We start from the raw sequence: 72,089 nt of genomic DNA, 5'->3' as shown, positions 1-72,089 counted from the left end.
ACGAGTGTAAATATTTCATCATGATACTGACACTAAGAAATAATAGATTCAACTCTCATAATGATGTGATAATTGAAATTCGCATTAAAGAATAATTAATGTTAGAACTCAACACTTAAAATGATTCAATATTTTCAAAGCAGTTTGTACTGGATATTCATTAAGATCAGTAAACTGAGAATTAAAATATTGGGTTAATTTCAAAACAAAAATCACACCTTCAGAGATTATTCATCAGAAGAGTTTTGTCATTGAAAGAAACCTCATTTATTCAAGAATTATGCATTTTCCTCATTTTCTGTCTTTTTCCCACAGGGATCTGCACTGGAACCCTTCTGATGCGGGACAAATATATGTAAGTGACATGGATTAAAATCTAATTTGGTGAATTAATAAATTGGCAGACGATACAAAGTTCAGTGCAGTTGTGGATAATGTAGAGGGTTGTCAAAGACTGCAGCAAGAAAAAAGATACATTGCAGATATGGGCAGATAAATTAAAGGCAAGGTTTAATCCATACAACTGTGAGGTATTTCACTTTGGGAGCTCAAATATTAAGGAGAAGTAGGTAATGGCAGGATCCTGAACAGCTTTGTTGTTCGAAGGGATCTTGGCGTTCAAGACCATGGCTCCCTGAAAGTGACCATGCAAGTAGATACGGTGGTAAGGAAGGCAAATGGCATACTTGCCTTTATTGGTCAGGGAACTGGTTACAAGAGTCAGGATGGCATGTTGCAACTTTATAAGACTTTGATTAAGGCATACTTAAAGTATTGTATTCACTTCTGTTCGCCACATTATAGGACGGGTAAGGAGGCTTTGGAGAGGGTACGGAGGGCGTTTACCAGGATGCTGCCTGGATTTGGAGACGTGCAAAAACTCAGGTTGCTTTTTTGTGGAGTGGCGGAAGATGAGGAAGAATTGATGTAAGTCTATACAATCAGGAGTTACGTAAATAGGGTTGACAGTCAGAATGTTTTTCCTAGAGTTGAAACGTCAAAAGTATGTGACATGCGTTTAAGGTTAGGGGAGACAGTTCAAGGGGCATGTGAGGGGCAATTTGTTTTTTACAAAGGGAGTGGTAGGTGTCTGGAATGAACTTCCAGGGTTGGTGGTAGAGGCAGATACATTAGGACTTTTTAAATGTTAATTTAGATAATTTGGAAGGATATGGACCAAGGGTAGACAGAAGGGGTGAGTTTATTTTGCATCATGTTCAGCTCAACGTTATGGGCCAAAGGGCCCATTCCTGTGTTGCACAGATCTTTGAGAGAAAACTCATGGCTAACACATATGACATTTAATCTAATCAATGTTTAGTCACTGGTGTCAAAAATAGGAATAAAATAACTGGAGAATGAACTTGACTCTAATCTAAAGATATAATTTGACATTTAGACAGGTAATGTTTTGGTATTTTTTTCTGAATTATCAGATTTGATGGAGATGTGTTAAAAATGTTTGCAGTTACTGATCTGCTGAACCAAAATTACCCCTTTTAAACTGATGATTGGACTAGAAACCTTTTAGAAAACTTGAAAATATTTGGTAAAGTGCGATGCACATCATAATTTAATCCTATATTTCTTATTGCCAATACTCCAATAAAAAATTTTTTCACGACTATACCAAAAAGATTGATTTTCCATCCAATGTTCATTGGAAATATCTGAATGCCACTCATTTCAACAATCAAAGTAACCATAGCCTCATCGAGTAAGAGATATCTAATGACATTTCACCAATAATTACTGTTTATTTCGGCACATTGTATGTTCAAACAGTTATTGCTAATATCTAATAACTGATCAATCCAGTAAGGATATAAAAGTGGAATTATGGCTCAGTACATCAACTGATGGAAAGATATTGCAGTGTTCAATCTCCCAATTATTGTGAATATCGATGTATATTTTGATTTGATTTGATTATATTTTTCTTCCACGTGAAGGTTTATTGTATTTCTGATCTCAGCAAGGGTTAAATATTTTAAAGCTAAAAAAAATCAAATTTGTGACTTTTTTTGTTAACACGAGAAAAAACTTACATGTGTTTGTTCTTCCCTTTATCAATCAGAGTACATTTTGAATTATTGGAAGTTGTACATTTGTGTAAGGAAGGGGAGCTGCCTGCAGCTGAATAGTCACAGTGAATAACTTTTTTTTTTGGTGATTACATCTGCTGATAAGCATTGTAATTATCTTTTCATTATCAGAAAAAATGCTTTAAACATATTCAGCAGTTGTATTTTTCATGAATTTAAAATAAGCGCATGATATGTCTGTTTATTTTTCCATCAATTTTCACGATATTCATTTTTACATAAGAGCCTATATACTTAGTACCATCATTATTGTGAATTACCATTTCATTCTCAGTCAATTGCATAGAAACAGACGAGTTAATTCCCAGCCCAATTATCAGAGTGAACACTGGTTAGTTTTCATTTGAGTAATCACAATTAATTATAATCCCACCCTTCCTTGGTGGGATGAAAAAAACCTTTGGAGCTCCAGTAGAGTGTCTCCCACGAGACCAGGAAGTGTGGGTTGAGTTCCCATCTTCAACAGAGATGTGCCAAAGCAGCTTAGAATGGTGATTAGAAAATATCTAAGCAGAGTTTGAATTGCTTTTCAATCCAATTTTGGATTTGCTCTGTCTGTTGTTCATTCCAATAATCACAGAATCTGCAATTTATTATCTTCAGGTCATTAATAAATGTATGTATCACATTACATTGTCTCTAAATTTTAGATTTGAGGACACTGTAGTTTTTCAAATTTAAAATATCTAAATAATGACATTCATTTTATTTAATCAAAATACCTTGCTACTTCCACTTATCTCACTTTGTGTATAATGGCTTCAATGCATTTTGCTAAGCAATTCTACTAAACATAAAGATTTTGTTGACTTTGAATAGTATCTTTAGCACTCGCTTATCAATCTATTCCTAAACCAAAGAATCATGGAGTCATAGAATCCCTACAGTATTGAAACAGGCTACTTGGCTCAACAAGTCCACACCGACCCTCCGAAGAGTAACCCACTCAGACACATTCCCTTGCTCTATTACTCGACATTTCCCCTGACTAATGCACCTAACCTAAACATTCATTAACACTATGGGAAATTTAGCATAGCCAACTCCCCTAACCTGCAGACTTGTATATTATCACAATGGTATTGAAATCAATGCTCACACAAAACACTATTCATAAAGCCAGGCAATGGTCTCATGATCATTTAATTACTGTTCAGTGGAATAATCTGAGTAACTGTCTTATTGTCCCTAAGATCAATCACCACAGTAAGCATCTGATTATCATTCCCTCCAGTAAATACAATGAGTGTCTTCTGAAATTTCTGTTCAGTAATTATCCAAGATACGTATTGCTCACAGCAGTGTTTATTCTTCCATTACGAGTGGCCAAGGATTCTAACAGCCATTGATCTTGATCTTATTGTTACTGAGTGCAGTAACCACAGTAAACATTTGGTTATAATTCTTGCCAATAAATACAAGAGCTATTCTCTTACTTTTCAGCCCAGCAATTACACATGATACTTGTTACTCAAAGTAGTATTTATTTTTATTACGATTGGCCAAGAGCACTAACAGCAAGACTTGTCGATAGTCCTGATTTGTTCATGTTTTCAAACAAGTTTTCGGTCTAATTATTTCAAAAAAAGAGTCATTTGACTTAGTTCAAATGTAGATGTAAACATTTTCGGATCATTTCCATTCAAAGTATTTATTTGCTTATCCGGATCAAACTTGAATTTGCTTCTGTAAATTAAATTTACTGTGTTTTCCATTCATGGAAGTACTCGTTAATTGGTCCTCATTTTTATCTTAAATCTGATGCAAATTTGAAATACTGATTACAGTGAAAATTATATGAATTGTGGGCGGCATGGTGGCACTGCTGTCCCACAGCGCCAGGGACCCTGGTCCAATTTCCACCTCAGGCAATTGTCTGTGTGAAATTTGCACATTCTCCCCGTGTCTGTGTGGGTTTCTTCCGGGTACTCCGGTTTCCTCCCGCAATCTGAAAAATGTACAGGTTAGGTGAATTGACCATATTAAATTGCCCGTAGTTTTAGGTGAAGGGGTAAATGTAAGGAAATGAGTCTGGGTGGGTTGCTCTTCGTAGGGTCAGTGTGGACTTGTTGGGCCAAAGGGCCTGTTACCACACTGTAAGTAATCTAATCTAATCTAATCTAATCTAATCTAATCTAATCTAATCTAATCTATAAATGTGTGGTCTCTAAAAGAAAACTATGGAAGGCTAGATAGAATTCTTGAACAGCCTGTATATTTGAATGAAAAAACAATTCCTTCCTTAAAACAAACTTTAAAAATCACACAAAACCAGGTTATAGACCAACAGGTTTATTTGGAAGCGCTAGCTTTCGGAGTGCTGCTCCTTCAACGAACTGATGTAGGAGCAGAGCTCTGAAAGCTAGTTCTTCAAAATAAACCTGTTGGTTCATAACCTGGTGGTGCTTGATTTTTTTTTAAACTTTGTAGAGCCCAATCCAACACTGGCACCACCAAATCATTCCAAAAACACTCCACGTATGTACCTTTTAACAATTCAACAATCCTGCAACAGGATTACAATTCTCAGTGTATCTATTTTAATAAATATCTAATCAATATCTAACAACTACTGGAAAACATAAATCATTTTATCTGTTAAAACACAAAATTTAATTATCAATTCATTGGTATCACGGTATGTGAACTATATTTTCACTCTCCAGTGATGTGAAGTGACCCTTGGACATAAATTGTATGTTCTAAATTCACCGACAGCCAGATAAATCGGGACAAACACAAAATTAATCAAACTAAGTCAAACAGCAGCGAGAATGAATCAGTTCCAGGATGACCCAAATTTTCTTATACCTTGACTTCCAGCCAATGCCTGAGCATTATATACCTCTCTTGGAAATGTCAACAATGACGGGTTTTTGCACCAACACATTGAATGCTTTGAATCCAGCTATTGACCACATGTAGACATTTGTCACAAAGCTATCATTCATTGCGCGGCACGGTGGCACAGTGGTTAGCACTGCTGCCTCACAGCGCCAGAGACCCAGGTTCAGTGCCTGCCTCAAGTGAGTCACTGTGTGACGCTTGCACATTCGTCCCGTGTCTGCGTGGGTTTCCTCCGGGTGCTCCGTTTTCTTCGCACAATTGTTTCCTGATTCACTTCCTCCACGTATGGCTTTCCTGCACCAAAGTTTTTTTTTTTCATTTCTTGGTGGGCGGACTCGAATCTCGACTTTACTGCTGCTTGCAAAATTGTTCCTTCTCAATGATTCCCTGCCCCTATTCTTCCAATTAGAGGTGTTCTGCTCAAATTCTTTAATGAACAGGCAATTTGTACTAATTTTCCACTGGCATGCCACTGTGCAACAATTCTCCCATTTACTGATCCCCAACAATTCTCCCACTGCCTGACACCCTGACACCCTGTCATGGAAATTTAATCGACTCTAATCAACTGCTCGCAAGAGCAAAGGAAAGGCTTTATTTTTCAACCTCTGCATGCAGGGCCGCCAAAGTACTTGGCAAAAGTGCCTTATGTAAGAGCTGTGAACAAAATTCACATATTCTTTTTATACTATTCTTATCACATGCTCAATGACAAGTGTTGTGAAACATTCGAGCTCATATTTTCTCATTCCCATGCCTTGAACATAATTGTCTTTATGATTTCCAAAGCTTTTTTTATGAACTCGGCTGCTCGCAAGGCCAGGTGAAATGTTTGCAAAGTTCCTCAAAGACAAGCTGATTCCCCGACGCAGAATTCAGCAAAGTATTTGCATATTTCAGCGAAGTATTAAATTTTGCAAATCATTCTCTGACAGATTCCACAGTAAATGTTAATTTTGTTAATTTTCCATTACATTTTCCAATTTTTTGTCATTTTTCAAAAAGGACAGCAACCAGAAAAAAAGCCAGATCGTCATACATCAAAAATAATTCATGAACACCAGGCATTTCCTCAGACACTCTAACAAATCTTTGTGGTGTTTTTCCCACTTCCCTGGTTTGCCCGATACACCAGCCCATCTTCACACGTCACATTCATCAACGTCGCTGTAGGGTGTGGACAAGCAATCGGATCTTCCTTCTTTAGGGCCACGATAGTTTAACATTTCGTATCCTACTGCATTCATAAGCAAGTGGTGTCGGCAGGTACACAACTAGGTTCTTATTCAAAGCAGTATGAGTAAGACCAGTCCTCCAACGAGTAGAACGATATGCGTCCAATACCCCCATCCTCCATAAGGGACGTGAGCCATCGGGAGCAGGAGTCATCTGCTCGTGGAGGCGGTCATATAGCTGCCTTCATATCATTTATTAAACCAGTAATATTTTGGGACTCATCAGAAACATTAATACAGCATGAGGTACCTAACGTTTTGCAGACGCCCCCTCTCTCGGCCGGCAGGATGTCTCGTACTAATCGATTTTGTGTCACTGCTTCCTAACCACCATGAACTCAGTGTTAATGAGTGCGAGGCCTTCGTCCGTCTCATTTGCGAATACACCATATGGAAGGATGTTCTGCGAGTGTGTACCCATTCCAATGCAGAGGGATGCCCCTTCGAGTTCGGCAATTGCTGCCTTTTAGGGAGAACACTGTTGTGTTGGTGGACTGTATCGAGTTGTAACAACACCCCTTTCTCCCCGGGAGAGTGGTGGTACACTTTCTCGCCACCTGGCCAGTTTATACCTGCCATCCTGATTAGATTAGATTACTTACAGTGTGGAAACAGGCTTTTCGGCCCAACAAGTCCACACACACCAGCCGAAGCGCAACCCACCCATACATTTACCTAACACCTAACACTACGGGCAATTTACCATGGCCCATTCACCCGACCTGCACATCTTGGTGACTGTGGGAGGAAACTCACGCAGACACAGGGAGAATGTGCAAACTGCACACTGTCAGTCGCCTGAGGCGGGACTTAAACCGGGGTCTCTGGCGCTGTGAGGCAGCAATGCTAACCACTGTGCCACCGTGCCGCTCATGGTCTGACCATTGATAAAGGGAAAAGCAATGTTTATGGTCGTATCATTTGCATATGTTGCTGTACAAGAGTCATTGTTCAAATACAGCATCAAGGTACACTGGGAGATACCCAAAATGAGTCTCCCCCGATTGGTGCAAATATACGTTTCTCCCCTGCAATCCACTGTCTGGAATGCTGTGGTCGGTAGCGTGTCAGGCGTGGGGCTGTAGTTATCCTGGAGTTCGGGTGGTGAGACGAGATTTGCCCAAATTGCCCCCCACTATCAGGGTCAGGCAAGTCACCTCCCGTGGAAGCAGACAGCTGGCATTTCTCGACAGGCTCTCAGTAATTTGCTGGGCAGTCTATCTTTGAGCTGTGTGCAAACATCCAATAAGTGTAGCCAACGTCTAATCTCTCGTTTTGTCTTATGACCAAAGCACAGGCTCTGATCCCTTCACATCTAGCAATGACTCTTCGCAGCTCCCAACCTACTGGCGTCGCATTTACGCCATTTATCTCCTGCAGGCAAATTCCCCTCCTGCGTCAAATTCGCTCTCTCGCTACGGCCGTCTCCCTTCGGGTTCGGGTGTGTCATTAATGACCTTTTCCCGGCTTGGGGTTAGGTCCATGATCTTGTACGATTGGTTGCCATGCCCCATTGCTCCTATGATCTGTAATACATTCTGCACTGCATCTCGGAGGGCGGGGGTGGGGCGACTGCTCCACTATATTCACCTGTCTACTGATGTCGGAGAAGGATCTATCTATTCCACACCACGAGACTCCCTCATTGCTCTTCTGAGTCTTACTATGATCATAGAATATGTATTTCCCATGACAGGTGCCCCTTTTGCCGTGGTGGCTACTACTAAGTGCCAGTCACCGGCGCGCCATGGATCCCTGCATAAATCTTAATTATCGAATTTATAGTCGTCCTTGTTACTGAACGGCTATGGGTCGCATGCAAAGATCCACTTCGTCCTATCAGTTAAGATTACCGTCAGCTGCGGCATCCCAGACGCCCCTGCCCTTATGAATAGTCCTACCAGGGCGCTTGCCAACAGTTTGAACTGAGGCAGTCCCACATTTGCTTAAGTCTTCTAATAAATACCTGCTCTAAATTGGTTTTGGTGTTGTGCGATGTCTTCTCAGTCCCAGCTGCAAGTTTGTAATGGCTGGCGTGTATCCATGTGGCTGTTCCGGCGATCTTAACAGCTGTCTGTGCTGAAAGGCGTACTTGCAACGTTCCTAGCCACCTCTTCGCCTTCCTGTTTTCCCTCCTGAAGTCTTTCGCCACTATTCAGGCTCCAGGTTATAGATAGTACATCTTCCCTTCTGCTGATTGGGGTAGTGCTGTCTTCACTTGATTCTGTATTTGGGACAGAAGAGTTTCATGCAGTAACACAACATCTCATCCTCACAGTGGCCTGTTATTTGGCTTCCCTTACATCTCGGGACAATTCCTGTTTTTGGGGCCTACCAAACAAAATCTCAAACGGGCTAAGATGAGCTCTCCCTCTCCTCCTAGATCTCATACACATTAGCACAACTGGAAGTGCCTTTGTCCATGCCATCCCTAGTTCCTCACAGCATTTTGTCAATTTATTTTTTAAAGTAGAATTTTCTCTTTCCTCTGCCCTACCGCTCGTTTGGTGGTAGGCACAGTGTTATCTCATGTTTATTCCCAAATACTCACTAATCTGCTGTCGGGCATTATGGAAAAATGGTGTCCCACTGTCACTACTAAGCCTAGAGTGTAGGTTTGCTCGCTGAGCTGTAGGTTTGATATCCAGACGTTTCATTACCTGGCATATGGAGGTTAGTGGGCTAGTGTAGTTTAGGTGGGCTTGGATCAGCGCAACATCGAGGGCCAAAGGGCCTGTACTGCGCTGTATTTTTCTATCTTCTTTGTTCTAGGTAACATCATCAGTAACGAACTCCAAGTGAAGAGAAGCTGTTATCTCCTGCTTTCTAGTTATATGTTTGTCCAGGATGGGGTTCCTGGGTTTTGTGCTGATGCCATTTCCTATTCGTTTTCTGAGGGGTTGATCGATACTATCTAGATATATGTCTTTTTTATGGCGTTGTGGTTGGAGTGCTAGGTCTCAAAGAATTCTCTGGCATGTCTTTGCTTAGCCTGTCCCAGGATAGATGTGTTGTCCCAGACGAAATGGTGTTTTTCTTTCATCCGTGTAAAGGGCTACGAGGGATAGAGGGTCGTGTCTTTTTGTGGCTAGCTGGTGTTCTGTATCCTGGTGGCTAACTTTCTTCCTGTTTGTCCTATGTAGTGTTTGTAGCAGTCCTTGCATGGAATTTTGTATATGACGTTGATTTTGTCCATGGGTTGTACTGGGTCTTTTAAATTTGTTAGTTTTGTTTGAGACTGTTTGTGGATTCCGAGAGGTCTTAGTAGTCTGGCTGCCACTTCCGAGACTTCATTGATGTATGGAAAGGTCGATAGGGTTTCTGGCTGTGTTAGGTCTACTTGTCGTGGTTTGTTCCTGAGGAATCTGTGGACTGTATTTTTGAAGTATCCATTCTTCTTGAATACGTTGTATAGGTGGTTCTCCTCTGTTTTCCGAAATTTGTCTGTATTGAAATGTGTGGCGGTTCGTTGGAATAGTGTTCTGATACAGCTTCCTTTTTGCGTGTTGGTTTGGTTGCTGGTGTAGTTAAGTATTTGGTCAGTGTTTGTCGGTTTACTGTATATGCAGACACACCAGAGAATTCCGAGAGGCCTCACACTCCAAACACAACGCCATAAACAAACACATAAATCGGTTTACCATCTGTCAACCCCTCAGAAACGAATAGGAAATGACATCACCACGAACCCCAGGAACCCCATCCAGGACAAACATATAAATAGAAAGCAGGAGACAACATCTTCACTTCTCTTGGAGGTCGCCACTGATGATGTTACCTAGCCAGGTAATGAAACGTGTGGATAACAAACGTACAGCTCAGCGAGCAAACCTACACCCTGAACCTCAACCGGAGCTATAAAGCTTCGCAAACCTTGGGACTACTAAGCCTCTCAAGGATGCTCCAAATCGGAAGTATTTCAGTTAGGAAAGCTTTGGTTACGGATCTGGCATTCTGTTTTGCCGTGGGGAACGCTTGCACCCATTTGGAAAATTTATCAACTATTACCAGACAATACCTTTTTTCCTTCGCAGGGTGTTAGTTCGGTAACATCCAGTTGTAAATGTTAAAATTTGTTTTTGGGTTTCGGAAGTGCTACATGACTCATCTGTATTCCCCTCCCCACATTATTGTGGCACAGATAATACATCGTTCACAATATTTTTGGAAGTAATGAGTAAATCACTCAGTGTGCCACTGTGCTGAAATGCTGCCATATCTCCCCACTTTTGACACATGTTCCTTACCGTGTGTCAGTTTGGCATAGAATGGAAATAATGATCGTGGTAGAAAAGGTTTAACATTGGAGCCACACCGTACCCCTTACCTCAAACTGCACTCTGCTTTTTCCCCCTCAAACGTGTCTTCAAGCCTGGACTTTGACTGTGACTCCCGTACGTCTGCTGTTGGGGTAAGGATTTTTGTCATTCCCATGTCAAACTGATCATTTACCGGCTGCTGGGCTGCCGTCCTTGCCGCTGAGTCTGCCCTTGCGTTTCCTTGAGAAACTGAATCGTTATTTTTCATGTGGGCATCATATTTACACACAGCAATTGATTTAGGGAATAGGACCGCTTCCAAGAGGTCAGAAATCTGATCACGGTGTGTGATGGGCTTTCCGGTGAAGGTCAAGAAGTCCCTGTATTTCCACAGGGTTCCAAAATCATGTGCAACTCCGAATGCATATCTGCTCTCGGTTAAATATTCGCTATGTTTCCCTTAGCCGATTTACATGCCTCAGTCAAGGCAATCAGCTCCGCCGCTTGCGCTGACAGTTGAGAAACGAATGATCCCGCTTTGAATACCTCATGGTTAGTTACTACAGCATGCCGGATAAAATTCTGGCCTATCTCCTTGCTCCTGAATGCTGACCCATCCACAAAGAAAACTCCATATTTAGATTCTGAAGTGGTGAATTCTGCAAGTCTTGTCTCGGCAGCACATTTCATTAATTTCAGCGATACAATCATGTGGGTCTCCATCTCCTTCTCTAGTGAGAGGATTAGCAGCATTAACGACGTTACATCGTTTTATTGCAATGTTAAGCTTCTCCAATAACACAGTATTGTATCTGAGTCAACGAGCTGCCAACGTATGTGCTGTCGTTTGCTCGGAAAGCAGCAAGGATACTGCATGTGCGATGAGTTTGGTTAAGTCGCCATAGGAGAAAGTGAGGTCTGCAGATGCTGGAGATCAGAGCTGAAAATGTTTTGCTGGAACAGCACAGCAGGTCAGGCAGCATCCTGACGAAGGGCTTATGCCCGAAACGTCGATTCTCCTGTTCCCTGGATGTTGCTTGACCTGCTGCGCTGTTCCAGCAACACATTTTCAGCTTAAGTCGCCATAGCTGATTATATCCCTGGACACTGCAACAGCCTTTTCAGCTGCAACCACAGCTCGCAGGCATTTACACAATCCCCCAGCTACGAGGTCTAGCTTAGCTGAAAAATAAGCTGCCAGTCTGAATTTTCCCCCATGATCCTGCAACAACACAGATGTCAGGCAGCCATGTTTCTCATCTGCCGTTTGACAGAAGGCTTGTTTGGATTCGGAATCCCCAGTGTAGGTGGACTTTGAAACGTCTTTTTCAATTCAACTTGGCCGCTGAAATCCATTGCAACGGACCTTGGTTCTGCTACCCTTTTCCATGGGCCATGTCACTTCAGGGCGCCTCAAGATTTGTGTAATGTGGGATAAACGTTCTTCAGTAGGAGCGTATGCCCAAAAAGGATAGCAATTGTTTCTTCATGTGAGGCCTTGGAAATAGCTGAATTACTTGCACTCTGTCTTGACCAATGGCCTTCCCTTGTTCAGATATTAAGTGACTGAAGAACTACACCTGTTGTTGCATAAATCAAAGCTTTGTGAGACTGGCTTTGTGCCCTTCCCTCGTGCAATGCAAGGGAATCCTTATCACGTTGTTCGTCTGTCGGTGCTACTATTAAGCAATTGTCGACAGATTGCAGAAGCGCAGACCCAGGGGTTAAAAGAAAAGTCTCCAGACTCCTGCGTAGAGCCTCATTATATATAGTGGGTGACTCACAGTAACATTGACAAAGTCGTGTGAACTCATAAGATTTCCCTTTGAATGAAAAAGCGAACCATAATTGGCTATCTGGATGCACCGTTCCACTAAAGAATATATTTGCTAAATCCACAGCAGGGAACCATATACTGTCCAGTCGAAATTGAACTAATACAGTATAGGGTTTTGGAACATTTGATGCGCGCGGGACAACACTGTTATTGACTGTTTGCAGGTCTTGAACAAACCTGCATTCTCCCGGTTCACTTGGAATTTTTGCCTTTTTGATCAGAAAAATGGGAGTTCTCATCGGTGAGTTTACACAGGGGATTATCTCTCTCACCTTTGGGAAGGATTGAAAGACTGGAGTAACTACGTCCATGGCCTTGGGTTTTAACGGGTATTGTGCCCTGCAAGGACGATACTCCGACTTTATGGTTTCTCGTATTGGTTCACAACCTCGTATAAGCCCCACATCATGTTTGCCTTTTAACCATAATTCAGTAGGGACCGTTATTAATCTTGGGTCTGAGAAGTTTGTCTTAGGGAAACGCCATGCAGGCCTTCGAGGCTCTTCAGGGCTCGCGGGGGTTACCTCGACTGTTCTATTGCCTGAGTTAAACAAATTAATTTCTTCCTATATGTCCGCACATCTGCATTGAACCACATACCCACATCGTCCCAGAACACCCAACATTTCGTTCTTTAAGCCTTTAGCACCCATGGCCCCAAATCCTGCCATCAGTCACTGGATACCTTCGCCAGTGGCACGTGAGGAGCATCGCCTTCCACATCAAACATACAGAGTTTACTTGCCGTGACAGGTACTTTACATAAGTTCACACTGACTGTACATCTGCCATCCCATCAATAAAATTCGCACAATAACAACTGACCTGGTTTAACCAATCTCCTGAACCAATACTTCTCTTATGGTTCCTCAGGGCCATCGTGGCGTATGTGTGCTGTGCAGTGCAGCATATTCCCACAAAAAGAAAATCGGTGTTAATAGGATTAACATGCTTACCTGATTCCAGGGCGAGTAAATTGCTCACTGAACTCATTGCTCTCTGGCTTATTCGCCACTCATAGATATACACCAGGGGTCGTGAGTAGAATTTTACAGTTTACACTTGTGAATTTTCCCTTTGAATTGCCTGCAAGCCCGTCGGAGTACTGAGCAAATACAACCCCAGTCTCACTATGAGATCCCGAGCCATCAAATGTAAAGGACAGAATTCCGCTAACAAAATTGAGAATTAGAATGTATGCACATTACTGATTTCACACAATAGGGGTGCGGTACAACTCTCTCATATCACGACGCCTGATGCCTCCATTGAGTTCAGGAACATTCCACTTGTCTTTATTGCCGTCAACTCTCTGAACTGTCTTGATTTGAGGAGTGAATGTGCTGGCCATGTATCTACCAAAAAGGTAACTGGTGTACCTGCCACATATAACATAGAGTTAGGCATCGACATATACGCACCATTGTTATATTGAACATATTGTCCACACTTCGCAATCTCAATGTTCAATATAGTGTTGGGACACATCTCAGTGCCCGTTAGGTTAGTAGAAGTGATTAGCGTAAGGGATTCTTCGTTGCCAACTATAAAGGAAAGAGGTTTACCTATACCTTGTGGCGTGCCCACCTCAACCTCAGTCGTCCCCTGTCAGTCACCATGCTGTCCAGCCTCCAGGACCGATTGAGGCTGTCTGTGCGGGCACTGTCTCGACCAGTGGTCCATTGCTCCGCAAACAAAGCACCAGCCAGATCTATCTCTGCAAGCGCACTTCCGCGATCCCTTCCTCTTTTGCGAACTCCACCTGTGCCTCTCTCTTTTCCCGCAGTTCCTCCCTCCAACGGCTGAACGACCATTTGCATCATAATAAGCTGAGGTTTATGTAATTGCTGTTCCATCTTTAATTTCCGGTTATGGTTCTCTTGAGCCAGCAATTTTTCAGCATGTATTATGTCTTGTTCTATCTAATTCAGCTTTCCCGTGTCCCAGGTAATACACGTGTATTGTTACCTATTTTGTTGTTTCGTACTTCATTCCGTTGGTGTGCCTCAAACGGTGTGATCTCTGCCGTCGTTATGTCCTTGGGTAGTATCAGTCCACAATAGACGTAATCGACTTTCGTGAGGTGCTTAAGGTACTGGGACATTGTCTCGACTTCTTTAGGGATTCTTTTCAATTGATTGTGGGTACGATATGCTATTGGTGATTCAGCAGAACCTGAGGCGGCGACCGTTGACTTGGAATCTTCACGAAGTGGATCTCGCAGGGGGCTGTAGCTCTTCGAGGGCACCCATTAAGGTCCGGATCTGATCCAGTCTTAAGACACTGTACAGCTTCATTAGGTTGTTTTCCGTGTGTGTGTGTGCATGTGCGCTGGTGTTTGTACCTGTACTTGATCTATCTTTTATTCGAGATTTTCTTTCCCTTAAATCAGGCTCAGCCTTCAACATGTTATAAGCACTCCAATTCACAGGTTCTATTTTACCCTTCCGTTTCTCCTTCTCTCTCTCTCCTCCAACGGTGACCTCAACATTTGCAACTGCATGTTACTAAAACTTCCTTCCTCCAGAAAAACACATTCCTTGATTTACATTTTTAACTGCTTTACAGAAACTGGGCCATAATTATTTAGCATATATTCTATTTTTTCTTGACCATTCTGAGTTGTCTGTCGACCCTCTTTTTGTTCGCTCTTGCTGGAGCCGATTTTCATGGATATTGGAAAAGTGTTCATCTCTCTCTCTCTGTCTCTCTGTCTGTATATCTGTCTATCTCTCTCTCTCTCTCACACACACACACACGATACCATAATCTTCTCTTTGCCAATATAACTTGCTTTTACCTCAGGAGGTCCCCTCTCATTGGGCGCGACGTCTCATTGCCTTGGTTTTCACAAACCAAGAACCCACGTAACCGGTACAGCTTTGGCGACTCCAACGCTGCCCATGGTGGCTCCAAGTCTCAAACCACCGTTAATCTTGCTACCTCTTAAACCCTCGAGAGACGGCAATCCTTTCCCTTGAGTTTTACTCGAATACCGCGCGAGAGTTCACTGGTCCCTCTTCCTGCTTCATTTATTCTCTTCGAACGAGTCTCTATGTCGGATTACTTTAGCCACAACTTTTACCTTGACCCTATTCGATTCGGAACGCGACTCTGGGGCGATCCACTTACCCCACTCCTCTCACGCAAAGGGGCCAATTCAGCGCTGGAGATGAAGTGAAAGACATTCAAGGCAGTGGCGCGTATACCTCCTGGGAATCTTCAAAATCTTACCAGTCGCAGGGTCCCAGGCGAGCCCCCTAATTTACTGCCGTGGAATTTCAATCGACTCGACGCAAATGCGACCAAGAGCAAATAAAAAGTTTATTTTTGAAATTTGCAGAGTGGACCCGACACATTTGCAAGACGCCTCATGAAATGGACGCCTGACGGTTTTCATATATTCCCTTTATACTATGTATTGCCTTGCCTTATCACACCTCAAGCCAGGAACCTGGATCAGTCGAGTTCCTTTCCACACATGGAGTTGCTTTTTCGAATTCATTGACTGCTGATATAATAGATTATTGGCCTTGAGAGTCAGCTGTAAATTAGTTTGAACTTTACATTTTTTCTGTCTTTTTGCAAAGTTAGGTCCATACTTCTTTGTTTCAACCATGGTTTCACAGATTTCACAATAAATGATAATTTTCCATTACAGGGGATCAGGCTGACAGTGACTCAATAAGTGTGATGGAGTGAAGATGATAGTGACACAATGAGGGTGAGGTGTCAAGCGTGGTAGTGACGCAGACTGTGTGAGTGGATCAGTCCGATAGTTACGCAGTGAGGGGGGTCAGAGTGATAGTGATGCAGTAAGTGTGAAGTGGTCAAGGTGACAGTGAAACACTTCGTGTGAGGGGTCAGTGTGACAGTGACGCAATAAGAGTGAGTGGTCAGGCTGATAGTGACGCAGTAATTGCAAGGAGATCAGGCTGATAGTGATGCAGTATGTGTTACTGTGTCAGGCTGATCCTGACGCATAAGGTGGAAGGGGCCATGGTGATAGTGACGCAGTAAGTGTGATGGGGTCAGGAAGAGACTGACGCTGTGAGTGTGAGACAGTCAGGGTGATAGTGAGGGAGTAAGTGTGTGCGTTCAGGCTGGTAGTGACACAGTAAGTTGAGACCGTCAGGCTGATCGTGGCCAATAAAAGTGAGGTGTTAGGGGAATAGTGACGCAGTAAGTGTGAGATGTCAGGCTGTTAGGGATGCGGAAAGTGTGAGGGGTCAGTCTGATAGTGAAGCAGTAGGTGTGAGGGGTCAGGCTGATAGAGACGCAGCAGGTGTGGTGGGGTCAGGCTGTTAGGGATGTCTGGCTGTTAGGGATGCGGTAAGTGTGAGGGGTCAGTCTGATAGTGTCACAGTATGTGTGAGGGGTCAGGCTGATCGTGATGCAGTAAGTGTCCGTGAGTGAGAGTGATCCTAATGCAGGAAGTGAAAGGGGACAGGGTGATAGTGACGCAGTGAGTGTGAGGGGGTCAGCGAGATGATGACGGAGTTAGTGTGAGTGTTTAGGCTGATATTGATGCAGTAAGTTGAGGTCGTCAGGCTAATACTGGCCAGTAAGTGTTAAGTGACAGGGTGACAGTGATGCAGGAAATGTGAGGAGTCAGACTGATAGATAAGGTGAAATTGTGAGGGGTCAGGCTGATAGTGATGCGGGAAGTGTGCGAGTGTCAGGGTGATAGTGACGCAGTGAGTGTGTTGGGAGCAGAGTGACAGGAACGCAATAAGTGTGAGTGGCTCTGGATGATAGTGACAGGTCAGTATGAGAGGGAGGATGGTAGTGATGCAGTAAGTGTGAGGTGTCATGATGACACTGAAGCAGACTGTGTGAATGTGTCATTGTGATGGTGACATGGCAAGTGTGATGGGGTCAGGGTGACAGTGACGCAGATGCTTTCAGGGGGTCAGGTTGCAGTGATGCAGTAATTGTGAGGGGTCAGGGTGATAGTGACGCAGTGAGTGTGAAATGGCAGTGTGATAGTGAATCAGAACATTTGAGGGGCCAGGCTTATAGTGACGCAGTATGGGCAAGGGGTCAGGGTAACAGTGATATAGATGCACTCACAGGGCCAGGTTGTAGTAAAGCTGTAAGTGTGAGTGTCTCAGGCTGATAGTGATGAAGTAAATGCGAAGGGCTAAGGCGGATAGGGATGTAGTAAGTGTGCAGGGGTAGTGTCAGAAGTGACGCAGTAAATGTGAGAGTTGAAGCTGATAGTGACGCATTACGTTTGAGGGGATCAGGCTGATCAAGACGCAGTAAGTGTGACGTTGTCAGGATGATAGTTACGCTGTAAGTATATGGGGGAACAATGATCTTGACCCAGTAAGAGTGGGGATTCAGGGTGATAGTGACACAGTCAGCATGAGTGGGTAAGTCTGATAGTGACGCAGTATATGTGAGGGAGTCAGCCTGGTAGTGGCGCAGTATGTGTGAGATAGTCAGGCTGATATTGATGCAGTTAGTGTGTTTGGGGTCAAAGTGATAGTGACGCAATAGGTGTAAGCGGTTCAGGATGATAGTGACACCGTGGGTGTGAGATACCAGTGTGATAGTGACGCAGTAAGTGTAAGGGGTCAGGATGACAGTGACACTAAGTGTAAGGCCCTCAGTGTGATAGTGCCGCAGCAAGTCTGGGGTGTCAGGGTGTAAATGACGTCATAAGTGAGAGAGGGGCATTGCGATAGTGAAGCAGTAAGTGTGAGGGTGTCAGCCTGATAGTGACACAGTCAATGTGACGGGACAGTGTTTTAGTGACAAGATAAGAGTGAGGCGTCAGTCTGATACTGACACAATAAATGTGATGGAGTCAGGCTGATAGTGACACAATAAGTGTAAGGAGTCAGGGTGATAGTAACATAGGAAGTGTAAGGGCGTGACTGATAGTGACAAAGTAAGTGTTTGGCAGTCAGGCCGACTGTGACGCAGTCAAAATGAGGGTCTCGAAATGAAAGTGGCGCAGTAAGTGTGAGGGCGCCAGATGGATAGTGATGCAGTAAGTTTGAGGGGTTCACGCTGATATTAAGGTGGGAAGTGTGAGGGGTCAGGTCTATAGTGATGCAGTAAGTGTCGGCGGGTCAGGCTGATAGTGATGCATTCAAAGACCAAATATCCAAGTCTCACTGTAGTGCTGAATAGCGAGACTCCTCAAGGCTAAGACAAAAATCAATAGTTCTCATCCTGGTCATAAATCACAGTGCTTCATTTTAAAATTGTCCTCTCCTGCTTCTAGATTCACCAATGAGGGAACAAAATTTAATTGCACCACCCTGTTTATCTCTTCAAATATTTTGCAACTCTCAATGAGATTACCTCTCTTGTTTTGAAACTGTTAAAAAATTTCAATTCAGAGGACTAACGTTCATCCATGATATCAAGGCTAATCACTATTCGTGGTATTCCTGATATGGCATTAGTATCTTTCCTAAATTGAGGATTATAATTCCTCATACTGTAGTCCAAGTGCGGTCGAACTGAGCCACCATACATTGGAAATAATGCTTCGTTCTCGTGCCCTGAAATCCTTCTGCAGCTTTCACAACATACTTCTCCAACTGCTACTAGACTTCAATGACTTGTTAAAAACTTCTCCAAGGTGCATTTCTAAAAATCTGTACATTAGACTTTCTACTTCAAACCATCGACAAATAATCTCCACACATTTCCCTCCTGACAAGTATGATAAAGTCAAATCGTTGCTATTTATTAATCATGAGGGACATGGATAGGTTGACTCGTCAAGGTGTTTTTCGGCTGGTGAGGAAGTCAAAATTTAGAAAACATCAGTTTAAAATTAATGGGTAAGGAATTAAAAGGGACGTCAGGGGCAACTTTTTCAGATGCGTCCAGAATGAGCTGCCAGAGAAATTGTTGGAGACTGGTACAACTGTAACATTTAATGGCATCTGGATGGATATATGAGTAACAAGGTTGAGAGGGATGTGGGCCAAATGTTGGCAAATGGGACCTATTAATTTAGGGTAACTGTCCACCATGGTCATGTTGGAAAGAAGGGCCAATTTCCGTGTTGCATTGTTCAAGGACTTGATGACTCTAGAACTACCGCAAGAACTTTGCAAATAATTCCGTCAAGACGATTTCAAGTTCCAAATCTTCGGTTAATCTTCCTCTCTTGTGCTCACAAGTTCATTACCTGATGTCAGAACATACGGATTAGTTGCTGGATCCATTACTGTAAATTGGTTCTGCATTCTTTCTAATTATTTCAGTTTTTTTTATGAATGTAGCTAGTGTTTATGGACTTAGCATCAATTTTTCTAATACCGTATGTCGATGAATATTAAAACACAACAACACATCTAATTTGGCACCAGATGATGAGCAATTGAGTCAAAATCGATCGGACGCAGTGGGACAATGACCCTGTCTTCGTGGTGTACATCCGTGACTCTATAATTCGACGAAGAATCATTCACACAATTTCAGCTGTGTCAGAATCTAGTTTGCGGTGAAAGCCTGTCAATCTGCGAAGGTAGCGTTCGTCTGGGTCTCTGCAAAGGAGTTGGCGAAATCTTTGGGTCTTGACAATTTGTCCTTCCAACAAATGAATTCAGTTGTTTTACCATTAAAATTGACCAAATTCCCGCAGCTGTGATGGCCGAGAGGTTAAGGCGGTGGATTTGAAATCCATTGGGGTCTCCCTGCGCAGGTTCGAATCCTGTTCACAGTGCCGAATCTCTTAAAAGTCATTAATTGTTTTGCAGGATTTGGATTTCGTGGAGCTTGAGCTTTGCATTCAATCGAAAGTAAATTTTCAACTGTGAAGAATCCGAAGTAGTTTCAAGACTGACCCAGTCATCTAATTGAATAAATTATATGTCGATACACAAAAAGCCACCAACTTCCAACACGAATCAGTTTCAACACATTTGTCGAATTATCGTGAAATTTGGATGTTTGGGGTGGGGGGTGTGTGGAATTGAGTAAAACAAGAAGCAATGCAACACATTTACCTGCAGGTGATGATTTTTTTTTTAGGATCAGTTGAAAGTCAAGCTGAGAAAGTTCGACCTAATTTACAGCTGACTCTCAAGGCCAATAATCTTTTACATCAGCAGTCAATGAATTAGAAAAAAAAACAACTCCATGTGTGGAAAGGAACTCGACTGATCCAGGTTCCTGGCTTGCGATGTGAAAAGGCAAGGCGATATCAGCGGAGTAGAATTTTCTGGAAATATTAGAAATGGAATGTTTACGGTCTTCTGCTGTCCACATTCGTTAGAAACTGTGCATTAGGAACTGAAATTGAAAATTAACGATGAAAATCAGACTTAGACCTATGCTTGTGGTGTAGCATTGTTCAGAACAATAGGTTGTTGTTGAGGTTAAAATTGACCAAAATAATCGATGGGGATCTTATCCACGGCCTTCGTTGGAGCAGTTGGTGTGGAGAGCTCAGCTTGAAGAACCAAATGCCAATTATTCATCCTGGCTGTCTGAATTGTTTAGTTAAACATACTCCCAGTTTAATGAAAAAAACCTTTGCTATCAGAGTTAGTTGTTTTCATGTCAGCATGTTCCGATATGAGAAGACCCTTATGAGTAGATGTGAATTAAATTTTGACTCTAACGTCAGAGAAGTTGACACATTTCTGCACCAAAATAAGCACTACCATTGGTATCAAAACAAACTGAACAAAGGACTAGTCACTTAGACATTTCCTGTCTGCAGACTCTGCCAATGGATCGTTCAGGCCCGATGTAGGAATAGGGCGTGGTGACATCTGTTCGCAAGTGGATCACTTTATTCTTGCTCACGATCCATGAACCATAATTCATTTTGAACTTCTTAGCCATCAGCATGATAAGAGGTACATAATGCACAGGTTTGCTTCACGAAACAAAGAGCGAAATCTTATTCAATGCAGACGCAAATTCAAGTTGTCCCTGGTCGACCAGAAGACAGATATCGCGAAACAAAGTGAATACAGAAAACAATCAATGTTTTCTGGGAGTCAAAAAGATGTACTGGAAGAAGGGAAACATATATTTGGAATTAAAGTCACATACCACTTCCACAGACTAAATGTTCTTGCACCATTATCTTAATTTGACCTTGATGTCCACCATTGCTGCAAAAATTATCTTAACAACTCAGAACTTTGTGTTCTTTGATATTCTCTCCTTCATGTTTCTCTTGATTTTGAAACTAAAACCGAGCAATAGTAATGCACCCTATTTCACTTGCAAAGATCAGAAGAAGATCAATTTATAAGAGAACAGAAATAAAGCTACGTCTGTCTTTCGAGAGAAAACACAGTTACCATTTCGACTCTAAAAAGTCTTCTTCAGAAGTCTGCACAATGAACTCGAAATAGTAGACCGAAAATGAAAAATAAGAGCCAAACTGCCGCGAATACACCACCCGCAAGTGCATCAAGTCCTACTCGAATATGCCGGATTACTACTATCAACATCAGTGAAGAACGGAACAAAGCTCATTCTGCAGTTGTCAACCTGTTATGGCGTAGTTTGTAAAGTCAGAAATATGATTCGGTAAAAAGCGGGATGAAAGCGGGATATAGGAAGTCTGAAAAAAGCAAATGCGTGCTTTGCTTTGAAGAATGTTGGCAGTGATGAAAATGGAAATTAACTACAGTGACGGGGGCTTAATTAATAGCTGAAAATGTGTTGCTGGAAAAGCGCAGCAGGTCAGGCAGCATCCAGGGAACAGGAGAATCGACGTTTCGGGCATAAGCCCTTCTTCAGGCATCTGCAGACCTCACTTTCTCCTCAGGGCTTAATTAATACTCAGCATCGTTGCAACACAGGGACGCAATTCTTTTTGCTAGGTTTCTGTTCTGCCATTTTATAATCACGACTGCTGTCGGGTTTGGTTTCCATTCCAGCCTTCGGTGACAGCCTGATGGAAGTTTGCACATTCGCCCAATTTCTGTGTGGTTGCTCTGGTTTGCTGCCACATTCTAAACATTTGCAGGTTATTTGGAATCGCCATTGAACGCACACGGTTACAGAGACACTGATGTCTCTGTAATAGGAGTGTCTGGATAGGACGTACTTCAGAGGATTTTTGTGAACTTAAATAGACAGAGTGGGGTTAGTCTGCTGTTTCCTGGGTGAGCTACATGGCCAGAGAGGGGTCAGGGTCTTCTTCCCTGAGGGAGATACGTTGACAGAGTTGGGTTAGTTGCTCTTACCTGTGTCAGTCACGCAGATACAGTAGGGTCAGTCTGCCCTTCCCTGGGCGAATTTCTTTCACAGAGTGGTGACAGTCTGCTCTTCCCTGCCTGAGTGAAATAGAAAGAGCGGGGTCAGTATTATCTTCCCTCGATAATTTATGTTGACAGTCTGGCTTCCGTCTGCTCTTCCCTGGCGAGTTACATTGGTAGAGTGGGGTTAGTGTTCATTCATTGGGTGAGTGCCATAGACGGAATGGGATCGGTCTGCTCTTCCCTGAGGGAATTACATTTATAGAGTGGGGTCAGACTGCTCTTCAGAGAATGACTTATATTGACAGTGTGGGATCAGTCTGCTGAGTTACACTGAGAGTGTGGGATCCGTCTGCCCTTCCCTGGGTGAGTAACACTGACTGAGTGGCGTCAGTTTGCTCTTCCCTCAGTGAGTTACATTGACAGAGTGGCGTCAGGAGTGGCGTCTTTGAGGAGTTGACAAAAGTAACTCGTCCCCTACATCTTTGGGATAATTAGGGATGGGCAGTGAATCTTATCTCATTGAAAGACAACTGTGTCCCAGAAATGCATTTCTAATAATTGCATGTACTAATTCGACAGTGCAAGCGGTCGGGAATAACTTGAGGAGAGGTGCAGGGTAGAACAATTAAAGTCAAATGCATTGATGCCGAGGAGACATGACACAAGATGTGAGTGTGGAGCTGATGGTGCAAGGTTCAGTGTCAGTGCTATTGGTTCAGCATTTATTTCTCACTGTTCGCAATGACTCACACACTACTGCTGTCAATTCACAATAATGAGCCTGTTCATTTTGGTTTGAAAATCCCTGCGTGTGTATTAATGTGGTTAATGGGACGCGAGAGAAGATGAGCACATCCTCTTTATTCTGTCAGTTTAAACAGATGAAAATATCTGTTGGATGCCAATGCAAGAGGATACTGTCTTTTTCTGTGCCTCTTCAGTGGGGAATGCTCAGCATTGAAATGTCTGTTTTTGCACAAGCAGAGTTTGATTGCCATTTATACTGAGCAACGCTAACACAGAAAACGCGTTTTCGAATTCCTGTGATCAAGTGGTTCAGACATTGCACATATGGATGACAAATCTGGCTTTTAACGTGGCGCCGTGGCTTAGCTGGTGAAAGCACCTCCCATCACACTGGTACCTGCCCATTGTATTGAAAGCTCGTTATTTATCGCAAGTATTATGTTGCTGATCGAAACACTCAGTGTCCTGTTTGAATTGCTATATTTTCTGATTTTGTGTTCCGGCTTCATTTTCCAGGTTTAAATCCAGTAGTGTATGTTGCTCTTTTTAACTACTATTTTAACCTGGAGATTCCTACCGCAGTTCCACAAGCACTTCTGCTTCTCATCCTCTTATTCTCATTCCTTTATTTCCAGTTTGGTGGAAATTAAGTGGTGAAGCAGGAGACACTGCAGCATTCCCGGGGAATGTAGTGGTAATGGCACTGACACCACGACCTGATCACCCTCATTCTCTGCTGTCACCATTCATTGGTTGTACACCAACAGTAAATGAATCCTTGTTCTTCTTCAGCTATCATGTAATTACTTTCTTTTTATGTTGGATAAGGAATTCAACTTTAACTTCGAAAGGGTCTTTAGATTTTGAGGAAGAAATGTCTCCTTGCTTCAGGTCGAAGTGACAGACGCATTATACAGAGAATGTGAGACTCATTCGACCGATTCCAGCCAGGCGTCAGAAAGCCTCTCAGCAGTTCGAATCTCAAACTGTCTCTGACTGTCAGGCTTTTCAAAGAGCAGAAATAAGAAATGAGTGATATGGACAGCTAGAGTGTCGGAGAATGTTAAAAATGCCCAGTAGGATACAGAGACAAATATAGAAAAACAGAGACACGTATTGAGGTAGACACTGGAAGAAACAATTCTCCATTCGACGTGACTGCTAAATAACAGAAAGCAAAAGGAAATGTAGCCATTAAAACATAGCCTTCCACCAGCTCAGGAAAATGAAAGTAGCATGACAACTTATTAAGTTCTTTTAAGATTGTAAATTCGACATTTGTAAGCTCAAGAGTGATTTTGATAAATGCAATGATTCGACAGGTAAGATTATCATTTTCCCAACAGTATAATCTAGAAATCAATAACTAACCTGCTTCTGTCGCTCTAAAAAAAATCTGTTTCTCTCTGCAGATGTTGCCAGGTGCAGCGGGTTTCTCTATCAATTCTCGTTTTTAGTTCAGATTTCCAAAACCTGCATCTTTTTGATTTTTGAAAACCTGGCACAAAACCAAGCATTACCAGGATCGGACCAGTGGTCAGAAATACTGGTACCACGATATATATGCACAATAAAACATTCATTCCCTGTCCGAAAATAGAACTAATGCCATGGCAGTTCTAGTTCCAAATCCTACCTACGAGATTACACTGAATGAAGACAGACGATCTTGCACTTATTCTCAATGAAATGGCTTTTCCCTTTCATTCCTGATCAGTTTCACTGCAGATTGTTTTCTACTCGTCTTCACGTTTTGCAGAATGGAAAAGTCCATTTGGCCCATGGTGCAGTCTGGTTTAAAGACATTCATCTATTCTATTCCCAGTTTCCAACTTTGGTCCATAACCTTATGTGTTCTGATGTTTCCACTGCAAATGGCAGTGAGGTTCTCACTTTGATCTTAGATGACACAACAATGGGATTGAAGTTTGACATAGTCACACTGTGTTATTACCCACGTCGTGTCTTCCACAGAAAGAGACACACAAGAGTGGCAGAGTTCTCAGGATTTGACCTGCTCCTTGTGCTTCACTTCAGCTGTCCGCTCCAACATGCAAGTTCAACCGCTAAAAGGCAGCTTTTGGTTAAACCAAAGCCAGTTCTACAGACAATGAGAGACATTCTAGCTCTGAGCTAGAATTTAAAGTGGACGAAATAAACAGTAAATTCGAAAACCCAAACCCTTCCGTTCCTGACAGACAACAGGAATGGACTAGCACGCTGCATCCTCGTGATTTTAAATGCGAAACGACAATCCCCTAACTCGACATAAAAGGCGTGTTACCAATTCCTTCACTGACCCAAAGATCAGGTTTGGCTGTGACAGTTTGTCTATTTGTAATGTAAACGTCCACATCATGGAAACAGCAATCACAAGTTGAAAAATCAGCAAATATAATCACCGTCACTGTTTCACATGGAATTCCACACTCTGTGAACCGTTACCTTTCGCTGTACTTTCATATTTGAAGTTTTTTACATTCCAGACCATGAACTAATTCAGCAAGAAACCACTGGTCATTTCGAGCCCGTCATCCAGAATGAGGCGAGTTGAACGATGTCTTTCTTGTTTTCGACACATCACCACAGCTCAAAACGAGCTCGTGTTAGCATCAGTCTTTACTTAACTTGCTGCAGTATATCTGCTGAACAACTTCAGATTATCACAGCATTGCCTTCTTCACATTGAAACCAAGGGTGATAATATGAACCGACTTGGAAACTTGGAGAGAGAAACGCTGCTGAGAAGTCGATTATGACGTGAAGAGCAGGCACAGGCGTTTGTACAGGTCAGGTCCCAAATGCTATTGCAGTATCAATGGACATCCCTGCATACGAGACTATATTGCCCAGAACATCCCTGCATACGAGTTTATATTGCCCAGGACAGACTTTAATTCCCAGTCAGGAAGTGAAGATTTAATTCTCTTCTTGTGAGTTATCCGAATGAAAACTAAATCCTGATTGCACACAGAACACACACACGGAGCCTGCCAGAGAAATTCAGTCATCGATCAGCATCTGTCTGGAAGGACAATGGCAGCAAATACAAGCGAAAGCTATCACCGCAATTATCCCTACAAAGATCTCGCGTTTCCCAGTTGAAAATATCTCGCTGTTCCTTCAATGTCACTACGTCTAAATCCTTGCCTCGTGGCATCATGCCTGTAACCTCGGTACTGAGGACATCCAGGGTTTTGCAGAGTAACTCAAAATCTCAATCTCTCGGGTAATTAGGGATTGACGGTGCATCCCATCCCATTGAGTAATGACTTTATCCCGATAATACGTTTCCTAAAGCTGCAGTTTCTAAGGGAACACTTGCAAGCATTCGGGAATACGTTGAGAAGTGGAACGGACGAGCGGAAAATATTCAAAGTTTGTGCGACGATTTGTAGCTCGGGTGCTCGTTGTTGTGGTTCTGTTCGCCGAGCTGGAAGTTTTTGATGCAAACGTTTCGTCCCCTGGCTAGGCGACATCATCAGTGCTTGGTACCCAATATACCAACCACGACAGCGGACGGCTGAAACTGACAACCGGAAGCGGCAGGGACAGACCACTATAAACACTGGAGGAAACATCAAAGAAGCGCTTCGCAGGAGGCTCCCAAGCACTGATGATGTCGCCTAGCCAGGGGACGAAACGTTTGCAACAAAAACTTCCAGCTCGGCGAACAGAACCACAACGAGGGGAAAATATGAAAGGCAATGATGACTGGGAGACATGAGACAGCAAGTGAGTGAGGAGCTGGCGTTGCAACGTTCAGTGTCAGTGTCAGTATTTACTAACCACTATTCACTTTGATTCACACATCACGCCTTAACAATTCACCACAATGAGCCCATTCCTCTTAGTGTGAGTTTCCCTTTGCGGATATTAATACGGTTAAAGGTGCCCAAGACGATGGACAGATCTTCGTTATCCTGTCAGTTTAAAAGTCGAAGTTATCAGTTTAAAACAAAATCAATAAGAGATTGCCTCTCCCTGTGCATTTTCAGTGGAGAATATCCAGCTTTGAAATCTTCTGCATAAACGCAGGTTGTTTTAAATTTTCTCCGAGTCACTGTGAAACACACAAAAATGAGTCCGAGTTCCTGTGTTCGAATAGTCAAGTAAATGCACACATGGTTTTGAATCGTTGAGCTTGGGCAGTCCCTCTGCCTTAGTTAGTGAAAGTTCCTGTCATAAAATCAGCCGAATATGGGATAAAATCCTGACATCTCAATGTTTATAGGTCTTTCATGAAAAAGAGAGTTCCCGTCTTCACCTGTGGTTCTGGTCGTGGTGGGAATTCAAATCAATGACTGGATCGAGGTTATAGTTTAAAGACAGCTCCTTCGACACCTCTGCCATGCTTCCACACAAACTCCCGCAACCACGTTTTTCAGGATGAGTGTTTCAGCATCGCCTCACTTCAGGCACTTTAACACACGCCCTTTCAATGGCGAACTTGGCGCAAGTTCGATAATATTTATGAGGATGTTGCAAGGCTTACAGTGTTACGATTGTAGCATAAAGCTGAGTAGGATATGAAAATTTTCCCTGGAGCTTGAGGGCTTAGGAATGGGCTTACAGAGGTTTATATAAATATGAGGGAGACTGCAGAGTAAATGGTCAATGAATATTTCTTCCCAAGACAGGCAAGTTCAAAACAAGGGAACACAGGTTTAAGGGGAGAGTGGTAAAATTTAAAAGGGATCTGAAGGACATTTTATTTTCACACAGAAAGTTTTGCGTGTTTGGAATGAATTGTCAGATTTAGTGGTGGAGTCTGGTACACTCTCAACATTTCAAATGCATATGGATCATTATACTGACAGGAATGTTGAAAAAGAATAAACGTGAAAATTTGGCAAATGGAGTGGTTGAGATGCTGCAGTGGCGATCACCAGTTTGAATAGGCACTCATCACTTAGTCAGTGGCTAGTTTTCTGGAAGATGGTTAGATTAGATTCCCTACAGTATGGAAACAGGCCCTTCCGCGCAACGAGTCCACACCGACCCGACAAAGAGTAACTCACCCAGACCAATTTCCCTCGAACTAATGCACCGATCATTATGGGCAAATTAGCATGTCAAATTCACCTGCATTGAACATCTTTGCAGTGTGGGAAGAAACCGACGCAGACGCAGGGACAATGTGCAAACTACGCACGGGAATCAAACGTTGAACACTGGTGCTGTGAGGCAGCAGTGCTAACCACTGAGCCACGGTGCCGCCCTAAAAGGGGATGGAGAATGCAGCTAGAAACCCCGCAATCTCTCGCATGCAAAGCGAGTACTCTCCCATTTGAGATAACTCCCACAGGCTGCTTCGGTTAAAACCAGCAACGAATCATTTTTTTTCTGGTCTTAGACTGCCAATGACCATTCTTCTTGACACATTCCCAACTTCTCAGTGGGAGATTTTGGCTGCGGAACATACCTCACAAATCATGTTGCACGCGCAGCTCTCCAGCGAAACCAAAACCTGACAACTGATGAACAGAAGCAGAACTGATAAAGACAACCTATTTTCAGACACACGGACTCATGGATGCTGTCTGTGAGGCAGACCGAGTCGCCTGGGTCATGAGCTGCTCACACAAATTGCAGAGAGGGAATTCCAAATGGTGCTTTCAACGTACTGGCGCCTGAGTGCACCAATACTTCCAGGAAAGTGCTCAAGTAACATGAATCAGAACTGACTAAGAATGAACCATGAAAAGTGAAGATTACCAGTTACAGTCTCGATTAGATGAGGTTAACAATTGGGCTGATGTCTCCACCAGATCGAGAGGACCAATCACCAGCCTCTCGCATCAGGACAGAAATTAAGGAAATTAGGGAAACGTAACCAAGTTTCATATCGCAATTTCCCTCCTTTTCGCAACAATAACAGAAAACTGCGAGCAGATTCAATGTAGAACCTAATTTCACATAAACAGGAAAATAAATATCTCCATTCACTTTCAGAGAAACGGTGAAAAATGCAAATTGTCTGGAATATGAAAGAATGGTGCAGCCTGTTTTTGAGTCGCATATTATGCTGGTGGCCTTTCGAGCTGGAGGGGAACGTGACAACTGCAGCACAAGGGGAAAACATGGGCACTGACATGTTGGTTGTTTTCTGCTGTGCCACATCACAGCCGGGTTAGAAGAAATGACTGCTTTTTTTTCTGTTCAACTTTAACAAAACTCATCCCTGCAAAACGTTGCCACCTTAGTCCATTAGCACACGTGGCCGCGCAGGGATGCAAACACAAGCCTTCTTAAGAAGTGGAATCTGAAATCAGAGTCTCAGGTTGCTCAGCCACGCGAGCACACAGGCCAAAACCGGAAACCCAAGAGCATGTACCTGATGATACCCTGCAGCATACTCACAGCAACTGCACCAGTTCTGCAGAATAAGCGGTGGGCAGGAATTGCTCTATCTGAGCGGTCGTGCTTGTTGTTCTCATCAGCAAATCTGGCTTTGAATTTGCTAGCCCATATCTGCTACCATGCTGAAACGGAATGCAATTCCGATTAGTCGCTGTGTGAAACTTTGTTCATTTTCTCTCCTCAGATAAAGTGATCACTGGAGATGAAGAATTCTGCTCCTGCCAGAGACGCCGACTCTCCAGCTGCTCGGATGAACTGAAAAACTGGTTTAGCACTGGAATCCGAGAATGGCAGAACACGTAGCAAGATTATTCGAAACCCAGAGCCAATAAGAGTTCCAACTTTCCTTTTCTTTCTTCATAATAGTGCATTATCCAGCAGAGCCATGAGCAACTGCCACCTGGCTACAAGCTGCGTTGGAAACCTATGTGGCAATCAAGGAGATGCGACTCACTTATTGTCGGTAAATCAAACACTTCTCACTTTGAGGTGTACAAAAATTAGTTTCTATACATATTCAGGGAAGGTCAAAGGCGATCTCAGATGTCAAAGAGGTGGTCACTGCTCATGATTGGTCTTTGTTCGAGTTGTGAAAAGGTTTCCCGCTTTAGTCGCATTCACGTTTCTTGTTGATGACTGAATTAGACAGAAGGTGTTTCACCAGAGCTGCACTTGACTTGCATTCCTCTCCCTCGCTGTCATACTGTCCTGGAACTCTATGATACCAAGAAAACAAAATACATACTGCGTCATTCGGCAGCCTGTCTGTGATTTCCTCATTTTCAGTGACAACAAGGCTTAGACTTCAGGCCACACAGTAATATTATTACTAGTATGAGAACAAGAGTCTATAGTTCATCTGTGCCTGTAAATCTTTTCATTCCCGTGGTTGACTGAATGAACTGTATGCGTGTCTGCTGCTTCGAAACTCGAATATGTGAACTGCTCCAAACTATGATTGAGGATTTCTGCTTTTGGTTGACACACGTTGAGAAACGCCAGACAACGTTCAAATGAAGCTTTCAGAGCACATTTTCGGATGAATTTGACAGAGATTAACATCATGAATCCAGTGTTCGCTGTGACAGAAGGAAGTGAATGCTCTCCTTGTTACTGATCCAGGCCACCTTCGCATGTCAAGCAAATGCGGTACTGTTGTTACAGAAAGGATCAGTGCCCGGTAACTGTGTCCTTAAAGAGGACATGATTGAAAAAATAAAGAATACCATGTTGAAATATCCAAGAAATATTGGCTGAAACGGCGCAGAAAATTTTCCCTGCAGCGCCAAGACAGAGGAACATATGTAACGGCACTCTTAAACAGGATGGCCAGCAGTGATATCGACATCACCACATATGAAGGACCACTGCTAATAGAAATTTGAAAATGAAATTCACGCAGCAGGTATTCGGAATTATATTCTTTTCACCGCTACAGTAGTATTGGGCGAGTAAATTCAAAACAAGGTTTGCTGATGAGAATGCAATAAAGCCCCATCGATCATGATATGAAAGACTGTCGCCCGGAAAGAGGGAACAATAATGTTTCTTCTAAGCTTTGTACTGGGCCACTTTCGCACAAACTGATACTGCTACTCTCCAGAAAAAGATCAGGACCCGCGGCATGCACTCTAAGAAATGGTGACCATCAGTGCTGGAAACTCCCTGCATATTCAGAACAAGGAAGAATACATATCGAATAAAAGTGTAGATGGCAATAAATTGGACTTGTATTCCCTTTCATCACGACAGCTAGAATTTGCGTGGATATACAGAGTAAGGTTTACTGACCAGGTCAGAAAGCAGTTACCTCCACATATCTTGACACACAAGCCTATCTTTCTTTCTGTCCATTTTTTGTTTTGAAGCACCGATCCTTTCCGGAGGAGATGAAGATGATTACTGCTCCCCCGCACGATCACAGTGGGGCCAGAGACCCGATCGAGCTGCTCAGAACAGTTCGTGTTTGCCAGAATCACTGAAACTGAGATTGATGACACGTAGACACGGTGTAACAGCTGCCAACACATGTGGAGGGTTTTGGGACGGATTAGGACCCACTCTGGGTAAAAGACTGGATCCTAAAACTGGGGATTAAGTGTTCAGGTAGAGGACTGGAGAATGGAGTTAAGAACGATATTAGCCAAGATCGAATGGCGGAGCAGACTAGATATTCTGAAAGCACTAACCGTCCTCCTATGTCTTCCAATTTCTGGCCATCTGGTATCGAAGGAAATAGAAACAGAGTTATTTGTTCAGTTGTAAGTCCTGGGCAAAGTGAGAGATAGAACAAGCATGATACAATTTTAGAGACTGGGAAATGTTTGGAGAGGAAGCAATGAAAGTGAAGCTGAATATAAAGTTTGAAGTCAGGACATATTCAATAAGAAGGAAGTTTGTAGAAAGACAGAGGGACATGAAGATGGAAAAAGAAGTGTCACCAGTCCCGAAATCTCATTCGGTTTTCATTTTCAAGATGCGACCGGACCTGCTGAGATTTTCCAGCAATTTCATTTGTTGATTCTGAAACAGAAGATGGGAGTGATCCTGGACCAAACAGCTCTCTCATGTTCTGGGAATATTTGACTTACCCGTTCGATCAGATCACGTCTGTCCCACACTGAAACCTCAGAATCCTTCCCCGCCCCCATCCTCGTTACTGGCGCTAAACTGTTCATTACATAAACTTACATGAGCACACAACAAGAACAATTGCAAAATGTACAGGGAGAGCTCCGTTCCGATCCATCAGCACATTTTGAATCAGTTAATTGTCGTTCAGGGCCCATGAGACATTAAGCCGTCTCTGTCAGACCACTAACAAATGGCCATTCGCGTTCTGTGTCTTTGAACACTTTGGTTGGTGCACAGATGTAGTGGAATCTCATGTTGTAAAATGGACATCATTCATAGCATTTTCAGCTGCACTGATAAACTTGTCTCTGGCGCTTCCAGTAAAGTGCAGACAGTTTTCACTCAGAAACCGACATGTGATCAAAGCAGGAGGACATATGTGTCTATGAAAGCAACAAGAATGCTCCACTAGCGTTGGCTTGCAATTCCGCATGTGGAACGAAGAGCTGGAACTCGATTAAACAGTGAAAACGCCTATTATGGGGCTTGGACGCACGACTCTCTGATTAAACACCTCACATTGCACCGAACTGAGATATCCAGGGTTGGCACACGATGAATTAGTTTGCTATTTCATTCTGAGCATAATTCACCTGGCACAACAATTTGCAAAGATCCAGCTCATTCCTCCCAATCACAAAGAACATCATTCACATCTTTCACTTTTGTTATTTCTTCAAAACATTACAATCTATTTAACACTTGTCCCGGCATTTAAGATTCAACCCGAATATTTTCATAAGAAGTGATTTCCATTCACTCTGGCAGCAGTAAATCAGTCGGAAAATTACCTTAGGAAACCCAATCATTTCTGTTTACAGTATTGGGAATTTCCCATCTGCTGACGAGACAGAGTCCTCACAATCAACATTTTCTTTGTTCTTCCTGCCTAAAACGTTTACCACTTCTTATTTTCAAGATAGGAGTTTTGTTTATACCACGTTCCAAGAACAGGAACAACCTTCCAATCTCCTGAATTTTCAATTTAAAATGGAAGTTTTGTTCCTTTCCCACGGGAAGAGCAGTTAATGAGAAAGGAGTTTCCACGAGCTGTGTCCCAGGGTTTGGCAGGAAGCCCTGATTGAAGCTGCAGTGGCCGCTTTCAGTTGGCATCGGCGGTTTGGAGAACATGGTGTCGTATTCTGCTGCGTGTAAACGTCTTGCTCCCTGTGGACTCGGGATGAATCATGGATGAGATTTCGGAACAACACTGCCTTCCAGTCTCTGGTCATCTGCTATCTAAGGAAATATAAACAGAGTTATTTGTTCAGTTCGAAGTCCTGGGCAATGTGAAAGATGGAACAGTTCTGATACAAAATCGGAGACTGGGAAAATGGTTGGAGAGGAAGTAATAAAAGAGAAGCTGAATATAAAGTTGGAAGTCAGGAGACATTCAATAAAAAGGAAGAGTGTGCAAACGCAGGTGGGGATGGACATGGAAAAGGAGTGTCACTAGTCCTGAAGTCTTAAATCGATTTATATTTCCAAGATGCTACCAGCATTTTCCAATAATGTCATTTGTTGGTTTAGTAAGAGAAGATGGCAGTGATCCTGGACCAAACAGCTCTCCCGTGCTCTGGGGATATTTGACTTACTGTGTCTATGTCCCACACTGAAACCTCACGATCCTGCCGCACCTCCACCCTCGTTACTGACAATATACTGTTCATTACGTTAAACACAAGAAGAACAATTGCAAAACGTTAAGGGAGAGTTCCCTTCGGTTTCCATCAGAACAATCTGAATCACTAAAAATTGGTTCAGTACCCATGTGACATTGATCCGTCTCTGTCAGACCCCGAGCAAGTGGCCATTCGCTTTCCGTGCCTTTGAACACTTTGGTTGGTGCACGGTTGGTTTGGAACCTTACATTTTGAAACGGACATCATTCATCGTATTTTCGGCTGCACTGATAAAGTTGTCTCTGGTGTCTCCAGTAAAATGGAAATAGTGTTCACTCAGAAACCGACGTGTGATCAAAAGCAGGCGGACAGATGTGTCAATGAAAGCAGCAAGAACATTCCCCTGCGAAGGGTTGCAATACTGCACGTGGAAAGAAGAGCCGGAATTGTATGAAGCGGTGAAAGCGCCCATTGTGAGGATTGCACCCACCAACCACAGATTAAGCATCTCACACTGCACCGACTGAGCTAACCAAGCACTGTGCACTGTGGATTAGTTTGCTATTACATTGCGAGCATAATTCATCAGCACTTTGTTAGGATCCAGTTCATTCCTCTTAATCACAATATGATTCACACCTTTCACTTCAGTTATTCCTTCAAAGCATTACAATCTATTGAGCACTTGTCCCAGGATTTAAGTTACAACCTTAATATCTTCATATTTTTACCCTCACCTTTATATCACTGATGTGATTTCCATTCACTCTGGCACGCCGTAAATCAGTCGGGACGTTACCTAAGGAAATCCAATCATTTCCGTTTACAGTGTTGGGCATTTCCTATCTGCTGACGAGACAGAGTTGTCTCAATCAACACTTTCTTTGTTCTTTCCACCTAAAACCTTTTACCACTTCCTATTTTCAAGGCAGGAGTTTTATTTATAACACGTTCCAAGAACTGGAGCAACATTCCAATGTCCTGAAGCCCTTTCCAATTTAAAGTGAATGTTTTTCTCCTTTCTCACGGAAAGAGCTGTTACTAAGGAAGGAGTTTCCACGAGTTGTTTCCCATGGCTTGGCAGAAAGTCGCTGATTGAAGCTGCAGTGGCCGCTCTCTGTTGGCATCGGGAGCTTGGAGAAAGTGATGTCGTATTCTGCTGCGTGTAAACGTCTCACTCCCTGCGGACTTGGGGTGAATCATGGATGAGTTTTCCCGGTTCCAATGTCAATACATGATCGGGGTGAATGCTTGTGCTGAAATATTTGAGGCTTATTCCCTGGGTGGGCTCGAACCACCAACATTTCAGCCAACTGCGCTAACTATTTGAGATACAGAAACTGGCAACGCAGATATCCAAAAGCAAAGCTATCGACGGGATATGAGGATACGTCGGACAGCAGGAACTTGCGTTGTTTTCAGAGACGGTCGCTGATTTTATCACCGAGAGGGTAAGCACACTGAGGAGCTGCAAACACTCAAATTAAAAGGCATCCACACATGTACAGTTCACTCACATACATCTCCACATAGTAGCTCACTTACGATGCTGGTATTTGAAGCCACGATTCGATAGAAACTGAAGCTTAAAATCCAGCATCTTAAAACCCTCGATCCCGCTACCACACAAAAGCCCACACTCAGAATTTTTATGACTAGTGTTTCAGCATCGATTCACTTCAGGCACTTAGACCTCGCAGATTATGTAATGAAATTGGAGTAATTTAAGAAGAAAGACCAAAGAAAATGTACAGACAAGGAACAGGCCCTTCATCCATTCAAGGCTGAGCCGATCCAAATCTACTGTTTAAACCTGTCACCTAATTCCTAAGCACCTGTATCCCTCTGCTCCCCACCTACTCATGCATCTGTCCAGACGCATCTTAAAAGTATCTACCGTGATTACCTCTCCCGTCTCTGCTGGGAACGCGTTCCAGACACCCACCACCCACTCTATCCCTCTTAAACTTTTCACCACTCTTTTTGAAAGCGTGACCTCTCGGTATTTAATCCTTCAATCTGGGACATAAAACTTTTCTCTATCTATCCTGTCTGTACCCTTCATGATTTTGTAAACCTCAAAAAGGTCCCACTCAAACTCCTTTTTACTAATGAAAACAAAACAACCCAACCTCTCTTCCTAGATTGCACCTTCCATACGAGGCAACATTCGCTTAAACCTTTTACGCGCCCTCTCCAAAGCGTCCACATCCTTTTGGTAATGTGGGGACCAGAAATTTGCACAGTATTCAAAGTGTGGCCAGACCAATGTATTGTTCAATTTTAACATGACCTGCCAGCCATTTTATTCAATACCCCATCCAATGAAGCCAAGCATATTATATGCCTGCTTGACCACTCGATCCACCTGTGCAGCGACCTTCAGTGTATAATGGACCTGTACTCACAGATCTCTCTGTCCATCAACATTTTTTTCCCGAGGTTCTTCCTTCATTGTATAACCCCATCTAGAATTAGACCGATCGAAATGCGTCACCTCACATTTGTTTGGTTTGAACTCCAGCTGCCACTTTTCCGCCCAACTTTCCAGTATCCTCCTGTATTCTTTAACAGTCACTTATACTTTCTGTTAGTCCAGAAATGTTCGTGTCATCTGCAAACTTTCTGATAATTCCAACAGTGCTCTCTTCCAGAACATTTATCTATATCACAAACAACAGTGGCCACAACACTGACCCCTGTGGAGCACTACTGGTCATCTTTCTCCATTTCCAGAAACTCCATTCAACTGCCACTCTCTGCCTCCTATTGCTCAACTAATTCTTTATCCACCTGTCGAGAACACCCTGCACACCATGTTACTTTACGTACTGTATTTGGTTACCATGGGGAACCTTATCTAACTCCTTCCTGTAGTGCATGTATATGACATCAACAGCCTTTCCTTCATCTATCAACTTGGGCACTTTACCAAAAAATTCTATGCCTCTCACTGATATGCACATTATTTTCTAAATATGAATAGATCTTATCTCTTGGTACCTTCTCCAGCAACTTTCCCAACACTGATGTTAGGCCCATTGTTCTGTAGTTATCCGGAATATCCCTATTATCCTTCTTGTACAGTGGACAATATGAGTAACGTTCCAGTCCGACAGAACCTCACCTGTGCTGAAGTTCGCCACGGAGATATCTGTCAGGGCCCCAGCTATTTCCTCTCTCACCTCACTCAGGAACCAGGGATAGATCCCATCCGTTCCTGGGGATTTGTCCACATTAATTACCCCTAGCCTGCCCAACACAGCTTCCCTACTTAAGTCAACATGATCCAGACTAATCAAATGTCTTACTCTAGACTCAATATTCATCATATTCCTCTCTTCAGTGAACACTGATGCAAAATAATTATTCAGAATCATACCCAGTCTCTCAGATTCGACATACACCCTTCCTTTATTTTCCTTTAGTAGACCAATCCTTTCTCTGGTTACACGCTTGCTTCTTATATATGAATAATAGGCTTTAAGATTCTCCTTAATTGTGCTAGCGTGAAGTTGTTTCATGACCCCTTTTAACCCCCTTGATTCCTCATTTAAGACTTGTCCTACTCTTCTCATGTTCCTCGAGGGACCATTATGTTCTTAGCTGCCGAGGCGTTATGTATGCTTCCCTTTTCCTCTTGGCAAGTCGTACAATTGTCCTGTCATCAACAGTTCACGAATATTGTCTTTCAAATCCTATGCCTTCAACGGGACATGCCTATCCTGCACTATATTTAACCTATCTTTGAAAGCCTGCCACATATGAACTGTGTACGTTCCTACAAATAGCTGTGTCCAATCCACATTTCCGACCTCCTGCATAATTTTGATATAATTGTCCCAGGATAGTACTCTTTCCTCAGGACCACTCTCATCTTCGTCAATGAGTATTCTAAAACTTACAGAATATTGGACACTTCCCAAAGAAATCACCCACGGCAACTGCTATCGCCAGCCCTGGCTTATTCCCCAATATCAGTTCCAATATGGCCTATTCCCTCCTCAGACTATTGATATACCGCCGCAGAAAACTCACCTGGAGGCTTCTTACAAATGGTATACCATCCAGACCTCTGACGCTAAGAGTATCCCGGACAATGTTGGGAAAACGGAAATCTCCCATCAAAACTAAAGAATTGCCTCTACGTCTTTGCATGATCTGTTTAACTATGTTTTTCTTACACCTCACGCTCACTGTAATACAGCCCCAAAAATCTAACCTCACACTTCTTATTTCACTGCTCCATCCATAGTGTCTCACGACCCAAGCCTTACATGGTGTCTTCCTTTCGCACACCCATGATATCATCTCTGACCAGCAATGCAACTCCTTCCCCTTATTCTTCCCTCCCTGTCCCATCTGAAGCATCTATATCCTAGAACATTTGGTTGCCAACCATGCCCTTCCTTCAACTAAATCTCTGTGATCGCAATAACGTCATATTCCTCGGCATCAACCTAAACCCTAAGTTCATCTGTCTATACTCCATGCATTAAAGTAGATGCATTTCAGGTCACCAGTTCTTTTGCATTCATCTGCTCTCTGCCTACTCTTCCCATTTTTAATGTTATCTTCCTGATTCTTAGCGTTTCCAGTTTCCACCTCACTGCCGACTTGTTTAATCTTGTGGTTCCCAGCGCCCTGCCACCTCCCCAACAGCAGTAGGAAAAACTCCCGAAAGGACATTCGTTCCCGTCTGGTTCAGATGTAGATCGTCAATTTTCTTATAGTCCCACATTGTCCAGAACTGGTCGCACAGTCCAACAAATCTGAAACCCGCCCTGCAGCACCATTCCTCAAGTCACGTGTTCATCGTGCCTTTTTTTATTCATTTCTACGCTGGCAGTCACATGGCACCGGCAGTAATCCCGAGATTACTACCTTTGAGGTCCTCCTTTTTAATTTCTCTCCTGGCTCCCTGAATTCTCCCTGCAGGTCCTCATCTCGTGCCTGTATGCACCAAGACAACTGGCTGTTCACGATTCCCTTTTCGAATGATCTTCAGCCGATGGGCGACATCCCTGGCCTGAGCACCTGGGAGGCAACATAACTCTCCAGAATTGCTGATGCTCCATAGTGAGTCCACCCGCAGCTCCAGAGTGACCACGCGGTCAAGCAAGTGCTGCAGCTGGACACACGTCTTTCAAGGATACGTTTAGAAAACCTTTACAAGGATTTGCAAGGTTTGCACTGCTTGTAGGTGAGAACGAAACTGTAGGCTTCGTCAGATTCCCAGGAGCTTCAGGGCTTAGATATGGCCTCTCAGAAGCTTATAAAATCATGAGGAAGACAGACAAAGTAAATAGTCAGGGAGCACTTTTTCACAAGACACGCGAGATCAAATCTACATAGCAAACATTTAATGTGAGAGAGGAAATATTTAAAAGGGATGTGCTGGACACATGTTGTTCACACAGAACTTTTCTGTGTGTGGAATGAATTGCCACATTTAGTGGCAGAGTCTGGTGCCCTCACAACATTTCAAAGGCATCTGAATGGGTGTATAGACAGGAAGACCTCGGAGAGATAACGCACAAATATTGTGAGATATGTATGGATTAATTTCGGTAACCTGTTTAGCAAGGGCAAGTTGGCTCGCGGGATTTGTTTCCATGCTCGACAACTCTGAGATGCTCCAGCCACCGGCACCGGTTTGAATACACCATTTGCAAAAAAAAAAGCATGATGTTTGTTACTCAGCGAGTTTGGCTATTTTGTTTGGAGGGTGGATGGGCCCAACTGATCCAGAGATGAAGGTTTTCCGGATATTTGCTGCCAATGACCATTCTTCTTGACACTTTCCCAAGTTCGTCATCAAAGATTTTGGCTAAAGAAAAATACCTCACATATCGCATTACCCACTTTCCTCTCCAGCGAATCCAAAACCTGACAGCTCTTAACGTGGAACAGAATCAGAACTGAAAAGGCAGTACCATGATCAGACACACCAAAGCTTAAGTGCTGTCTGTGATGCACTGTGAGTCGTCTCTGACATGAACCGCTCGCACAAGTAACAGCGAGGCAATTCCAAACCTACTGGAGATTTAGTTTATTGCCAAGTCCCAGAAAGTGCTCAAGTATCATAAAACAAAACAGAACAACAACGAACCAATAAGAGTGAACATTTCCAATTGTATCCGTGATTAAATTAGGCCATCAATGCCCCGGTGATTACCTTTCTCCCTCACCAGGACAGTAGTGAAGGAAATGAAAGAATAGCAACGTGTCACATCGCGATTGCCCACCTTTTCACCACAGCATCAAATAACGTCGAACAGATTCAATGCAAGATCTTCTTTCGAAATAACGGTGAAATAACTATGTCTATTCACTTTCAGAATAAACGTGGAATAACACAAGTTGTCTGGAATATGAAGAACCAACATAGACTACTTGGGTTACAGATTCTACTGATGCACAGACTTTCATATGAAAAGGTACCTTGGGTGATTGCCCTACACCCAGAAATCCTCTGGCTACCTTCTGTTTGCCCTGTCACATTAACCTTGTGCTGCTGTAATCGAATTTGCAGTTCTTGCCATTTGTCCGTATTGCAACTAGGGATAGCTGGTCGTGGCAACTCGTGACTGCCACACAAATTCTTTGCCAAAATTGGATTGTCCCGCAACGTGATTCGCAGTGCACGAACTTCGCAATGAGGATATGCCACGCGGCAAGTTACAAAGCATGCTTCCATTTATTAAAGTCAGTTTCTGGGAACTGACAACCAGATTCCTCCTTACACTCGGAATTATGACAACACATAAACCAACAGCCTCTCTCAGAGACAAACGACCAATGCCCATCTTGTGCCGGACAAACGTAGTTGACAAGATTGCACGCAGGGACTGCACAGAAGACTATAGAGGAGAAGCAGACAGGCGACCATCGAGCTGCATTCATGCAGTTCAGTTACCCGATAAAACCGATGCACAGCTGTTCCTTGTAGGTACACACAGGGCACTGAGTCTCTCTGACTCAGGGACTTGGGACTCGGATTATAGGACCATCTGCAGTACTGGTTACTTCCTTGTGTGAGGTAACTCCCGATGGAACATATGTAAAACACGATAGCTGATTGAGAAAAGCGTCCAAAATAGTACCCAAGAGACGTATTTCTGTTGTGTTTCTGGTCCTGTTCCTGACATGACATCCAGCATTGTAATTATTGTGTGCTTCCTGACGATTCGGTGGATGCTTCCGTGATTGCATTGTGTGCAGTAATCTGCGTTTTAGCTGCAATTACGTGCGTTTGAAACCCAGGACCACCTGCCTCTATTCTGTTTTCTTCTTCACATGCGCAATTGCAACACAGTAAACGATCAATTAATATTGGAAAATGACATATACAGGCGTGTGAAAAGCCCAGTTTCCGTGGCAATTATGCAATGGTTAGAAATTACATTGATTCAGGAGATAAGGATGGAAAATGTGTTTGGGTAGAGATGAGGAACATTGAGGAAAGAGGAAACCAGCCGGTGTAGCTTACAAGAACATTAACAGTAACCACAGTGTAAAAAAACAGTACAGGAAAAATACCGCCTGTGAATGCTAAAAGAAGGCAAGAATTATGGGAGACATTCATTTCCCTTCTTCCACTCCCGTTTGAATTGTAAAAAACTTTGAAGAAAAACAATCGAAAAGTCATATATGCCCCATCGAACAACGTGGGTCATACCTTGGCCATTGATTACCGTAGATTAGAATACTTACAATATGGAAACAGGTCCTTCGGCCCAGCAACTCCACACCGACCCGCCCCAGCCCAAATGCATTCCTCTCCATTCACCACGTCAATTCAGCACGACCATTTCACCTTACCGGTACATTTTTGGACTATGGGAGAAAACCAGAGCAAGTGCACGCAGCCACGGGGAGAATGTGCAAACTCCACACATTCAGTTGCATGAGGCGGGAATTGACCCTGACTCTGTGGTATTGTGAAACAGCAGCGCTCACGATGGTGTCAGCGTGAGATGGGACTTATTTGACGACTTTTATTGGGAAAAATCTCTTTCATTGTGAGCATATGGAAAGACCAGCTCCTTCGCCAGAAAAAGAAATGAATATGTCACTAACCTTGGATTGTTTCATGTCCAAGAACACACAGATCAATACCTCTCTTGATCAGCTCTGCTGGTCATGTTTGCAAAGAGATCTAGCAAATTGCCAAAGTGGGATTGTCCTTTCAATCAATAATTTTGACTCAATTTGGCTGCAAATATCTTTTCCTAACTTTGTGTTTTTCTTCCTTTACGTTGGTGCCTCGCACCTTGCAATTCACAGCAGAGGTGGGAGAGGAGAATGGAAGCATTCAGCTTATCACGTCAACGGCAGCTTTCAATGAGATTACGGCTGATTTGGTCAATGCTCAACCCACCTGAGCTGTCTGTAGTCATGGCCGAGTGGTTAAGGCGATGGATTAGAAATCCATTGGGGTTTCCCCACGTAGGTTCGAATCCTGCTGACTACGTTATGAATGCTTTCCTGCTGGTACAATTTTCGCTCAAAGTTCAGAAAAACTATTTTGTGAACCAGGCCGGTAATTTGATTAGACTTGGGAAACTCGAGTTCTTCATCAGAAATGTTCCATATTTAAAACATTATCTTTGTTTCTCTTTCCAGATACACTGCTCGACACATCGGGTTTCTGCAGCTGTTATTGAACGTCCTGAGCAGAAGTGCTGCTTTTCATTAGATTCCTTTAATCCCTGTCCTCTGTTCTCTGACTCGGGTCAGTGGCAACACTTCCTCCTGTTCGTCAAAGTGCTCATTCCCCACCGCTCCCTCTCCCATCATTAGAAACAACCGCAGGAAATCGCCACTTAACCATCTTTGTTCCAAAGTGAAACTCATCAGCCTCGGGAATCTCTCCACCAAACGGGACTTCTCATCCCTGGACATGGTGCAAGCCAGAGGATTGTGAAGAGATACTGTGAAAATATTGTCAGTTGGCAGTTGAAAAAATGTTTAGGAAGCAAACCATATAATTTAGGCTCCAGCTTTGTAAATCTTGATAAACTCTTTGGGAAATGGAATCAGAGGAGAATGAAGAAGTGTGAACTGTACGACCGAGTAGAGGACGGGACATTGACTCTGATGTTCTCGGGACAGGAACTGATCTGAGACATTGAAATCATTCTCGCTCACGTACGTGAGGAATGCAAACTTCATCTGGACTCTGGGACAATGAAAAACTCTGGAACACTCAAGACAATATCCAAATATTGACTGGGATCACTACAGTACGAGTACGATAGGTGAGTCATTTTTTGCCCAGTGTGTGCAGGAGGGCTTCCTGACACAGTACGTACACATGCCTTCAAGGGACGAAGCCACTTTCGATTTAGTACTGGGTAACGCGCCTGGCCAGGTTTTAGATTCGGAAGTAGGTGAGCACTTTGGAGACAGCGATCACAATTCTCTCAGGTTTACTTTCGTGAATGAAAGGAATAGGTATACTCCACGAAGCAAGAGTTTCAGCTGGTGGAAGGGAAATTACGATGCAATGAGGTAAGATTTAGGAAGCGTAGAATGGGGTAGGAAACTGCAGGGGGTGAGCACATTAAAATGTGGAGCTTATTCAAGGAAAAGCTCCTGGGTGTCCGAGATAAGTATGTACCTGTCAGGCAGGGAGGAAGATATAGAACGCGTGAGCCGTGGTTTACTAAGGAAGTGGAATCCCTGGTCAAGAAGAACAAGAAGTCTTATGTTAGGACAAAATGTGAAAACTCAGTTAGAGCGCTCGAGGGTTCCAACGATATCAAGAAAGATCTAAACAGAGAGCTGAGAAGAGCCAGGAGGAGACATGAGAAGTTGTTGGCAGATAGGATCAGGGTTAACCCTAAGGTTTTCCATAGGTATGTCAGGATTAACAGAATGACGAGAGTTAAATTTGGGACAATCAAGGATAATAATGGGAAGTTGTGTGTGGAGTCGGAGGAGATTGGGGAATCGCTAAATAACTATTTTTCGACACTGTTCGCTATAGAAAATGAAAATGTTGGCGAGGAAGATACTGAGATACTTGCTTCCAGAGTACTAGAGATTGAGGTTCACAAGGATTAGGTGATAGAAATACTGCAGAGTGTGATAACAGACAAGTCCCCTGGGCTGGATTGGATCTGTCCTAGTATCCTCTGGGAAGCAAGGGAAGAGATTGATGAGCCTTTGGCGTCGATCGTCAAATCATCGTTGTCGACAGGAATAGTTCCTGTGGAATGGAGCATAGCATACGTTGTTCCCGTGTTCAAAAAGTGTCGTAGAGACAACCCTGGTAATTACAGACCAGTGAGTCTCACTGCAGTTGTTGGTAACGTGTTGGAAAAGGTTATTATAGATAGGATTTATGACCATCTGGAAAATAATAATCTGATCAGGGACAGTCAGCACGGTTTTGTGATGGGTATGCCTTGCCTAACGACTCGTATTAATTTTTTTGACAAAGTGACCAAATAGGGAGATGACAGTAAACCGGTTGATGTGATGTATATGGGTTTCAGAAAGTTGTTCGATACGTTTCCCCACAATAGGCTATTATACAAAATGTGGTGGACTGGAATTGTGGGAGAGATTGCAGCTTTGATCATAATTGGCTTGCCAATATAAAACAGTATTGTAGTTGATGGAACATGTTCTTCTTGGTGTCCAGATACTGGCGGCCTACCACAAGGATTGGTGTTCGGTCCACTGCTGTTACATGAGATCTAACCTTGCCAATCAGTCTCCCATGGGGAACATTGTTGAACGCCTTACTGAAGTCCATATAGATCACATTTACTGCTCTGCCCTCATCAATCTTCTTTGTTACTTGTTCAAAAAACTCAATCAAATTTGTGAGACATGATTTCCCACGCACAAAGCCATGTTAACTGTCCCGAATCAGTCCTTGTCTTTCCAAATACATGTACATTCTGTTCCTCAGGATTCCCGCCAACAATTGGAGTATTCTTGGCAGATGCAGTTTCATGTCGGGAATGCGAGATCATATACTTTGTCGGGAAGAATCAAAAGACACGCTACTATTAAAATCGATAGAAACGCAAACGATGTGCAGTGCAGAGGAGTCTCAGTGTTCTTATACATGAAACGAACAAAGGTTAATCCCATATTTATTTCTTGCTGGCAAAAGAAAGCGTTTTCTGATGCTTACAATTAAAGAGATGGTTTCCAAGAAAATAGGAAAATTAAGTCACCAGTAGAGTAATCAATTACCAAGATATCCCTCGTGATGTTTTATGGGACATGTGGGGTTTTTTTGATTGTGGTTCTCCAAACGTTTTTATAATGGAACCGGGAGTTTTAGATGGGAAGTTAACATCAGGCATGACTATTGCCATTTTTGTTACTCACACACAATATTTTTTCCTTGTACGATTTATTTCGCTTTGTGGTTTCTGCGAGTGGGCTTGTAAACCACACAAGCTTGTGAGTTCATTCCTCACTGTTCCTCAACTCCAGCCAAACAGACTTTACATCCTTATTTCCTGAATCAAGGTAATCGCTAACCATTGCATAAATGTCATTAAAACTTCGGTATTTCACAGGCCTCTGTATATCATCTTACAATATTAATTAATCCTTTACTGTATTGCAGTTGCGCATAAGAAGAGAAAAATAGAATCGAGAATGGAGGACCTCCGCTTCACACATCCGTTATTGAAGCGAAAATGCAGATTACTGCCCATGATACGATCGTGGAAGCATGTGCTGAACCCTCAGGAATCACAGAATAAGTGCAGTGCCACAGGGCATGTCAGGGACAGCACCAGAAAGACAACAGAAATGCTGCTATGAACTCCTATTTTGGATGTATTTCTCAATGAGCAATAGAGTGTTACATGTGTTCCATCAGGGGTTACCTCACACAAAGAAGTAACCAGTGCTGCAGACGGTCATATCATCCGAGTTCCAAGCCCTGGAATCAGAGACATTCAATATTCTGTGCATAACTGCAAGGAACAGCTGTCCGAGGCGTTTACAGTCCAGGTGAAATTACGAATGCAGCTCTCTAGTTGTCAGCCTCTTTCTCCTTTGTCGTGTTTCGTGCAGTCCCTGCATGGAATCTCGTCAACCACGTTTGACCTGCACATGATGCGGATTGGGCCTTGTTTTCTCGTGAGTTGTTGTCTGAATGAGGCTCTCGGTTTCTGTGCTGTCATAAGTCCGAGTGTTCAGAAGAATCTGGATATCGTTTTCCAGAATTTGTTTTTAATACAGGGAAGCATGATTTAAAAATTACATCAAAGCATATCCTCGCTGCGAACTTTGTGTGCCATGCATCTGCGAATGAAGGTGTGTGGATATTGGTTCTTGGCAAAGAATTTGTGTGGGCGTCAGTCCAGCAGTCCCTAGTCGCAAAACGTACAAACGGCAAGGGCCACACATTCGACTCGAATAGCACAACAATAATAGGACAGGACAAGCAGAAGACAGCCAGACAATTCCTGGAAGCAGGGCACATATCTACGGATTCCATCCGTTGGACCCAATCTGCCATCCCAACAAATGGAAGCAGCGAGAATGAAACCAAATGAATTCGTACCAAAACATAGGAGCAGCGCTTCACAGGAACCTCTGTAGCGCTGAGAATGTCACCCAGACAAGTGACATCTTCTCGAGTCACCGAACTTTTCAACAAGAACTCCAGAAGCATCCGAACTTCACATCTTTCTGCTCCAAAACACTCCGCTTTTCCACAATAGAGAATTGCACACTCAACTACCGCGTGTAAGATGAGAATACCAGCCCCTACACTACCAAGGGCGGCAGTAAGAGCGAGGGGAAACAGCTGCCACTGTCATTCCACAGCTACAAACGCTCTTTTTGAAAGGTACATTTTCGTATGAATGTCGGGGCAGCAATAGAATATGGGAACTTAACAGCCCGCGCTGTGTATTCATATTCTGGACAATGTGAGTTGTTCACAGTTTTCCCTAAAAGTGAGTGGACGTCGTTATTTCACCGCTGTTGTGAAGCCAGATCCTGCACTAAATCTGCTCCCTCGTTTTTTGTTGTTGTGGCTAAAAGTTGGGCAATCGCAACGTAAAACGTTGTTATATTTCTCTCATATCCTTAATGACTGTTCTGGTGAGGGTGGCTGGAGATTAGCTCGCTCGATCAGGTGGAGGCACCAACGCATTGTTGAGCTAATTTAATCGAGAATATAATTGGTAATATTCACTTTGCATGGTACATTTTTCTGTTATGTTTTATGTTACTTGAACACTTTCTGTTACTTGGCAATGCACTCAATCTCCAGAATGTCGGGAAGCTCCGTTTGGAATTGCTTCGGTGCTATTTGTGTGAGCAGTTCTGGACATACACGTCTCGCACTGCCTCACAGACAGAAGTAATGAGTTTGTGTGTCTGATAATGACTCTGCCTTTTGAGTTTTGCACCTGGTCCACATTAAGAGCTGTCAGTTTTGGATTCACTGGAGAGTTGAGGGGATAACACGATTTGTGAGGTGTTTTTTAATCAACGAAATTATTTGATGGAGAACTTGGGAATGTATCAAGGAGAATGATCATTGTCTGTAAATGTCTGGAAAACATTCCTCTCTGTGTCATTTCAAAACATTACGCCTCAAGAAAAAATAAAATTCAAACACGCTGACTTAGTAACAAACAGCATGCGTTTTTGCAAGTGGTCTATTCAAACTGTTGTCAGGTACTGGAGTGTCACAGAATTGCCGAGCACGGAAGCAAACCTTCCTATCCAACTAGCACCTGCTGAACAGATGACCGTAACTAATCTAAACATATTTGCCAATATTTGTCCCTTATCTCTCCGAACACTTCCTGTCTGTATACCCATTTAGATGCCTTTCGAGTATTGTGAGTGCACCAATCCCTGCCACTAAATTTGGCAATTTATTCGACATGCACAAAAATGTCTGTATTAAAAACAAGTGTCGCTCACATCCCTTTCAAATTGTACTGCTCTCACATTAAACCTATGCTATCTCGCTTTAAACTCACGTGACTTCTGAAAAAGTGTAGATTGACAATGTTCTCTGCTCCTCTACCTCATGATTTTGTAAACTTTTCCAAGGACATCCCTCAGGCCTGAAGCTCCGGGGAAAACTGTCGAAGAATATTCAGCTTCTCGCTAATGTCCACACTGTGCAAACCTTTCAAATCGTTGTAATTTCTTTTTAATTATGCGAAGGTATTCAAAGAAAGTGCCAAGGGAAATTGCCCGAAGTGAAGAGATGCTGAAACATTAGTCTTGATAGGTTTGGCGCTTAGTTATCGTCAGGGAGCGTCGCTGAGTGGTTTAATGTAGGTAAAAACATTGAATACAGATGCTGGAGACCAGATTCAGGATTAGTGGTGCTGAAGAGCGCAGCAGTTCAGGTAGCATACGAGGAGCAGTAAAATCGACGTTTCGGGCGAAACCCTGGATTCCCTGAAGGGCTTTTGCCTGAAACGTCGATTTTACTGCTCCTTGGAAGCTGCCTGAACTGCTGTGCTCTACCAGCACCACTAATCCAGAGAGGTTAAATGTGCTGGGTTTGGGGTCCAATGTCTATTGCGTCGTGGGTTTGAAACCCAACTTTGCAATAGAACAACAGCAGGCAGCTTTTTATGACAGAACTACACAGGTCCTGATATTGTTTTATGGGTGTGTTTGTTACTCCTCGGGTCTCTCACCCTCTCTGCGGTAAACACGGGTACATGAGCAACTGATTCTTAAAATAATGAGAACTACTGCTGTCCACATTATTCCTGTCCGTTGGACCCAATCTGCAATCCCAACAAACGGAAGCAGCTGGAATGAAACCAAATGAATTCGTACCAAAATATGAGAGCAGCGCTTCGCAGGAACCTCTGCAGCGCTGAGAATGTCACCCAGACAGGTGAGGAAAAGTCTGCAAACCATCTTCCTCGCGTCACCGAACTTTTCAACAAGAACTTTCGCTGTCCTCTCGAGCGCTGTGCGTTTGGATGTGTACACGCACAATTTTGCTGCCAGTTGCTGTGTCTCAAATGGTCAGAGCATTTGGCCGAAATGTTGGTTCTCCAAGCCGAAAAACAGCACAGAGCTGTACATCTCTATAACTCTATGACTCTAAGTATTGAGATTGACCATCTTCTGACAATACAACCACGAGAAGTCATCCACGATTGACCCTGAGTCCGCAGTGAGTGAAACGGTCATGTGCAGCAGAATGTGACCCCACTCTCTACAAGCCCCCGCTGCCAACAGAAAGGGGCCACTGCGGTTTCAGTCAGCGGCTTCCTGCCCATACCTGGGACACAGCTCATGGAAACTCCTTCCTCAGGAACGGCTGTTACCGTGTGAAAAGGTAAAACATTCTAATTCAAATTGGAAATGGCTTCAGAAGATTGTTCCTGTTTTTAAAACATTTTATAGTCAGAATTCCTGCCTCGAATATGAGAAGTGGTAAACTTTGTAGGCAGGTAGAACAAAGAAAGTCTTGATGGTGAGGACTGTATCTCTTCAGCAGATGGGATTCCCTACACTCTAATCAGAAATGATTTGGTTTCCTGAGGTGTTTTCCCGATTGATTTGCAGTCTGCCAGATTGTCTGGGAATCACTTCGGCGACCTAAGGATCAGGGTCAAAATATGAAAATATTAACAGAGAATCGTAAATCCCGGGGCAAGGCCTAAATGGATTGTAATGGTCTAAAGGAATAAATCTGAAAATTGATAGACTTGAAAAATGTTATTTGCAATGGGGAGGAATGAACGAGATTTTTGAAAATTGCCGTTTCAGCTGAATTAAACTCAGTATGAAATGATAAATTAACCAACATCAATCCTGTCCTGGCTCGCTCAGTCGGTAGAGCTTGAGACCTTAATCTCAATGGTGTGGGGTCGAGACCCACGCAGGGCGCTGTTGTTTGTTAATAGGTATGCCGCTCTCCATTAATGTTGCAAGAGCGAATTCGCTCGCTGAGGCAGGTTTTGTTGACACATTTTTCCTCCGTTTTTGATCATCTCTTGGATTCTGAGTGAAAACTGTCTCCACTGTACTGCAGGTGCAAGAGACAAGGTTATCAGTTCAGCCGAATATGCTTTAAACGATGTCCCTTCCAAAACGTGAGGTACCATTCCAAACGTGCCCCAACCAAAATGTCCAGAGACGTCGAATGCGAATGGCCACATGAGAGTGACAGCTGCGTGTCAAAGGGTGCTGCAATAGAATTAACTGAATGAGAATGCTCTGATGGAAACCGAATGGAACTCTCCCTGAAATTTTCCCAATTCCCTCGGTAAATGATGCTGTTGTGCACCCATATGGGTTTACGTCATGAACAGCTTATTGTCAGTAACACGGATGGGGGTGATGCAGGATAGTGAGGTTTCCGTGTGGGTCACAAGTGATTTGTTCAAACAGGGAATTCAAACGTCCACAGAGCAGACATAGCTGATTGGTCCAGGATCACACTTCTCCCTTCTGTTTCAGTACCAACAAAAGAAATTGCGGGAAAATCTCAGCAGGTCTGGTAGAATCTTGGAATGGAAAACCGAGTTAAGTCTTCAGGACCAGTGACACTTATTTCTCCATGTCCGTCTCCGTCTACCTTTTTATTGAATATCTCCTGACTCTCAACTTTATACTCAGTTTATCTTTTATTACTCCGTTTTCAAATATTCTCCCAGCCTCCAAATTTAATAGCAGAACTGTTTCATCTCCCACCTCGCCGAGTTATGAGAGGAGGACTTCGAAATGCACGTTTAACTCTGTTTCTATTTCGTTAGATACTGGATGGCCAGAGGCCAGAATGCATTAGAGGACAGTTAGAGCTTTCAGCCCATTTGGTCTGCCGCCGTTCGATCATGACTCATATCATTCCCAAACCAATTTTCAGCCTTCTATCTGTGACACTTAGCTCCCCTGAATTTAGGATCCAGTCTTTTTCCCAGAGTGCGAATGAAACCATCCCAACCGTCTCCACATCTGCTGGCAGCTGTTACACAGTATCTGTGTGTGATCGAGCTCAGTTTCAGTCCCACACAGCAAACACATCTGTTCTGAGCAATGCAATCCCCGCTGCATTAGAGATCGATCGGGTCTCTGACCCCACGGTTTTTCTGCGAGGCAGTAGTTAGCTCCTTCACCACCCACGGCAAGGACCGGTGTTTCAAAATGTGGGGACAAAGAACGACAGGCACAAGAGTTTGTCCAGGTTCGGTCGAAAGGGTTGTTGTCAACTTCAGTGGAGTCCCTGCTTCAGAGTCTGGGTTTGAATCACCCAGGCCTGGATAAAATTCCAAGTCAGGAAATGAAGATTTATTTCTCCTCTTCTTGTGGCTAATCTGAATGAAAACCATTTTCTGCTTCCACAGAGAGCACAGACCCGGTTCTGCCAGAAGGAATCCAGTGATTGATTGCATCCAACTGGAATCAGAGAGACATAGAGATGCACTGCAGGGAAACAGACCCTTCGTTCAAACCTGTCCATGCTGACCGGAAATTCCAACCCAATTTGGTCCCTCTTGCCAGCACACGGCCCATATCCCTCCAAACCCTTCCTACTCATCTACCATTTCAAATGCCTCTTAAATGTTGCAATTGTACGAGCCTCCACCTCATCCTCTGGCAGCCATGGTAGCACATACACGAATAAATTGTCACTGCAAATCCCCTCTAAGGATCTCGCCTTTCAGAGCTGAAACGATCTTGCTGTTGATTCAATGTCGCTATGTCTAATTCTTGGAACTCCATCCCTATCGACATCATGACTGTATCATTGTGTTGAGCACTTCGAGGACGAAGTAAAGTAACTTACCATCTCAATCTCTTGAGTAATTGTTTTTGGGCAGTGAAGCCTATCCCAAAGACGTGCATTCTCCAGAATTTCGTTTGAAAAAGATGCAGTTCCCAAGTGGATACCCGAAAGTGATCCGGAACAAGTGTAAAGTTTCGAAGGGAAATTAGGATAAACTGAAAGTCAATGATGACTGTGATGAATGAGGCAGAAAGTGAGTGAGGAGCTGTTGGTACAAGGATCAATGTCAGTGCTAATGGTTTAGCCCTTACTGCCCACTGTTAACACCGACTCACACACCACTCCTGTTAAATTCACCACAATTACCCTGGTCTCTTGGTATGAGTTTTCCTCTGTGCATATTCACGCGGTAAATCGGCCCAGGGATGATGAACGCATACTGTTTATCCTGTCAGGTGAAAGAGGTGAAGGCATCCGTTTGAAATCAAAGCAAGAAGAGATTGCCTCTTCCTGTACATTTTCAGTGGAGAGTCACCAGCTGTGAACTTCTTTCCTGCACAAGCAGACGTTGATATAAATTCTCATCGAGCAGCTTTATTACAGAAAGGTGGTCCGATTAACTGTGATCAAATACTTCATTAAATGCCCTTATTGATTTGAAGAACAATGTCTGCAGTTTCGTCAGTTAAAGCATATGGTAATAACCAGGCGTTAATGGTGTCAAATGCTGTCAAATGTTCTGTACATTGAAAGGTAATTGTTTAAACTTCTTGTAAAAGCCGTATTGTTTATCCAACATCGCGAAAGTGATAGTTCAGCATGCTTCTCCTGTTTGAGCTCAGTCCGTTGTTATTTCGTGCTACCAAGCCCTACCGCCTGATGTGGATCCATTAATCTATGTTCTATCCTACTAATTCAACGCAGAGTTCTTTTTACTCTGTTCGACAAGGATTTGTCTATCTCTTCTACTGTTATTCTCCATCCGTCTTTTCAAGTTTTTTTTGGGAATAATGAAGAGACGCAGGAGACACTGCAGACTTGCAGGACAATGTTTTAGTAATAATGCATCCAATGAGATAATGGCTCTCATTGTCTGCTGTCACCATTCATTGATTTTAGGCAAACGGCAATGGCATCATAGAAATCCTATAATTGGAGTGAAACTGCTTTTTTTCTGTTCTATTATGAATACTATTTAGAATTGTAAAAGATCATAACGTTTTGAGTGAACAAATGTCACCTGATCTCAGACCTAAGTAACATAGACATTACTTAGAGACTGTGAGCCCAGTTCTACACACTCTGGCCGGGCGGGGAGGAGAAAGCCACGGAACAGACTCCGATTTTAACACTTTTCCAAGAGTAGAAATGAAAAATGAGGGATATTGACAGACAGAGAGTGGGAGAATGTAGAAGAGAGTGAGATGGTACAGAGAGACAAAGGGAGACAAACAGAAATTCTCCATTCACCATGGCTGCTCATCGACAGAAAGGAGAAGAAAAAGGTCATGAAGGCCAGCCTTTCACCAACTCAGGGCAACAGCAACAGTATTACTGCTAATAAAGGAATTTTGCATTTTTACAGATGACGTCTGTCAGCTAATGAGAGATTCTGGTAAGTATGCTGTTTCACGAAGTGAAATTGACAATTACCCAGGCAATAAAACAATAAAAAGCATAAGTAGCCTGATTCTGTGATATGATACATTAAATCTCTTTGTCTCCACAGATGCTGTCAGGCCCTGCAGTGTTTCTCTGTCAATTCCTGTTGTTGATTCAGATTTCCAGGATTCACACTTCTTTGTTTTATGCTAGTCTGAATCCTGTTTGTGACAATACTCGATTAATTGCCAGTTCCATACAAAATTCCCTGCTTTGGGAAGGTTGTCAACAACATAAACGGTCAGAGGAAATCCCCCATTGCTACAGCAGTGAGAGCACTGAGTCCTTAACAGTAGACTTCCACGGAAAGTGAAATATGGCGCTGTATGTTTTCTCAATGATTCCACTTTTACGTTTTTCATTTGTGATCATTTTAGCTGCACATCAGTTTCTTTCTTTCTTCCATTTCTGTCAGCTGGGAAAAGGCCTTTCCGCCCATCTGCAGTGCGGGTATTGGACATTCATCTTTTCGAGTCCAGGAGCTACTATTTCTTGGATGACCTTCTGCACTGCATCTCGGGTGGGGTGTGTACCACTATATTCACCTGTCTATAGATATCGGAGAAGGGTCTATCTATTCCACATCACCAGGCTTCCACATCGCTCTTCTGAATCTTGATTATTATTACCCTTGCCATGGCACCTCCTTCTTTGATACTGGAAACCGATATCCCGTGTCAGGTGTACCTGTAGCCGTGGTGGATACTACTCAGTGCCAGTAACTGGTTGCACAAGGATCTCTGCATAAATATTTATTGCCTTATTTATAGTCGTCCTGGTTACCAAACGGGCATGGGTGGCATGTAAAGGTCAACTTAACATCCTTGGTTAAGATTACCGTCTGCGGTTGTACCCCAGATACCCCTGCCTTCACAACTCGTCCTGCCATGCAGCCCCATATTTCTATGAATCTTCTAATCACTACTTACACTTATTTGGATCCGGTGTTGTCCGATGTCTCCTCAAGGTCAGCTACATGTTTGCAATGGCTGGCGTGTATCAACGTGGCTCTTTCGGCGATCTTAACAGCTATCTGTGTTGTAGGGAGCCCTTGGAACGGTCCCAGCCAGCTCTTCGCCTTCATGCTTTTGCTCCTGAAATCTTTCACCACTATCCAGTCTTCAGGTTCCAGATTATGCATCTTCCCTTCTGCTGATTGGGTGCCCTTCTTTTGATTCTGTATTTGAGACAGAAGTGTGGAGAGTTTTATACCGTAACATAACATCTCGTCCTCACAGTGGTCTGTTATCTGTCTTACAATCGGTCTTGGGCCAATTCCTGTATTGGGACACCTTCCAAACAAAATCTCAAACGTCCTAAGATTTACTCTTCTTCTCCTTCATATACATTAGCACAATTGGAAATGCCTTTGTCTATGTCACCTTTAGTTCCTCACAACATTTTGCCAATTTATTTTTAAGGGTAGTTTTCTCTCTTTCCACTACCTCACCGCTCGCTGGGTGGTAGGCACAATGTTGCCTCACCATTATTCCCAAGTAATCACTGATCTGCTGTAGGGCAATATTTATAAATGGCATTTCATTGTCGCTGCTTAGACTTTCAGGGATGCCCCATCTCGGAATTATTTCAGTTAGCAAAGCCTTGGCTACCGCACTAGCATCCTGTTTAGACGTGGGAACACTTCCATCTCTTGGCAAAACATCGACTATTACCAAACAATGCCTTTTCCCTTCGCTGGGTGTTAGTTCAATAAACTCCATCTGTGAATGTTCAAAGTTTCTTTGGGATTGGGGGGTGTTCTGCCTGATTCATTTGTATTCCCCTCCCCACATTATTAGTGGCACAGATAACAGATTATTCAAATTTTTATTATGAACAATGAGTAAATCCCTTTCTGTACCAGCGTGTTGAAATATTGTTGTACATCCCCACTTTTGACACATGGTCCTTACCGTGTGTTACTTTGGCATAGAAAGGGAATAAAGATCGTGGTAGACAGGGTTTACCATTGGGGCCACACTGCACCCATTCCCTCATTCTGCACCCTGCCCTTGTCCATTCACGCTTCTCCTTCGTTGTGGCCTGCGACTGTAAGTCCCATAAGTCTGCTTTGGATTACAAATATTTGACATACACATGTCAAACTGATCACTTGGCGGCTGATTGGCTGCCGTCCTTGCCGCTGAGTTTACATTTTCATTGCCTTGAGAAATTGAATCATAATGCTTCCTGTGGGCTTTACATGGACACACAATGATTGATTTAGGCAATCGGACTGCTTTCAGGAGGTCAGAGATCAGGCCATGTTATGTGATTGGCTTTCCAGTGGAGGTCAGAAAGCCCTTGTATTTCCACAAGGATCCAAAATTATGTACAACCCCGAATGCATATCTGCTGTCGATGTAAAAATTCACTGTTCTGCCTTCGGTCAATTTACATGCCTCAATCAAGGCAATCAGCTCTGCTGCTTGCGCTGACAGATGAGAAGGAAGTGATCCCGCTTTGACTACCTCGTGGGTAGTTGCTACATCATACCAGACACTGGCCTCGCTCTTTGCTTCTGAATGCTGACCTATCCACAATAAAACGCCGTATCCAGATTCTAAATTGGCGAATCCTACACGTCTGGTCTCGGGCTTCAAACCTAAGAACTTCAACTGTTGTTCCACAAGTTGTAGTTTTGCGAGACTAGATGGCAGAGCATCGCAAGCCTACCTTTCTCACATTGTTTCTCTGTTGATGCTGCGATTAAGCATTCGCTTACGTACTGCAGAAGCACTGACCCCCCCGGTTAAAACAAGTGTCTCCAGACTCCTGTGTAGAGCCTCGTTAATTATGGCGGGGACTCACAGTAATCTTGAAAATGTCACGTGAAAGTATACTATTGGCCTTTGAATGGAAATGTGAACCAGAATTGAATGTTGGCGTGTAACGGTACACAAAACAAGGCATTTGCTAAATCCACAATTCAGAGCCATTTACATCCGGTGGAATTTGAGCCAATATAATATAGGGGTTGGGGACATTTGGGGTGTGCGGAATAACAGCGTTATTGATAACCTGCAGGTCATGAACAAACCTCTATTCTCCCGATTGACCTGGAATGTTTGCCTTTTTGAACGAAAAAAAATGGGTGTGCTCACCAGTGATTATTCACGGGGGATTATCACTCCAGCCTATAAGAGAGATTCAAAGACTGGGGTAATTCCTTGCACAGCCTCGGGTTTTATCGGTTCTTTTGCTTTGCAAGGACGATAATCAGACTTCGGGGTTATTCTTAAGGGTTCGTGTTAGCCTTTTCCCCTGAAATCAGTTGGGACCCTTCTTAATCTTGGGTCCGAGACATCTACCATAGGTAAACGCCAGACGACACTACTGGTGGGTATTACCTGGACTGCCCTGTCTTCCTGAGTTAGCCGATTTAGTATCTTCCTATACGTCCTTATAACTGCATTGAAGCAGATAACCACACCGACCCTGAAGATACAATCTTTTGTTTTTTTTGTGGCTGTCGTACCCATGGTCCCAAATTCTGACACCTGTCGCTGGATGCCTTCGCCAATGATCCGTGAGGAAAAGAGCCTTCCACATCAAAAATAAACAGGGTCTACTTAGCGTCACAGATATTTAAAAAAGTTTAAAGTGACAGCACATCTGTGACCATTCCAATAAAATTCGCACAATAACAACTGATCAGGTTTAACCAATCTCCTTAACCAATCCTTCTCTTATGATTTGTCAGGACCATCGCGGTGTATGTGTGCTGTGCAGTGCAGCATATCTCCAGCAAGAAAATCGGTGTTAATGGGATTAACATGGCTACTTGCTTCCTGGGTGAGTGAATCGCTGAAGGAACCTATCGCTCTCTGACATGCATCACGCGTCATGATTCGTATTTTCCAGCCTGCACTGTTAAAACTTCTTTTTGTATTACCTGCAAGCACGTCGGGATACTGTGCAAATCCGACCCCAGTCTCACTATGAGATCCCGAGACATCAGATATACAGAACAAGATTCTGGTAACAGAAATGAGAATTGGAATTTCTCTTACTGGCTTCGCACATTAGGGGTGCGGTAAATCTCTCGCGTGTCACGAATCCTGACGCACCCATTAAGTTGAGGAAGCTTCCGTTCATCTTTATTTGCGTCGACTCTCTGAACTGCCTTGAATTATGAACTGAATATGTTGCCCTTGTATCTTCCAAAAAAGTAAGAGGTGCACCTTCCACATATAACATAGATGTAAGCATTGACTTATATGCATCATCGTTGTGCTGAAAATGTAGTTCACGCTTCGGTAACTCAGTGCTCAGTAGAGAGGTGGGACATGTTTCAGTGCCCATAAGGTTAGTAGTAGAGATGAGCATAAGCGAGTATTCGTTGCCAAGCATAAAGCAAAGAGGTTTACCTATAACTTTGGGGCTGCCCACCTCCAACTCAGCCTTCCTCCATTAGTCACCCTGCTGCCCAGCCTCCAGAGCCAATTGAGGCTGTCTGGACGTGCACTGCCTCACTCAGTGGTCCATTGCTCTGCAAACAAAGCACCCGCCAGATTTACCTCTGCCAGCCCTTCTTTTCACGCAGCACCTCCTTCCAAAGGCTGGGAGACCATTTGCATCATAGTCAGCTGAGCCTTATGTGTTTGCTGTTCCATCTTTAATTTCCGTTTTTCCTTCTCTTGGGCAAGAAAGTTTTCAGCATGAAGCGCGTGGAGTTCCATCAAATTCAGGTTTCCTGTGTCCCAGGTAATACATTGGCAAAACGCCTCATGTAATGGGCGCCTGATAGCTTTCACATATTCCCTTTAAGGTACAATTCGCTTCTTCTTAGCAACACTTCAAGGTCAGTGGCCTGAAACATTCGAGTTCCTTTCCAGATAAGGAGTTGTTTTTTTTTTCTACTTCCTTGGCTGTTGATATGGTAGTTTGCTGGCCTTGTACGTCTGCTATTAGTTCGGTTTAAATATACATATATTTTCTTTCTGTCTGCAACACTTGCCCTGTGCAAAGTCAGGCCCTTACTTTTTTGTTTCCCTGTGCTTTTATTGGTTTCAAAAGAAATGTTAATCTTCCATTGCAATGGACATCCCATTATTTTCACAGGTCGGTGCAACATCGAGAGCCGAAGTGCCTGTACTGCACTGTAACGTTCTATGTTGTAAGATACATTTCCTGCTGGTTTCCGATGTCTCTCCTTACTGGGGAAACTTCTGGACACGTCTTCCAGTGATTTGTCTGCACTTCATTCAATCCAGAAAACTGTAGTTCCTGCTGAGAATGTGATCTCTCTACAATGGAGAGAGGAAAACAGAGTCGGTGACAAAGCTGAGATCACTTAAGTTCTGTCCAGAATCAACAAAAATTACCCCGGTCTTCCAGTGTCCTGTCACTTTAACATTGCATTGTGTACCCAAGCCATCATACCAGTCTCTGGTCTCCTGCAGTTCTCCTTCAAGGCACAGCGCAAGCTGGAAGATCGGCAACTCATTTTCTACTGAAAGACCATGCAGATTTCAGGACCCAACATCGAGTTCAATCATTTTGGATCCTGTCCGCCCTCTTCCACATTTTTCACCCACCTACACATCCCATCAGTTCCGAACACGAATCATTGGACTCGAAGCGTTAACTGTCCTTTCTCATCATAGATGGACAAGAGCTGCTGATTTTGTTCAGACATTTTGGCATTTCTTCAAAGAACATTTCTTCTTCCGTTGTAATCGCAAGACTGCAGGAACCGTCTGATTGCAGGAGGAGAAGTTTACAGGAAATGAAAATAATGCCAAGGGCTGGGCCATTCCCATTGTGAAGGTAGATGAGCTAAGCTGGGGCTGTGTAACTGAGCACAGAGAAGGCTGAGTGAGAAACTGATTAACATGCACATATTATGAAGAGGATAGATATGTATGACAGGAATAAGGCTTTTCGGGAAGGAATAATAACCAGTGACATAGATGAAAAGCAGGAGAAAAGCGGTTTAGAGGAGATTTAGGAAGAACGCTTTCACCATAGAGGGTTGTTAATCTGGAATTTCTTAACTGAACGTGTGGTAATGCTAAGTGTTATGAGGACATTTCAGCAGTATGTAGCCGAACACTTGAAGATCCAGCGCACACGTTGATAAGGACCAGATACTGGAAAGTATGACGAGGTCAGACAGACGTGAGATGGGCATCCCGAACGAAATCATTCTCAGGCAAAGTTTAGTGCTGAAAACTGAGTGAGGCAGCGACTCTGTGGTGCAATGGAAAGCGCGTTGAATTTCTACGTCTTTCTTAAGACTGCCATTCAAAATTTGTGGATGCAAATCTCATCAAAGTCGAGTTTTAGTTTATGGTTTGAAATGTGTTCAGACCAGACTCGGCTGCTCATCTGCAAAACCTTTAACATTCATGCAGAAACCTAACTGTCCAGAAATGCAGCATTTTCCTCTCAGCGATGAATAACTTCGATGTCTATTTATGGGAGAGAGCGATAAATATGTGTTCGCCACTTGGCAACACGATGATATGGATACGCTGGAAAAAGACATAAAAGTGCTGTGTGAGCTGTGATGGTACAGAATGGCGTGGCGGGGCAGGAGCGATGTTAAGAATGGCCTACTTCTGCTCATTTCTGCTAGAGTCTTTTCTGGCCCAGGTTTTTAAACAATCACAATGAGAACAATGTGAATCTACACCAATTAATATTTTCTGTCTCACCTCCACTTCGCTACCCTCCAAGCTGGAATAGATAGCTCCTGTTTCAGCTTTAGGTCAGACAGTGGAGGATTCTCACAAGTTCTCTGTTAGGCTGAACATCCCTTCACATAGGTTTCCAAGTGGACACATGGAGCAAGCGATTACATGGATGCTGGGGATTGAGGGACAGATTTCCCTCTTGCTGGGCTAGAATTCTGGCCAAGGTAATGAACGTGAATTTCTGACATTTTCGAACTTACTCTGGATTCTTGCGACTTTACTAATTAAACTAAAATTCAATTTGCCCTTGCATAACATGATTAATTTTACACTATTTATAAAAAAAACATGCGACATGTCCTTGGATGTAGTAATGCAGAGGATTGTTGACCTTGTGTACAGTGTGGGTCATTGTGCCGTATGAACATTCCAAAGGATGCTGGTGAAGTACCAGTGAATCGAATTCTCTGACGAATTGATACCGATAGAAGGAAAATCCCAGTACAGTGGCGACATGACATTGCCTGTGATCAACGCAGGAAGCCACGGTAAACGAACACAGAATTCAATTATGCCTATTTTCACCACATTTTACTGTGTCATTTTCCTGAACCTGATGCTCCATAATCGATAATCCATCATCAGTATAACTTTCTCTGCGCTGTGTTTCATTTCAGATCTTCAGCAAAATTGGTTTGAGGTGCCCAGTGGTAAGATCAGTAGCCATTGGTCATCAGTACACGGCAGCTCCAGTGGTGCAATTCGTCAGTTTGATGGAATTGCACGACATAATGTAAGTGCGTAAGGTGCCAAGGTTGCACATTCGGTTTTCGCCAGGTTTTGGTTTGACTGATAGTGACCAGAGATGATTGCAACTTCAAGCTGAAGAACAGTTCAAACACCGAATACTACACCGCAATAAAGTTCATTTTGGCCCTAACGTTGCACCGACCTGTGATACCAATCTGACTAGTATTTTACCATCATAATCCGCCAGTTTATACAGTGACCATTTCATTGCCCTGAAAGTTGTTGAGTCTCCGAGTGTTGAAGGCAAGCCGTCCAGCCCCCTGACTACTCCCTGATAAAGGCACCTACCTCGGTATCTATCACCCTCAATTTACATCGATGTGCTCTTATGCCAAAATTACCATTTGAAGAAAAATGCCTTCACTGTCCACCTTCTGGCAACCTCTGATCATCTTCTTTGTCTCTCTAAATTCACCCCTCAAACTTTTTGTCGCGAACAAAAACCGCATCAAGCCCCTCAACCTGTCCTCGTAAGACCATCTCTCCATCGAAGGCAACATCCTAGAAAATGTCCTCTGCACCCTTTCCAATGCTGTCACATCCATCGCATCATGTGGCCACCAAAAATGCACGCAACTCTACGAGTGCGGCCACACCAGTTAATTTCTGGAGCCGCAAAGAGATAATTTCGCTCTGAAACTGGATCACTCTCCCAAGAAAAACTAACACACCGTACTCCTTGCAAACAAACCTGTCAACGTGATTAATAACTTTCCGAGTTTTATACACATGGGCACCGAGATCGCTCTGCACATCTACACTTCCAAGAATATTACAATTAGCCAACAACTCTTTATTCTTATTGCTCCTTCCGAAGTAAATTATCTTACACTTTTCCACATTCAAATCCATTTGCCACTTCTGAGGTCAGCTCGGCAGATTATCCATGCCCCTCTGTAACCGTCAGCAGATATTGGCACTATTGACAACATCGTCGATCTTAATGTCATCTGAAAACTTACGAATCCATCATTCCATGCCCTAATCCAGGTCATTTATAAAAATGACAAACAACAGCGGACACAAAAAGGAACCTTGTAGTACACCATCAGTTACTGAACTCCATGATTATCATTTCCCATGAACTGCCACACTCTGTCTTCTTTCAGCGAACCAATTTCTGATCCAAACCGCTAAACCATCCTCAATCCCATGACTCTATATTTTATGCAACAGCCGACAGTGCCTTACTGAAAACCATATCCACCACATCAACCACTTTACTCTCATCCACCTGTTTGCTCACCTTCTCAAAGACCTCAATAAGGTTTGTGAGGCACAACCTGCTTTTCATAAAATCGTACTCACTATCCCGAATCAACTTCTTCCTTTTTCGATGATCATAAATCCTATCTCTCATAATCTGTTCCAAAACGTTAGCTGCAAGAAAGCTAAGGATTACTGTTCTATAATTACCAGCATAGTCTCTACTCCCCTTCGTGAAGAAGGGGACAATATTTGCTAAACTCGGGTCTTCTAGCACTAATGACATAAACACTGACATTTTAAAGCTTATAGTCAAAAGTTCTGCAATCTCCTCCCACGATTCGCAGAGAATCCTCGGATACTTCCCATCAAGTCCAGGGGACAAACGTATTGTTAGACTTTCATGAATTGCTAACAACTCCTCTTTGTGAATGTAAATTTTGTTTATTCTAATAGGTTGCATCTCAATACTCTCTTCGACAACATTGTCTTGTTCATTTTTGATATTTTGTACACTACATTAGTTTTGTTCATGCTGGGCCATACATCAGGAGCATACATCAGGAGCATTTCCGAACTGACAGCCAGACTACTGCGACCACTAGGACTTATAACAGCACACAAACCAACAGCCACTCTCAGACATCAACTCACCAGAACGAAGCAGCCGATACCCAGCATGAGCAAAACTAATGTCGTGTACAAAATCCCATGCAAGGACTGCACAAAACACTGCATAGGACAAACAGGAAGACAGTTGACGATCCACATCCACGAACATCAACTAGCCATGAAACGACACGACCAGCTATCCCTAGTAGCCACACACGCAGACGAAAAGCAACATGAATTCGACTTGGACAACACTACCATTATAGGGCAAGCGAAACAAAGAACAGCCAGTGGATTCCTAGAAGCATGGCACTCATCCACAAACTCCATCAACAAACACATCGACCTGGACCCAATATACTGGCCACTACAGTGGACAGCGGAAACTGACAACTGGAAGCGGCAGGGACAGGCCACTATAAATGCCGGAGGAAACACCAGAAAAGCGCTTCATAGGAGGCTCCCAAGCACTGAGGATGTCACCTAGACAGGGGACGAAACGTTTGCAACAAAAACTCCTAGCACAGCGAACAGAACCACAGCAACGGGCACCCGAGCTACAAATCTTCTCACAAGCTTTGATCAGTCCGTTCTACCTCAGCAGATTCAGTCACGCCCTCACCAATATCCTTTTTGCTACCAAAATACTGTCCTTGACGAATAATGCCACATCTCTCCCTCTGAAACGACTGTCCTGCTCTGACTGAAAAGTCGAAACTGAGGTACCAGGAACAACCATTCTCTTCAGTCCTCCGTTCATGTCTCTGAAATGGCCACAACATCGAAGTCCCAGGTAACAACACATGGCACCTTCCCTATCCCAGATGCTTCCGGCGTTGAAGCAAACACACTTCAAGCCACCTTCATCCTTGCCAGTACACTCTTGTAAACTTGAAACGCTATTTATGACAAAACCACTCACAACCACCTGCAAACTGGAGCTACAATTCAGCTTCCCACTCTGCGGCTGAATTCGTTCAAACTCTCATGAAGAGCTTTGGCAAATTATCCCCTCAGGGTATTGGTACTCTTCTAGTTCAGGTGAAGACCACCCTGTTTGTAAAGGTTCATCGACTCCAGTATGAGCCCTAACTGTCCAGGTATCGGAATCTCTCCCTTCTGCACCATCCTTGCAACAACATTTTCAAATGCACACTCCCTACACTTCACCTCACTACGACGTAGAATGGGCAACAAATCAAAGAGAACACCTCTGTTTGTTTTAGATTTAAGATGTCACCCTCGATCCCTGAAATTCTGCAAGACATCCACATCACTTTTATTACCGATGTTGTTAGTGCATATGTGGACAATGACTTGGGGTTGCCCACTCTCTCCCTTAAGGATCCTGAAAACACGATGCGAGACATCACAAACCCTGGTAGCTGGGAGACAACACAGCAATCACGAGTCTGCTCTATATCCACAGAATCTCAATCTGTTCCCATCGATATGGAGTCCCCAATAACAAATGCTCTCCTCCACTCTCCCCCACCCTTCTGAGAACAAGGGGCAAACTCTGTGCCAAAGACCAATACCCAATGGCTTTCCCCTCGTAAGTCATCCCGCCCAAAAATAACAAATATGCTATGCATGTTACTGAGGCGCATGGCCACAGCAGATGCCTGCACTGTCTGCCTGTTAGCGTTTCGGCTCCCGACTGTATCCCATCTATCTATTTCTTGTACCTGAAGTGTTACTGCCTCCCTATAACTTCGCTCAATTCTACTCAGACTCCAAATGATCTGACATCAAGCTACAGTTCCCGAATGCAGTTGCCGAGGAGCTGGAGTTGGGTGCACTTCCTGCAGATGTGGATATCTGGGACATTATTGAAAACCCTTACCTCTCACATTCTACAGAAAGAAATGTCAAATGTCCGGCAATCCATTCCTAATATTGTCCACATACACACACTCATATATATATATATATATATATGTATGTATATGCACATCTATACATGTATATAAAAATGTGTGTGCACTTGCATGTATACGTGTGCGCATATATATTTAAAAGTTGCAAAAGAAAGTTGATTGAAACGGCATTTATTTTTTTAAGAAATTATTTTGTGGAATATTCTGTCGTTGGGAAATACCTCAGTTACTTACAACCAGCAGATATACTCCCTGAGTAAATATCCATCTCTCAATAGAGATACAGAGGTGACGTTTGAAGATGCTGACGTTTCTCATATCGCTGATCCTGTGCTGTGTTAAATTCTGGAAAGGATGTTTAGTTCGTTTCATGTTACTTATTTTGTCGCATCCTCGCACAGGCCATTAAAACAATCCAAACATTATTAGATTTATCTCATTGGACAATGTTGTCGGCAAAACTGGAACCGAAATGATAAAGATGTTTGAAGTACTGCTATAAAGATTATAGGATTCAAACAGGAACATTTTTCGAGTCTTGTCACTGGATATTTTGGGGGGAGATGGGTGAGCAGCAAATGGTCTCACTCCCTTCTCTGTGATAGCAGCCAAATGTCCAAGGCAATAGATGAAAAGAAAATGGTGCATTCCATCGACAGGTCAGTTCCCACTCACTATAGTAGAATTTCGCTTTGATTGTCGCCAACGTATAAAGGGTTAGGTGAGTGGGGAGATCGGGATTCTGGTGGTAAGCTGAGACATTGCGATAATTAATCCCACACTGTTGGCATCACTTTATATCATAAAACAATTATCCAGCGGACTGAGCTTACCGACTTCCCTTTAGTGCTGAGCTAACAGAAACAGCTCAGTTCTTTTACAATTTATGGAAGTTCATGTAGAACAAGCTGCTAAACCTTTCTTCACAATTAGCACTTTCTACATTTAGTCGTACTCAGTTGGAGGTGATATGTGGTATATTTCCATTTAACGTTAAGCAATTAGAAATTGTGCACCTAACGCTTACCCGACCCGGCCGACCAGACTCCCTGTCTTGGTGAAATTCATTCATTATGTTTCTGCACGTATTTTTACAAATACTTTAGAATCAGCTTCTGACACATTTTTCATGAAAAAATAATCATTTTCGATTTCAATTACTGTAGAATGAAAAAGAAAATGCTCCAAACTTTTCCTTATCATTCATCGCTGGTTTTGAAATTCTAAAGTTTAGTTATAGATCCATCTGAATGAAGGATTTTCCCTCCTGTTTACTCTCAGCAAATGCACATCATCAGGGAAACTTCCACATGGACGCAACTCAGTTTTGCCTGGTTTCACGCCACATGATCTATTCATCTGTTCCACCACCCCATGAAACCCCGCCTTGTCTTTTCTAGTGGCGTTATGCCCCAGTACTTCGTTGGCTTCCTTTCCATTCTTTTTTGTTTCCCAGTAGACGCTGTCCATTCTTCCTGACGTCTTTTGATTCCAGTCATCGGCATCCATGTCTTTTATCATCTCTTTTATATTCCCGGGAAGTCCATCTTGAGAAAGAATGTTGTTCCAATGCAACACATGAAAACCCGCTCGAATGGTGTATACTGTCATTATCATGTAGGGAAGACGGGAGCTAGTTCAGTTACAGGTGAATCGGTTGGTTGTCGCACAATGGATCAACCACTGACTGGGGAAATGACTGTTTTTCTTCACTTTTCTCCCCTCTCTGAACATGTGATAAAACAACACAGTAAGGTATCATAGAATGCCGACAGTTAAAAAAACTGCCCACTTGATGCAACAAATTCACACCGATCCTCCAGGGATTAACCCTCACAGAACAATTCCTTACCCTATTACTCTTCATTTGTTCGTGAATAAGGCACCTTACTGACAGTCGACCCATTTGGATTAATACCATGTCTCAGGCTCTGTGAGGCAGCAGTGCAAACCAGTGAGCCACCTTGCGGCCCTGCAGCAATATTTCAAGGCACATGTGGACGCGTGGAAAATGCGTTTCCTGTCAAAGATGCTCCACTTTTGTTGTTGTCCTTAGCCGGAACAATAATCCTGCTTCCCTGACCAGGCATTGCAACCAAATCACAGCGGTGATAGTGCTGAATTGTAACCACTAGCTGACATTTAGGACGACAGGTGCAACTGCATATTCTCTTAACAGCATAGTATTTTTTTCCTGCGATGAGACGTTGCTTCCAAATAACTATTCGTGACACCGAGCTTTTATAGCACAGAATAATGAATTATGTCAATCCCAGTCCATCAAATATCCATCCATTCTCATTTTCAGCTTCCAGTAGCCCGCAGCCTGACTTCTGAAGTGTTAATCTCAAAGAGACGTTCCCTGCAAAGGTTTAATCTCAAATGAAGAAGCGAATGAGACTGAAGTCAGATACGATTAAATTTGATCATGAGCTGCGGGAGAACTGAACCGCATTTTCAACCAAAGAGGGAAATATACAGACACATCTTGTGAGAATGACAAAGGCCTTAGGTTAGGAGAGGCCAACATTCAGAAAATGAGGAATTGAACTGTTTGCCTCTTCTTTCTTCACTTCGGGCTTTAAAACCCGATTCTGTTTGCATAAGAAAAGGGGTAAAAAGGCAGGCGACTGTCCTTCGAGGTCTGGCACAGTCGTGAATAATTGGTACATACTAATCGTTGAATTCTCCACCTGTTGAGGTAGCCTGGCTAGCTGTGCTCTTCCAGCCTCCTACCTGTTTCATTTGGATTCTAGCAGATTCCTGCCTCTACAGAAGGAATGGAAGCATTCAGCCGCTTCACTGTATGTTTTCCTCCCCCACTATTTCACCGTGACTTTACTGCTTCGACTGTATCACGTTGTTTTTCCCGCTAGACGAGAGCATTCTTGGCATCAGATGCTTGTCGTCCTAATGTTCCTCGAAGTAGAAACACAGATGGGGATTTAGAAAGTCAAGCAGATGAGGCCTGGTCCGTGGGGAAAATCACTTCACGATGTTCCCTCAGGAATAATTCCAAGAAACACGGAAAATGCTTCTGTGAATGTTTGTTGCAACCAAATTCAGCAAGGCCCAAGCGAGATTCGAATACACGACGAATGATTGCTCAGACCAATGCGCTCGCCTCTTAGCTATGGAGCCACCGGCAAAAAATAAATATTTTTTCTGACTAACAGAAAATGATGAACTCTAGCACAGCAAATTCCGTCGTCCGAGGTTCGTGATGCAAGCTTCGATTTCTGTTTTAAAATACGACTTGAAACCCATTTCTTTCATCACTTGTTTGATATAACATTTTGTCAGCTTCCCAATATCTCATAATGTGACTGGGATCAAAATTTGTTTGAACTCCCTCCAGAGGAACAGCTTTGAAGTTTCCATTATATGAAAGGCACGATGTAGTATTGATAGCAATTAATTGCCCTTCATTTCAACAAAGATTACAGCTTTTCTTCTTCTCTTGTTGACTAATTCGTTTCCTATAGCATTGTGCGATTTACGTAGTCAAGAGATTTCACAATCTATGACCATCGCAGATGAAGTTTAGGCAACAAACGTGGAACAGTTCAAATCGAACATACTCCGGCGGTTGGAATTCCAGGCTATGCAGGTATCTGAGAGGGCGTTTTAAAACAAAATCTTGTGTGTCGTGTTCACTGGCTGGGTTGGCATTTATTGAATAACACTAATTGCTCTTGAGTGGGCTGGAGGACATGACAGTGATAGACAGAGTGAAGACAGTAAAGAGATTTGCAGAAATGATAAAAACGTTGGAATTTAGCTGCCCGGTAATGGTGAACAACTCTTGTTGTTAATACTCCCATGTGCAGCAGATTTGTTGAAAGATCTCAGGACTACATCGTTGGGTGAATAACCCGCAATCCCTGCCCTTCCAGCATGTGGGAGCCCGTGTGGAAAGATAAAGCTGCGAAGGCCGCAGTGCACGTTTGGGAAAACGTGCAGTGGTAAAAATATCATTCAGTTAGGAACAATGAAACACTGAAAAGAACGCAAGTACACCCTTGAATAGAGGCAGAGGGAGTTAGGCCAGAGCAGAGGGGGAATTTCTGGAAGTGTGTTACCACCGTTTAATCCGAACGAATGGATGAGAGTTTGAGTTGCAGAAGAGGGGAGACGTGGAAGTGTTAATTATGTTAATGAGGTGCAAGTAGGCTGACATGGTGACGATGGCGACATGTGGTTGAAAACACAAAACGCGGTGATGGATGTCCCTATGGTTATGACGTGTCTCGTTCAGACTCAGACTGTTGCGAGGGAGAAGATTGAATCAGTGGCGAGGCATTTTCTCCTCGCACATGATCAATGATGCTTTCCAGCTCATCTCATCCATTTGCCGCAACTCCACTCTCAAAACCCATCCCTCCCTTATTCATCACTTTAAATTCCAGCAACCTTCAGAGGCATCATGTTCTTCTCTGACATTTCAACCAAATGAAAATGAACCCCACCAGCTAAGATGAGTTTCCCTCCCCACCCTTATCCGCTTTCTATAAAGATCATTCCCTCTACGACTACCTTGCCAAGTGCACGCCCCTCACCAAACCACCCTCCCCTCCCGCCCCATTCTTATTCCAACATGGGATTTGCAAAACCTCCACCCACACCTCCACTCTGTCGCAGGCCCCAAATGAGCCTTCCACATCCATGAGAGTTTTACCTGCACTTCCACACATGTCATTGAATGTATCCATTGCTCCTGATGCAGTCTACCTATATTGCGGAAACAGGATACCTAATTACAGTTCGCTTCAGAAAACACCCCCAAACACCCCTAACAAACAACATCACCGACCCGTGGCCGAACATTGCAACTCTCCCACCCAATCAGCCAAGTTCATGCTGGTCCTGGGCTTCCATCGCTCTCATGAACTGTCCTATGTATCAATCTTCCTTCCCACCTATCCGCTCCGCCCTGCTCTGCGACCAATCACCACTACACCCACCTCCATCCACCTATCACACTCTCAGCTACCTTGCCCCAGCTCCATCCATTCCAATTTGTCTCTCTACCCCCTCGGTTTACAAGCTTATTTCTTGATGATGGCTCTTGCCCGAAACGTCGATTCTCCTACTCCTTGAAAGCTGCCTGCCCTGCTGTGCTTTTCCAGTAGCACAGTTCCGACTCAGGACCGAGGTAGTGGATTTTGATTTCGGGACTGAAGACAGAGGCCTCAGCTTTGCCATGATGTAATTGTGAGAAATGTCTGCTCCAACAGAACTGCATGTCAGACAAGGCAGGACAGCGTTTGACCTGGAAAGAACAGGGAGGTGATCGTGTTTATATCCACCTGCAGATCTATTTGTTCTCTGTGGTGGATGATGTGTGCATGAAAGATTCTGACGAAATTCTGGTCACATTCCAAGTGTCGAAAATCCCTCACCCTCAGACCATATCTTAGAAAGTATCCAGAGTCTTGTGAAAGTTGCTATCCCACTCTCATTTTTTTGGATAACATCAATTTCGTAGGATATTAGAAGGGGAAGATTTACAAACCAACCTCTCCGCCGTGATCTGATAAAGTCGCACATTTTATCACAAGTAGAACTTGATCAGATAGAGAACATGAAAGGAAGAAAAAAAACCCTCTGGTTACAGTGAGAGAGTAATCATTCTCTTATTGTGTGCGTGGACGATGGTTCTGCCCATCATCAGAGCTCATAAACTACAAATGCAGTCATACTCAGAAAAGTCAATGGAAATGTGCGTATTCATTTCCTTGTCTGAGCTGAATTCCCATGGAGTCAAAGATTCCAAGAAAAAGCGATTCACCTTTTCAGAGTGTGGAAAGGGATTCACTCTGTCTCTGGCCTGCTGCAGCACCTGCTCGTTCAAAATGAGGAGAAACCATTTCAAAGTCTGGATTGCCGAAAATGCTTTAAAACGTCCAGCACAACGCTCATACTAATTAGAAACCTTTCATCTCGCCAGACTTTGGCAAATGTTATCAAACCTCTGTGTGCTTCATCTCTGAGAAATATGCTCATATTAATGAGAGACCTTTAAGAATTTTGGAGACGTGCCGTCTGATCTACCTGCTCACCTGGGAGGAGAGACATCTTCGTTTCCAAATCGATTGGACCTGCTGTAAAAGTCCGAGTGACAGGGGATGGCTCATCACATTTCTCACAATATTAACGTGTCTTTCTAAATGCCCTGACTGCAGGAAGTGCTGCACAAGTTCCTGGAGACGAACGTGTCATCAACGCGTTTACACTGTGGAAAGACATTATTCTCTCTAAACGTTCCAGGGGGCAGTTTATCATTAACGTCTTTACGTTGAGGCGACGTCGTCACGCCTCAGGCGTCTGACTGTGTGGAGTTTGCACGTTCTCCCCGTGTCTGCGTGGGTTTTCTCCGGGTGCTCCGGTTTCCTCCCACAGTCCAAAAATGTGCAGGTCAGGTGAATTGGCCATGCTAAATTGCCCGTAGTGTAAGGGGTAAATGTAGGGGTATGGGTGGGTTGCGCTTCGGCGGGGCGGTGTGGACTTGAGGGGCTGAAGGGCCTGTTTCCACACTGTAAGTAATCTAATCTAATCTAATTGAAGAGAGACATATCAAATGTATAGTCTGTGGAATGTGTTTAACAGTCTCTGTAGAACTGATGTCCCTTCGACATTTTCACAATGTGCGAGACGTTTCAAGTGTAGGTATTCTAGGAATAGGTTCAAGCGTTCATCTCAACTCTCAGTACACCAGCAAGTTTGCAGTGGGCAGAAAGCATTTATTTGCTCCATGTGAGAAACACAGTTAGCTAACTCATCGACTCTGCTGAGACAAAAGAGGGATCCCACTAAGGGAAAGAATTCACTCACTCATCGACCCTGCTGAGACAGTGCAGAGATTACTTATCTCAACAGCGATTTAACCTTGTTGTTCATCATATTCAGATCTGAAAGCAAAGTTTTGTTATTCTGGGTAAAAATCAAATAAATCAGCTTTGTATTAAATTCATTGTCAAATGTCATTGGAAGGATGGGTTTACCGAGTACTTGAGGCATCAGCACAGGTTCTCAGGGGGAAATAATGTCTGACAAATATATTAGGCATCTGTGAGGATGTAATGAGCAAGTAAGACGAAGTCTACCCTGTAGAGGTGACCAGCTGGAATTTCTAAAAGGCTTTTTGCGAGGTGCAGTATGACAAACTTCTCAATAATGGTCAACTTCTACTTTAGACGACGGTGTGTTTGGAGTTTCCACATCCTCTCCGTTTCTGCCTGGATTTCCTCCCCAGACGAAAGATGCGTCAGTGATCTTCGTTGGCAATGGGGAATGCAGAGTTACAGGAATTCGGTTGAGGTGTGAGTTTGGGTGTGATATCCGTTGCAGGATTAAAGGAATCTTCCTGGGACGAATGGCCTATTTCCACATTGTAGGTATTATATTAGGACAAGGTTGATAGGAGGGATTAAGGCTTTTGTCATATGAAATTCTTTTTTTAAAAAAGGTCACAATTTCAATATAAACATATGATTTCAATTGAATCTGTTGAATGACATAAGGAGGGGATGGGCATTCTTAAAGAGGACATCATAAAGGTCAAGCGAGAATGTCAGATCGCTTTAGCATGTAAAGTTAAGGATATAATCTAAAGAGATTCCAAGTTCATTCAGAACTTGAGACGAAATAGGACCACTTTAAGATGAAAGAGCTCACTTTTGTTTTTAACCTCAGCAGATGGAGAGATATGTAATGTTCA

At 43.3% G+C, this 72,089-nt stretch overlaps 2 non-coding genes across 2 annotated transcripts; both read left to right on the top strand.

The window, feature by feature from the left end:
* The first annotated feature begins 19,897 nt into the window (after positions 1-19,897).
* Positions 19,898-19,979, top strand: trnas-uga (transfer RNA serine (anticodon UGA)). The gene has a single exon. It is a non-coding gene; the product is annotated as a tRNA-Ser (tRNA).
* Positions 19,980-42,242: 22,263 nt separating this feature from the next.
* Positions 42,243-42,324, top strand: trnas-aga (transfer RNA serine (anticodon AGA)). Its single transcript has one exon. It is a non-coding gene; the product is annotated as a tRNA-Ser (tRNA).
* The last annotated feature ends 29,765 nt before the right edge of the window (positions 42,325-72,089 follow it).

The sequence above is a fragment of the Chiloscyllium plagiosum genome, unplaced genomic scaffold (assembly GCF_037043375.1).
Source record: "Chiloscyllium plagiosum isolate Xiang-an unplaced genomic scaffold, Cpla_swu_hap1 HiC_scaffold_45, whole genome shotgun sequence".
In the NCBI taxonomy this organism is placed as follows: Eukaryota; Metazoa; Chordata; class Chondrichthyes; order Orectolobiformes; family Hemiscylliidae; genus Chiloscyllium; species Chiloscyllium plagiosum.
The sequence above is the reverse complement of the archived record's forward strand: the minus strand, read 5'-3'. Positions and strand labels throughout refer to the sequence as shown.